The following is a 60,948-nucleotide window of genomic DNA, read 5'->3' on the forward strand; positions in this document are numbered from 1 at the left end:
TTCTTCATCCATTTGTTGTTGGTTTTTTCTGGTCAGGTTGTTGTTAGTTACCAATCTTTTTTGAATAATTATGGATTCCACTGACAACACTGTCATATTCTGGGCTTTGATACAATCAGTACAATGTCATTCTTAGTTGTTGGACCCTACTATTCATTGGAAATCTCTATTCCATTTGTGCTCAACACAGGACATCCTCCACAACATTAGTGAACTTTTTTATCAGAGTACATATCCTTCTTCCATGTCTCACTTGATTTTCAGCCTCAGGATCACTGGGCAAAGTTACCTCAATGGTTGAGTCAATTTAGGAATTTTGTGAGTTCAAATCTAATCTTAGAGAACTTTAAGCTACATAACCCTGTGCAAGTCAGTTAACCCTGTCTGCCTCTGTTTCCTCAATTATTAAATGTGGCAAATAATAGTACTTACCTCCCAGCATTATTGTGGGGATCAAATGAGATAATATTTATAAAGTACTTAGTGCACATAGTAGATGCTTAATAAATGCATATTTCCTTTTTCTTTCATAATTATTTAAATGTGAAGATGTGTTCTGCTATAATCATCTGCAAAAACCTATATATGCTCTATTTTTAGGTTTTTCATCACAGAGACATGCATAAACTTGATACATGCATAAATTATTCCCATAATGATTTTGTAGAGTCAAGTAAGTAGGCATACGAATAAGAAGTTGCTCAGTCACCTTTTTATATCATCTATGATAGTCTCCATTTTTTAATCGGAAGTAGATTGAAAATTGATCCCTTTGCAACTTGAAATTGTGTCACTTCTAGGACAGATTCCTTCTCTATGCACTCAATGGTATGCAACAATTCTTCTTGACAATCTTCTTAATTACTACTTCTATTTCCTCATCTATTACATTAGGTACTGAGTTATTAGAATCCAAATATTGTCTTCCTACCAACACTGACAATAGATCTCTAAAGAAATCTTGGCAGATCTATTCTACTTAATGCTGATTTGTTATCCATCCAATTCAATGAATAAGTATTATTGGGCTGATCTAGCCTAGTTGGGAATCATACTAAGATTTCTGAAAGCTGATTTTCTCTTCCATTTCTTTTTTTTCTTTTTGAGAAGATATTGATCATGACCTTCTATCATCATCCTTTAAAATGTTTTGCAAGTAAATGAGTGTTACCCTGGGCTGCCAAGTGTTTCTAGTGGCAAGGAGGGCAAAAGCTTGCTACCTGAGGCAATTTCTGAGGTCTTTTGGTGTCCTTGTCGTGGAAATCTGGTTAACTTAGCATCAGTTAAATTTCTCTGATAAATGTGATAAGTAAAAGTTTATGTACCAAGCACTGTGCTAGGTACTAAAAACGTAAATATAAAATTAGACAGTTCCTACCCTCAAGAAGTTTACATTCTATTAAAAATTAAAGTAAATGTAATTTTTATCCATTTGCCTTTCTTTAGAGAAATCATATTACAAAAAAACTTGAAGTAAATGTGGAGTAGAAAGTGAATATTCAATGGGTTGCTGAAAATGCTTGCACAATGAAATTTTTAAGCTAATTGCAAGGCTACATTAAACCAACATCACATGAACTCAAGTAATATCCCTAAATTAATTGAGCAGATGCTTGTAAAAAGGCAGTAAGGCCCAAAAAAAATTCTATTTTACTCCCAAACACTTTCCTTATCTTTCACTCCAACCATTCATTACTGGGCTAAGAAAGTCCACACAGCTGCTCAAATCTAATATATTCAGAGTTCCCACAAGGACACATACAATTTTCACAAAAGTATGTTCCAACGTGCAAAGTCACATAAAACATGCTAAGGGACGAATACACAAAGGCAATCCCAAGGAACGGGAGAGTAGCAGAACTGGAAGCAAAGGAACCTGGGTTCTGCCGCTAAGTAGATGGGCGACCTTGAACAAGCCAGCCAGAGGCCTTAACCTCTAAAAGAGTCCTGCTCTCAGGAGGAAAGGGAATCAGCTCAGAAACAAGCTTCAGTCAAGCAGCAAACTTATGAGACAAGATCATATCATTCTACAATGCCCCCTGAATACAAAGTCCAGGCAAGGGTTCACACAGTAAAATGAAAGAGAAGAAAAAAAATCCAGGCCTGAAGTTCTCTCTGTCTGTCTGTCTGTCTCTCTCTCTCTCTGTCTCTCTGTCACTGTCTCTGTCTCTTTCTGTCTTTTTGTCTCTGTCTCTGTCTTTCTCTCTGTGTCTGTCTTGTCCATCTATCTGTCTCTCTCTCTCTCTCTCTGATGGTGTCTCTGTCTCTCTGTCACTGTCTCTGTTGCTGTCTCTCTCTGTCTCTGTCTGTCTCTGTCTTTGTCCATCTCTGTCTCTGTCTCTCTCTGTCTCTCTTTCTCTCTCCCCTACATCTCTGTGTGTGTCTCTTGGTCTCTCTCTCTCCCTTTCTCTTTTTCTCAATCTCTATTTTTCTCTGTCTCTGTCTGTCTCTGTCTCTGTCTGTCTGTCTCACTCCCTCTGTGTGGGTATGTGTGTGTGTGTGTGTGTGTCTTGGTCTCTCTCTCTCCCTTTCTCTTTTTCTCATTCTCTATTTTTCCCTATCTCTGTCTCTCTTTCTCTCTCCATCTCTGTGCGGTTGCTATTGACAAACTCTCCTTACCTCAAATGAAAGAGTTTTACTATCTAATAAGCCCTCTAAGGCCTTTTTAGTTTTAAAATTTTGATCTCCTCTGACCTGGGAGCCTCAGTTTCCTTATCTATAGGATGAGAGGTTTAGATTGACATAAGATGATAGCAGAGTTGCAGGATCTTATGATTCTAAAATTCTAAGAAGAAAAAGAGAAAAGAAAGGAAAAACAAAGTCAGTGGAGAAGGAATAAGTTCTGAGATTCCAGGAAAATTTTCAGAAAAGATAGTCCTACTCTCTTGCTCACTGGACATAAACAAATCTAAAATGGCAAACTTCTGTATAAATACTGTCATGCAGGCCTTCCTTGACAAGAACCCCCTCTGCAAAGAGCCTTCACTCTCTGACCATCTCCATCCCACCAGAATCTAGGACTCTACTCCTGCCTGTCTCTCACTCTACTAAGATGTTTGCCTAGCTGAAAACCAGACCTCCATGCCACTTCCTGCAATCTCTGTGCTATGTCCCTGATTGAGTACCCTTTCCACCTGTCCCTCCCCTTTTCCAATTTGCCTTTATGCATTGTCTTCCTCCATTAGAATATGAACTCCCTGAGTGAAGAAACTGGTGTTTACTTGTATGAGCATCCATAGTGCTTAGCACAGTGCCTGGCATATGGCAAATGCATAAATGCTTTATCCATTCATCTAGCTACCTATCTATCTATTCATCTGTGCATCCATTTATCTATCATCTATCTATATTCACCATTCCATCTATCCATGTATCTATCCATCCATGTATCTATCCATCCATCCATCCATCCATCCATCCATCCATCCATCTATCCACCCATCCATCCACCCATCTATCCACCCATCCATCCATCCATCTATCCACCCATCTACCTATCTATCTATCTATCTGTCTATCTACCTATCTATCTATCTATCTATCTATCTATCTATCTATCTATCTATCTATTTATCTATCTATCTATATGATCTACCTATAATATACCCAACAAACAGTCATCCAGCCTCTGTTTAAAGACTTCAAGTGAGAAACAACACCATACCATTGAAGCAGCCCCTTCCTCTTTTGGACAGCTCCAATGGTTGAGAAGTTTTTTTCTTTTTTTCAACTTACAGTCATTTCCCTTAGTTCTGCCCTCTGGAGCCAGTCAGATCTGGTCTAATTCTTCTTCACCATAACTGTTCTGGGGTATAGTTTAAGTCATGCAACAAATCAGTTTGTAGGAAGAGAACTCATTAGTCTTGACTCTTCAATTTCAGGCTTTAATCATTATTAATATCCTCTTTCTTAAGAAAAGGTTTAGTGTTGCCTTTTTTTTTAGATCAAACATAAAATTTACCAAGAAATTAGAATATTTTCCATCCAAATGACTAGACTTTATATTTTTTCTTAGCAAATGAGGTCAGAAAAACATATAGACCTTTAATCATAAAACATATAGACCTTTAATCATAAATGATAAGAAGTAAAGTAGAAACCATTCTGATTGTGTAATGTCCACAGCCCCAAAACTCATTCTGGTGACTGGTTTCTACCTTTTTTAACAGCATGAGAAATTAGGAAAATTGGTTTTAGTTCTCTCTTCCAATGAAGTGGGGGAGGAGGTAATGAAAAAAAGAAATTTCCCAAAGATTACCAGCCAGGCAGGGAATAACACAGTATCCTCAAGAATGATAATCAAGAAGTCATGGATAATGAGTTCATTTCCTTGCTTTGAGTCCTAGTTATGCTATTTCCTGGCTATGTTATGAGGAAGTTACTTGATCTCTGATGGTGTTAACTTTCTTCACCTGTAAAATAAAAATAATAATAATAATAGCACCTGTATCACAAGGTTGTTGGGAGAATCAAATAAAATATTTATAAAGTACTTCACAAACTATAATAAATATTAGTTATCATTATTATTATTATTAAATTGTTTGTGCTGTGCTGGACCACATTACCTCCAGCTCTAAGGCCTCTTTAATCTCTGACGCTCTGTAAGTCTATCAGAGAATCTTGACGTTGGAAGGAACCTTAAGTGTCAGTTTATCACCTCACACAAGGTTCTCCTAGTTATTACTTCTTTTCTTAAGAATAAATGTCAGGGCAGCTAGGTGGTGCAGTGGATAAAACACTGGCCCTGGAGTCAGGAGGACCTGAATTCAAATCTGGTCTCAGACACGTAACACTTACTAACTGTGTGACTGTGGGCAAATCACTTCAACCCAGTAGCCTCACAAAAAAAAAAAAAGAAGAATAAATGTCTATGGGCTTCCCCAGAGAGGAAGGTAGCGGTACATGATTATCAAGGGAGTTCCAGAGTACTAACAGCTGAACAAAGAGTTTAAATCCAAAAAGCCTTTGCAAGAAGACAAATAGACAGCTGGCAACTAGGTGGTGCCATAGTGCATAGAGTACTAAGCCTGGAGTGAGGAAGACTCATCTTCTGGAGTTCAAATCCAACCTAAGACACTTACTAGCTATGTGACCCTGGGCAAGTCACTTAAATCTTTTTGCCTCAGTTTCCTCATCTGTAAAATGAAATGCAGAAGGAAATTAGAAACAACTCCAGCATCTCTGCCAAGAAAACCCCAAATGCAGTCACAAAAAGTTGTACATGACTGGAAGTGACTCAACAACAACAAATAGACAGCTGGGCCTATGGGCTGTCAGCTCTACTATAGATTCCGTCCCTTTTATACCAGCTGGCTCTCCTCAGCAGCAAAACCAAGAAAGTCCATGGAGTCTGACTTGAAGAGAAATTATGAAGAATATCTTATTTAAATGGAAGTGTATATTGGTAAGCCCAAGTGATTGATGAACAAGAGTTCAATTACAGGAGGGAATGAATAAGAGGCACCTTGATACTAGAAAAAGCAGATATCTTCACCATTGCAAAGTGGAACACTGGAGATTAAGGGTGACAATTCTCGCTACTTGGGCAGCTGAGAGCCTGGCAGGCTTTTTAAAATTGCCCCTCCAATAGCAATGTGATACATAGCCAATTTCACAGTAAGAAAACTTTAATTTTCAAAGGAAATCCATTGCAGACATATTTATTTGTAGCATGTGAAGCAGAAATAAATATAACGAAAAGCAGAGTTCTTGCTGCGGCAATTCCTAGCTCCTTGATCATAGAGAATCCTCTATATATCAGTTTTCTCATCTACAAAATGGATGCAATTGAAAAGCACTTATTAAGTACTCTGAACCAAGCACTGTACAAAGCACTAGGTTTACAGATAGAAAACCAAGGTGGCTCCTGCTCTTAAGGAGCTCACATTCCTATTACGGGAGATAAACACAGAAGAGGGTTTAGCGTCAGGGGAGATGGAAAGGCCCAGGAGTTCACAGGATGTAGCAGCAGAGCAGATGGTAAAGCCTGATGGATCTTGGGGGAAAATGGCAGAGCAGAAGATCCCCACCAATGACTGTTGGCAATGCCAAAGTGTTGGAATGGAGCAGGGTTCTGGGTTACCTAAGAGAGAGGTGGGGATGGTAGGAGTTCAGCATATCCAGCCTGAATAGATTGTCTAACACCTGGTGGAAACTGGAGAGTAAGAGCTATGTCAGGAAGGAGAAAGCTTCTTGGGATCTGCTCCAATCGGGCCCTCAGTTGGCATCTGAAAGGCTGGGTTTGGAAGGAGGTCTCCGGAGATAATACTTATATTCTTTTTGTTGTTGTTGTTCAGTCATTTCAGTCATGTCCATGACCCCATTTGGAGTTTTCTTGGCAAAGATACTGGAGTGGTTTGCCATTTCCTTCTGTGGTTCATTTTATAGATGAGGAAACCAAGGCAAACAGAGTTAAGTGACTTGCCCAGGGACACACAGCTAGTAAGTGTCTGATGCCAGATTTGAACTCAGGGAGAGGAGTCTTTGTGACTCCAGGCTCAGCACTCTATTCACTGCACCGCCTAGCTGCCTAGCATTTCTCATATAACATTTTCACTGTGAGTGAAATAACAGAAATATAGTATTTTGTAACCATAATCAATGGAGACAGCTTGATAAAGCATTAAACTTGGAGTCAGGAAGCCCAGAGTACAAATCCTACCTCAGATGCTGACTAGTTCTCGTCACTTAACTTCTCTTGGCCTCAGTTTCCTCATCTGTAAAATGAATACTTCAAAGGGTTGTTGTGAAGATCAAATGAGATAATACATGTGAAAAACTTTGCAAAGCTTAAAGAACTATAAATTGTGATTTATTAATAAAAAATGTAAGGCATCATTATTTTTGGCAACACTGGTCTTATTAAAGCAGAATGACCTGCTCATTTTCAACCAATAAAGTTTTTTGTTGTTGTTGATTATGTCTTTTTTTTTAATCAAATACATAGAATGAGTTTATCCCTAGTGTTCCAAGAGGAAGCCTCAGCTTTTTGAGTGATGGAAAATTGCCACTTAGCTGGGCAATGAATGAGCTTTAAATAGGTCCCATTATTTTTACAAGGTTATTATTGTAACAGTTCCATAATAAAAAAAAGAAACCTGCCTTTCAATTCTACTCTTATTGCAGGTTTATGATCAGTCCATTAACCTCCAGCCAGCCCCAGCTTTTCACTTCAAGACACGGCAAGTTTTCAGCCATGGTTATTGCACAGAATAAAATTATCCTTTATTGGCCTACATAATGTTTCTGACAAGTTCGCTCTGTGAGTTTGTTAGGTAAGTCAAAGATAAAAAGCCAGAGCTGGGAAGCAGGAGCTTGCTGGAATTTTCAAAGCTCTTAACCTATTTCTATATGATTTTGGCTGAGTGTATGGGACTATGGTTTAAAAGTACACCTCATAATCCGAAAGAACTGAGTTCAAATTCTGACTCTGACCTATACTGGTTATGGGACCCAGGGAAAATCCCTTCACTTCTTAGGCAACTCACTAAATCTTTAAATTGCAGAGTAGGTGTGGATAGCTATTAGCAGAACGTGTTTCCTTCCCAGGGGTTCCCTGTATCAAGGACATCCCAAGTCTGGACATGAAGCAGGAAATTCTCATTCATGATTCAACACGGTTGAAGAATTCATGATTAATGATCCTGTTGGAAGTAAGAACTTGTGACTACAATGCGATGTTTACATCCTGCATTTCTATTTCATTATATTCCCCCTGAGTACCTAGTATAGTGTCTGACAAATAATGGACACGGTGTTTATTGATTTTTGGTTAATTCCCTATAGAAGGGTGGTATATGACCCAAACTAACTTCTCTGTTTTATTTTTCTTCCATTTAAAATATTATTCAAATATATGGTTCTTTGCTTTTATAATGATCCCCTACCAAACAATAGAAGAAAAATCTGTGTCTTCCTAGATTCTACTTTCAAGAAAGTGCCCTCATAAGCAACTAACTCCCTTTGCAAAGTCGCTTTAGTCCCTGTTTGGCAGCACTGACCGAACTAGACACTATTTTTCCATGTATTTCGTCTCAGGATCTGAAAGTATTCAAGAGAGAAGGTAAGCTTTTCTGACTATGGAAAGGCTAGGATGCCCCCTACTGTTGAAATGTGGGTTGGGGGAAGCTGTTTTATTTGCAGTTGCAGATGGTGAGAGATGCTTCTTAACTGCCCTCCAGGACCCCAAAGTAATATTTAAACAAAGCACAGAGAGATGTCTACTACTCAGGTGAATAAGTGAATACATGCATAAAACATATATTCCTCTATGTGCACATATATCCACGATTCCCTACCTAATAGAATCATAGAATTTTCAAACTGAAGTAGACATGAAATAGGCACAATGGAGAGAGACCTAACCTGACCAAGGCATTTTTCTGTCCAAGAAATACTAATGGGATTCACCCTCACCCCAACAAAGTATAAACTCCTTGAGGTCAGGGATGATTTTATTTTTATTTCTAAGGTCTAGAGAAGTTTTCTGGCAAATAGTAGACATTTAGTAAATTTTTATGGAATGCTGGTTAAATTCTAGGTGGCACAGTGGAGTGTTGGACATGGAGTCAAGAAGATATGAGTTCAATCTGGCCTCAGGCATGTCCTTGTTGTGGAACCCTGGACAAATCACTTAGCCTCTCTTAGCCTCAGTTTCTTCATCTGTAAAATGGAACTATTAATAATAATAATGATAATACCTATCCTAAAATGTTGTCATAAGGATCAAATGAGATAACATCTGTGAAATGCTTTGAAAATCTTTAAGGTAAATAAAAATATTACTTGAGATTATTCTATAAAAAAAGAAAGAAAGAAAGAAAGAAGAGTTTGGAATCAAAGGAGTTAAGTCCAAATCCCAACTCTGTCACAATCTATTTGTATGACCTGGGCTAGTTAGCCTCTCCAGACCTTGTCTTTTTCATCTAAAAAGAGAAGTTTATACTAGATGACCTCTAAGGTCCCTATGCTCACCTAATCCAGCCCCATTATTTTCCAGACAAGGAAATGGGTGGAGAGAGGCATGGTGATTTGTCCAAGGTTATATAGTAAGCTAACATGAGAGCAGAGACCAGCACCCAGGTATCCTGGTTCTTCACCTAAGATGCTTTCAATTTCCCCCTACCTCCACCTTCCCCACCAAAAAAAAAAAAAAAAGACAGCTGAAACATAACTTGAAAGGTGTTTGATTAGGAGTAAATAAAGTATATTAGCTGATCAAATCTTAAAACTGGAAGAGGATACAAGAGAAGTCTTCTTGGATTTATAGATAAAAAAGTGAACTAAGATCTTACAGAAAGGGAGTGTCAGGGCAGGGAATAGAGCCCAGGTCTTCTAATTAAGGTTTCTTTTAACTTCTACCACAAGTGAGTATTTATAGTAGTGGTTTAATGCAGGCAGTTATTAATTTAATATTTATTAAATGCCTACTATGCACCAGGCTCAGTTTCAGGCGCTAATACAAAAACAAAACACTAAAACAGCCCCTGCCATCAAAGTGCTAACATTCTATCAATCAGCTAGCATTTACTAAGCTGCTGCTATGTGCCAGGCACTGTGCTAATTGTCGGGGTTACAAGTACAAAGGATGAAACAATCCCAACTCCCAAGCAGTTTACACTCTAATGGAAGAAACAACAAAAACATTTACAATATATAGATGTAATAAAGTGAATAAATGTTGTTCACCCTTCATTTTCAAAGAATACCAATGACATCACAGGATAATGTTTTGACTGGCGTGTGAATTGGATTTAAGTGAGGCTGAATTGCACAAAATCTTTAGCCTCACTCTCTCTTTGAAGTCCAGTGGCAAGACAAAAGTCAAGATGATTGGCGATGGCCCAGGATGCAGTGGATGACCTTGGCATCTTCAATGTCTAACCAAGCTCTAAACACTCCACAGCTCCTGCTTCAGCTACCTTCAAGGCAGTTGGAAAAAATTGTTCTCATCTGTCCACTGTGCTTGTGGAAGTCTTCACATCCCTAGAATAGACATCTCCCTAACTCACCAACAGGTTTGAGGCCTATCAATTACCCTCAGACTGGTTTAGCCAGTCTGCCAAGACAGTTTTACTGGGATGGCTACTGTGCATGCTACAGCTTCTTGGAGCCCCATGTGAGAGTTGGGTGGAAGGTGGACACAAAAGGTGGATGAGCAGCCCTGAAAAGGGCTCAGCAAGCCTTCACACCAGAGGTGCTAGTCCTCCCTGAACACCCCATACACCCCAAGTGAAAAAATGTAAAAACATAAAGTGGTGGTACACAAGGTAGTCAGGGAGGGAGGTCACCAGTGTCTGGGGGAATCAAAAAAGGCTGAGCAAAGATGTTCACAATTCAGCCAGTGCCAAATGCGTCCAAAGTACACACAGATTAATTTGAAGGGCAGAAGGGTGGAGCTAACTAGGGGAACTGAAGAAGACCTTACATATGTGGTCACGCCTAAACTAACATTTGAAGGAACCAAAATAATCCAAGAGGCTGAGATAAGAAGAGAAAACATGCCAGGTCTGGAAAACATCTTACACAAAAGCCTGGAGATGGGAATTAAAATGTTGTGGACAGGGAATAGCAAATAGATCAGTTTGACTGTAATGTAGAATAGGACATGGTGGAGAATAATGTCTGGAGATCAGTCTGGATAGACAGAAGAGCCACACGGTGAGGAGTTCAAAATGGCAGACAGAGCAGCTTGTTGAATTCCATCATAGCAGTAATAGGGAGCCAGGGAAGTGTCTTAAGCCAGTAGGAATGTTTGTTTTCTTTGAGCTGTCACTAAATTTTTAGTTTTGTGAACTTTTGTGAGCATTGAGAACCACATATATGTAAGACAAGTTGGCAACGGTATGTGGGGTGATGGGGGCAGCTAGGTGGCATAGTGGATAGAGCACTAGCCCTGGAGTCAGGAGGACCTGAGTTCAAATCTGGCCTCAGACACTTGACACTAGCTGTGTGACCCTAGGCAAGTCACTCAACGCCAATTGCCTCGCACACAAAAAAAATCTGAGGTAATGTCAGGTAGGGAAGTTCCCAGATTTTCTGGGTGGGGTCAATGAAGAAAAGAGTTGGGAAAAATTCTCATAGCCTCCACTATTTGGTGTCCATTCAAAAAAGTCATTGAATTCCTAAACCTGCCAACAACTGTTTATTAAATGCTCACTGTGCAAAAGGCACAGTGCAGGGCACTGAAGAACATAAATAAAACAAGGCTCCTACCCTACAGAAGTTTAAAAACAATACAGGACGTCAATAACGTGGGGAAATAAACGATCTCCTCCTCCATTTCAGTGAAGTTCAGCATACATTTTTTATTAATGTTAAAAACATTCTTCTTGGAAAGATCATGATCATTTTCTCCCAAATTTAAAATGGAAAAGCCCTCTCTGCTTAGTAGCAACTATACTAACTTATATTATATAAGTTATATTTTATAGTAATCATGAAACAAAAAATGAGGAAATACAAAGAAAAGAAAAAGACACTGACCTCAAATTGCCTACATTCTTTTCATGATTCCAGAAGATTTAGAGAGATTATCTACATATATGACTCCAGTCAAACTATTATGGCATATACTAATAATTGAAATAACGAATATGTACGGGCTTAGTTGATTGTGTTTCCTTGTTGGGACTTAGGGTTGGGTTTGCTGAATTGGGTCCATAGATCTCCTTCATGGTTCCCACTTTCCTTTCCAGCCCCTAAGAGGGTCTCTCTATGGGTCTATTCTTGGCCCTAATTTTTTCTCCTTTGACAATCTGATATGCTACCATGATGTCAATCATCACTGTTCTGTATATGATCTCTCTTCCTTGGGTCTTATTTCCAATTCCTCTTGGACAAGTCAATGTAAATACTCCACCTACACCCTAAACTAAATACATCAAAGTCAGAATTAATCTTTGCTTCCCCCCCAAAAAAAGGGCCCTTTCTCCTAATTCACCTGTTTTTTGTTGAGAGCACCATCATCACACACTTTCTGCTAACTTCATTAGGACCAAGCTGACCTACTTTCTGTTTCCTGTGTGCAGTATTCCATTTCTCATTTCTAGGATGTTTCCATGCCTGGAATTCATTCCTTTCTCATCTCAGCCTCTTGGAATCCCTGATACTAAGCATCAAAACTTTGGAATCATCACTCTTCTATATTCTTCACACACCCCGACACACATCCAGTGAGTCACCAAGTTTCATCAAATTTATCTCTGTAATGTGTCCTGTATCTATTCCCTCTATTACATTTCCACTGTCACCACACCTAGTGCAGACCTTTGTCACTTCTCCCTTGGATAGTATCCTAACCAGTCTCCTTGTCTTTATCTCACCCTTCAAGCCATCCTACATGTTGCTGGCAATATAATTTTCCCAGTGAATAGACCTGATCCCATTCCTTCCTTTCTAAAAAACCATGAGTTTTCCCTTCTTATTTATTTAATAAAATACAAATTTCACAGCCTTGAGTCAATACCTTCAATAATTTCAACACATTTCTTATTATCATCACCTTCTTTCACAAGCACTATGTTCCAGCTAAAGCTTTAACTAGGAATTCTTGCACCAGGGGCAAATTCAAATGGTGTGGGATATAACATACAACTCAGACAGAGGACAACCTGCCCTAGGTTCATCCATGCTAGAAGAGACTTTCTGTATCCCCCAAAATCTGGACTATACCTCCAAGGCATGACAAATAGATCCTGACCTCCTCAATTCTCAGAAGAAGGTAGAAGAGTGGAAAGGTAAGGAAAGGTGGACTCTAGAAGAGAGACATCATGACATTGGACCCCTGAATGATAAAAGCCCAAGACAGTGGGAGAGAATAAGAGGAATTCTCACATATGGCACAGGCTGAGAGATTACAAGGCTTAGACCAGAAGATGGATCAGAAGACTGCCTCGAGGAAGAAGCATTTCCTCCATCCACCAGAGTTTTGTGTGCCATCAAGCAAAGCCCAAGTCACTCCACCTTAGAATGGACTCCAGCCAAATTAAATGACTCATCATTCCTTCTGCTTCCCAATTCCACGTGTTTGAATTCATCGTGCCAGGCTGGAATGGACTTCCCCACCTCTGCCTGTCGAAATTCTTCTCTTCCTCCAAAGGTCTAGCCAGATGCCACCTCTATGATGAAGCCTACAAATACAATTGATCATCTTTTCCTTACAGATTAACACCACTCTAGATACACAGGACAGATCCAACAATCATCTTCTAACATGCATTATGTTTATTTTTGTATAAATCTTATATTCTTCATACTAGACAGTAAGTTGCTTGAAGACAGGGACTGCATCAATGATTTTGTTGAATTGTTGTTTATTTCTTTGGTTTGACCAGTATGTACTCTATTTAAATACAAACAATATTTTGGAGTAGTTTAATACGTACTTTGAAACATCATCAAAATGGGGATTCCCTCTACCAGTTCAGATCACCACCTCATCATGCATTCTCACACTAAAATTCTTATACATATCCTTCTACCATAAATCCTCCATCAAGGACCTACACAATGTCCTACAGGCCCTTCTATGGTTCTTTCATTTTTTTATAGGAACCAATACAACAACGGAGCTGAACATCAGTTGTCTGTCATTCTTGCTACACGATGGCTCCATCACCTTTTCCCTTTAAAAATTTTCTCAATATCTTTTATGCAACCTCTCACATGCAATGTTTTAATTAATCCTGGCTACAAATATAAATGTCTCATTTCTATCACCAAGTAGATGAGTTTCTTTTTCTTTGAAATATATGTAAAAATGGGTCTCAATATGATCACCAGTATATAAACAATTTTACAAGTCCAAAGGAACAGCATGTTTGCTATCATAAAAAAATATTCACACTTTGTCTATTGTCACAATTTTGTTTCTACTTCAGATGGCCTCCTCACAGCCATCTTCTAGTGAATAACATATTGCAAATGACATGGAAGAAAAAAAATGCTTCAAGCAAAATGATTATTCTACAATTTCAGCAGGAAAGCACATTATCATCTATCTTTTACTGTACTGTTATCTGAGTGTTTTTTTTCAGCTATTCGAGTGGCTTTTCCCATTGAGTAAGTTGTATTCAATCACTGGATTCAGTACATGCCATCAAGCACACAAGAGCTTATGACCCATGCTGTGAAATTGACCAGGAGCCAGAGCCAATGGACCTGAAGTCTATACACAGGTGGGCACTTCTCTCTTTCCTTGGTGGGAAAATGCTAGAAATATTTCCTTGCAATTTTTGTAGATTTCTTTTCTGTGTGTCTTCTGAGCATTAGGAAATGGGCACAAGAAAAATAAATTACTAGGGGAAATAGGAGTATAATAATGGTTTCCATGCTTCCTGATTTTATTATCAAACCAGTCATTTCATGCTGAAACACAAACTCATCTGGAAAAAGTGGCTACTAAGGTGACAGAATGGAAATTACCTAATGATTTGTGGTTTGAACTATAAAACATGTAACTTGGCACACTGAAGGCCATAGTCTATATTAAAATAACATGGAGAACAGATGTCATAACTTAATATGACTTTTTTAATGGATTGGATACCCAGATACTCTGGTTTGACCCAGATTTTCCACTTTGCTTTGCATGCATAGACAGTCTGAAGAATGATGATTTCTAAAAATATGTATGTATATAACACATACATGTGTACACATATGCAATATTTATATTTATGTATTCGTTCTTTTATTGATTCTTATCTATATTCATTCCAGAGGTTATTGAGTCATTGGTGTCAAATTCAAGGTGATAATTATCTTTTGAACATGTGATCAAACTTTGGCATATGCACAATTTTGCCCCAAAGTATAGATAAACATATGGTCATTAGATTGTAAGATCACCCTAAAGGTGGAAAGGACCACAGAGATCATTTAGTCCAATGGCTCAACTGTGCAGATAAGGAAACTGAGGCTAGTTAGTTATTGGCCAGTAAGACTCGGTCTTTCTTCTCCTCTCTTCTCCCTCTACACTGTCTTACTCAGTGATCTCATCCACTTCCAAGGAACAATTATCAGTTCTATGTAGATGACTCTGAGATAGATAGATAAATAGATGGATAGAAAGATAAAAGTTCTATGCAGATGACTCTGATAGCTAGCTAGACATATCTATCAGAATTATCTGTAAATATATATATATGCATGTGTGTATGTGGGTGTTTATATATTTGTGTGTATTATGTGTGTGCATGTGTGTGTGTGTGTGTGTGTGTATCTAGCCCTAAACCCTGTGCTAAAATAAAATCACACATCTCCAACAGGCTCCTGGACATCTCAGATTGGATCCCCATAAGCATCTCCGAATCAATGTGTCCAAAATGGAACTCATTATCTTTATCCCCAAACCATCCCCCTTTCCAAACTTTTCTATTACTGTCAAAGATACCACCATTCTCCAGCCTTCTAGACTTACCAACTTGATATTATCCATGACTCTCTAGTCTCACTCACCCCAAATATGCAATCTGTTACCAAATCTTGGTATGAAAGTTTATATTTTCACATTTCTGATATGTCCCCTTCTCTCCACTCACATTACCACAACCCGAGTTCTGGTCCTTATCACCTCTTCCCTGAACTGTTGCAAATGCCTTCTAATTGATCTCCCTGTCTCATCTCTCTCCACTCCAAACCATCCTCCCCTCAGCTGCCAAGATAATTTTTCTAAAGTATAGGTCTGCCCATATCATCACCCTATTCAGTGAGCTCCAGTCACTGTCAACCTCCAAAATTAAACATATTGTGCCTCAGCTTCTTCATCTATAAAATGAGACTGGACTAGGTCTCTCCAGATTTGAAATTGATGACCTTGATTTGGGTGATTTGTGTACATGTGTACAGAAGGGACAAACCTCAGTCAGGGGAAACCTCAGGTCTGGCACATGTATGAGCTGTGAGGAAGCCCAGACCAGAAGAACAACTCTTAGGCCTCCTCTGTTAGTATCTAGAGTGCCCAGAGAGACCTGCGTATCCTTAACATCTGAGAAAGGATAGCAGTCAGGAGAACCAGAATAGATCAGTGATGAACACCAGCATGGAGTGAGTACAACTGGAGGAGACACAGAGAAGTCTTCCTAACAGACCATAACAGAGTCTGCTGGGAGCAACCCATCACAGAGGACCAGGACAGCTGGAACTAGACTTCCTGAGAATAACAGCACACACAGGAACTGTTTGATATAATCAATGTAGGCTTTGGATAGTAGACTACCAACAAGGAGATGGTCTGGTTTAAGCTAAGTTTTGAGGGAAGCCAGGGATTCTAGGTTCAGGAAAATGAGGCCCAGGGAAGTATAGTCGCTTGTCTAAGGTTACATGAGTAGTTAGTGTCAGAGGTGGGATGAGGAGAAAATAAATGTTTGCTAATTGAAAACAAAATTACTTTTTTAATTATAGGTGAAAAAAAGACATGCTTTTAAAATACATGCTTAGAAATATGAGTTTTTGGTAAAAATTTGGAAGCTAAAACAATCTAATTTATTAGCAATATATAGCATATGAGATCACCCACAGTGATTACAGAATTAGAATATAATATCTACTACTAGAATAAATCTGAATGTATATGAAAGTAAATGTTTAAAGTAACATGTTAAGGCTTATTCCTTTTTGGAAAGGAATAAACGCCACAAAAATCACAAGGCTCATTATACTTGATTCCTTCTGATTCTTTTAGCATGCTGCATTTCATCCAGGACATTTCTCACAGACTCCACACAAACTTCTCCCTTGTGATGTTTCTTAGAAGCCAAGTTCCAAACATGTTCAAAGTTCTCATCGGTAAGGTTGACACCAATATTCCGTAGTATCCGGGCAATCTATAAAGACAGCATTTTAAAATAAGGGCAAGTGTCATTTCAAAAATCAATATAAATGAAGTGTTTGTCCACGTCTATGCATAATAGAGAGGAAGACAATAGGGACCAAGGCTCAAAGACACAACAGTTTTTTTTTCAAGACAGTTTAGATTAACAGACACTCAGGGATAATGAGAAGAGAGAAGAGGGGAAAAAGAAGATAGAAAAGAAAAAGATTAGTAAAAGGAAAATGTAGGGTTACAAAGAAAGATGAGAAGCTAGAAAAAGAAAATAAAAAGTCAAAGGAGGCCCTTCTATCCAGTGAATAGTCTGAATTAATTTAGGTATTAACTGATTTGATCTTCTTGCTATCCAAGGGACTCTCTAAGTCTTCTCCAGCACCACAATTTAAAAGTGTTGATTCTACAGTGCTGTTTTCTTTATGGTCCAGCTCTCAAAGCCATACACTGCTACATCACACTTGCCAAAATAATGGAGTCTTTCATAATTTGTATTCCATGTGCCAAGCTTCTTTGCGGCCTTTCCCCTCATCAATGGCAACCCATTCTAGACTTTATCTTTCAGGTGCCAGCCTATTATCTATAGTTTGTTGTTTGACACATTCCATGGGACTAAAATGGATGTATACTTAAGTCTTAGCTTTCCGTCTCTTTAAGACACTGTTGTGCGGTGGCAACTAGGTGGTGCAGTGGATAGAGCACCAGCCCTGAAGTCAGGAGGACCTAAGTTCAAATCCAACCTCAGACCAAACACTTGACACTTACTAGATTTGTGACCCTGGGCAAGTCACTTAACCCCAATTGCCTAAATAAAAAAATAAATGAATAAAAGAGACTGTTCACAACAGGAAAAGAGCTGCATTTGGAATCAGAGAACATTAAATAATAACTAAAATAATGTCAAATGTGCAAAGAAAAGTTCTAGAAGTCCGAAGTTCACAGGAAGTTGGGGGGGGGGGTTAGGGAGGAAGCTGATAGGAACTGGGCTATGTTTAAGATAGTTGGTGAAAAGGCCCAACATTTTCTCAGAATAGGTAGAGAGGGACAGGAGATGTCTACTGAAAGATCCATGCTAAAGAAAGGGATACAGGTTCCTTCAATCCCAAGGGCATCCATCCCAGAAATAAACCTCCAGGAACCTTAGTGGCACCTGCCACTGGCCTAGAGAAAAAAGACCACAGACCCTCCCTTCTGAGTCCTTTCCAGTTTACCCTAAAAGTAATAACTCAGATAAACCTTGAGGGACATCTGAATAGACCAATATGATTCCAAGGAGCAGTCTCTTAAAAAAAATATAGACCATCTGTTTATGATGCCTAAAATTCCTATAATTTTCTACAATTAGGATCATTGATAGAGATTTGAAAGAGAACTTAGGATCATCTAGTGCCCTCTTTTTACAAAGGATTAAGGCCTTGTTAAGGTTAAGGGAATTACCCAAGGTAGCACAACCAGGATTTGAACTTGAGCTCTCTGATTCTACAAGGCAGGAGCAGTGTCATTGGAAAGTGACATTGATTGTATTTAAGCATCCATAAAATACTTTTTTAAGAAGTAGAGGAAAAAGTTGAGCTCCATAGTGAATATATGGGGAGAAAGAAACATTTCCTATAATAAGGTCAATTTGACAAACTTAGGAATTTCTCTGTCAGACAAGAAGGACCACAGACCACAATGGCTGTGACTTAATGCTTACCCATCAGCCTTGCTGAAACCACAGGTAAGGTACCTGTGAAATGAAATCACATACTGATGTACCTGAAAGATCAAAACTAGAACCAGCACTCCAAGAGCTTTTTTTCTTCTTTTTCTGTTTGTTTGAGTTTTTTTAACTTTTACTTTTAGTTGTCCTGTTTTTGATGCATTTTAGCTATTTAAAGATTTAAGCATACACAAATGATTTGTAATACATACAGATCCATTCTACTTTTCTTTCTCCAGAACTGTGCAAAACCTTCACAACCAAATTTAGGGTTATTCAAAAGGTTCTCTGCTTCAGGCATTCTAATTAATTTTGCAGCAGAAAGCTTCAACTTTTTTTGTTTTGTTTTTTAAAGTCTAGAAAGGAAGATACAGATAGAATTAATATTTACTTGATACTTTGAAAAAAAATATACTGTACCTCATCTTTTGATCTAGCCTTAAAGAAGTCTCTTTCAAACACTCCTTTTTCACTGAAGATGGATGGGTATAGCAATGTATAAGCAGTGCCTGAATCACCATAATTGGTTCTATCGCTAATGCGACGGTAACGAGGGGAAGCTACATCAGAACGAATCGTTGGAACACCGCACGTGGGGATACCTACAAAATGAAAATTCATGAGAAAAGGAAACAAAATCTGCAAATTAGTAGGGGGGAAAAGCTCACATCAAGAGAGGAGGCATATAATAGAGAATATTTGACGGAGGCTCATTCATATTATAATGAAAGAAGTCATATGGAAGTCTACTACAGACCTCTTGATCAAAAAGAAAAAAGTAATGAGTTTAAGAAACAGATAACAAACTTGGCAAACAAGTACAGCATTGAAATGACAAGGGATTTCAGCTATCTTGACATTTGCTAGAGCACTCTCGACTCAAAGCAGAGTAGCTAATAATTTCTTGATTTGTCTTCATTTTCAAAAATAAAGAAGAAGTAAGATAAAAGGGGAACAGCTTTTCTGTACTTGATGACCAAAAAGGAAGGCCTAATTAATGAAGCAAAAATTCCAAGAATCACAGAATCAGGAAATGCCAGAGAAGGAAAGGGCCTCAGAGTCCTACCATCCAATCCAATCTAACCTGACCAAGAATCCCCTCTACAATATCACTGACAACTGGTCAACCGGTGGAAGTGAAAATAAGAAGAAACCTTGGAGGAAAGTGACCCTAAGAGTTTGGGGTGAATAAGAAAGGAGCCTCTTGGCATAATCAGATGTACTCTATATTTTTGAAGAATAAATTTGGGGAAGTGCAGAGAGAAGATTGGTAGGATACCATAGTCTTAAATTCCATAGGAGATCCTAGCTCTGGAGGGATGGCGTATCCTCAAGAAAATAATTCTGACTTAACAGCTACGAAAGATTCAGATGAAGAAGGAAGTAAGGAAGTAAGACTGAGGTAAATAGGAAAATATCTTATTGGCTATGCTGAAATATACTGGCTACATGACCCTGGCAGGTGACCTCACAGAGTCCCAGACAACTATCTAAGCGTATTAAGTTGAAGAGCAGGTAGAAATCTGTGTTGATAAAGCATGTTTCCTGATTGGGAGTTCCCTTTACCAATGAAATCTAAGTGCTATCCAAAAAAGAAAAAAAAAGAAAGAAAAAAAAGTTATTTCACTGGCCAACAGATTTTTTTTTAAGGCATATTTAGAAAACTGAAGCAAAGACAGTAAAATAAGGATGAATACAACAGAGTAACACAATCCCTGGAAAAGTAGTGTCAGGAGCAGTGAAGGTCAAAATGAGATGAGGTTGGCAATAAATCTAAGAACAAGGAAGGGACTTTTCACTATGTTTGGGAGTACAAGGAAGAGAACAGAAGGGCTAGGCCTGTTACTGGGTGGAGGGGGGTGGTACAAAAGTAAAGGATGGTGAAAGACAAGAGAGACAGTTAACATGGTGCAGCAGAAGGCTAGCCAGAAACTGCAAAGGATCTGAGTTTGAATCCTGGCCCTGCTGCTTTCTTACTTGTGTGACCTTGGGTCTCAGTTCCTCATCAATAAAATAAGAGGGGCAGACTGGATCACCTTTAAGGTGCCTTGCAGTTCTTAATCTATCAGCTACTCAACTCCTATTTTACTAGTATTTTCTCTGCCAAGGAAAAACACTTTTGAACTAAAAGGATAGGACAAAAATGGTTAACAGAGTGGATGCTAAAGGTAAGCAAAGAGATGATGAGAACACCTCACCATTCTCAAAGTGTTCAAGGCAACAGACCTGAATGACAAGCTCCACCCAGGGTCCTGAAAGAACTTTCTAAAGTGACTGCTGAGACATGGTTGATGACCTTTGGCAGCCCAACTGCCTCAGGGCTAGAATGGGCCAACAGCCCAGTATTCAAGAGTGGGAAGAAGGTAGATTCTTCCAACTACGGGCTGCTGAGCTTCACTTTGACTCTGTTAAATTCTAGAGTACTTTTTAAAGGAATGGTTTATGAGCACTCAGAAAGGAAATTGTGACCACTAAGAGACAGCACAAGTTCAAGAATGTCAAGCCAGACTGATTCCATTTCCCTCCTTTGTGGGATTTTTGACAAGGAAATTGGGGTTGAGCCTGGATTTTACAGAGGAATTTGACAAAGTCTCGCATGTTATCTGTGCACTAGATTGAGATATAGAGTCTGGATATTAGATAGTCAGGTGGATATGAAATTTGTAGAGGAAAAGAAGAAGGGAAGGAGAGAGGGAGGGAGGGAGGAAGAGAGGAAGGAATGAAGAAAAGAAGGAAGGAAGGAAGGAAGGAAGGAAGGAAGAAAGAAAGAAAGGAAAGAAGGAAGGAAAGAAGGAAGAAAGGAAGGAAGGAAGGAAAGAAAGAAAGGAGGGAGGAAAAGAGGAGGAAGTCATTGATCTACCAAAGTTCGACGATAGCAATGGTGGTCATTTGCCTTGGTCTAAGTCAACCCCTCTTAACCTATAGTGATGTAACTAGGGCAGGGCAAATAGGACTTTGTTCCAGGCTATTAAAACTCAGAGGGGCATATGCCCTCTCCTAGTGGACTTCCAGCAAGCTTTCCTCCTTCCCTCCAGCTTCTACCTGGCAAACACGATGGCCTCTTACATGGTTCTCACTGCATCCTGGCATAAAGAGAAATGACCAGTGCTGCACCTTCTCCAACTACCATGCCTCCCTGGTGGCCACCTACTTCTCTCCTCCACCTCCTTCTAGGGGGTTAGCAAATAAAGTTCATTTCAGGGGTATAAGCCGGGCTCTATAGGAGAGAGGTTCCTTGCCTTGGCATTACTGAACCTGAACACAAGTAGCTTGCCTGACAGCCACCACGACACAATGAAAATGAAGGACAGTGAACTCTGGAGACGGGATCCTGAGGCCTTCCTGTACACCAGATGGGCTTCCCCAATGCCTAATCTCACCCTGCTCCCTGACCCAGTGGCAAGCCCCCAAGGAGTGACCTGGAGCAAGGAGTCTCACTCCCCCAGGCTTTTCTCTGGGATCTGTCCCCCACCCCTGCCTTCTCCACCCCCCCCCCTGCACTTTCCCCAAGCATGGAAATTTCTAGTTACCATTCTACGGATCTTCAAATATTATGTATGTTAATTTCTACTTAACATGGATAGATTTAAGCCAAAGCATAAAGTTCATTATTCTTTCCTCCTCAGTGGAGAGATGAGAACCTCTCTCCCCCTACAAGGTCCCCTTCAGCCCTCTGAAGATGCATGTGATGGACAAAAGAATTATGAGGCTGGAAACTGGCAAAGATGGTGAAGGACAGAGACAGTCAGTGCTGGAGACCCTTGGGAGAGAATACACTCCAATACGGTCTTAGGGGAAGTGGGAATGGAGTCAACCATTACGGAAAATAATTTGGTATTATGCAACAATAATAACCATTCATGCCCTTTGACCCAGAAATTCCACTAATAATAATAGCTAACCTTTACACAGGATTTAAAGTTTTGCAGAGTATTTTAAGTATATTGTATCACTTAATATTCACAACCTTATGAGATAGGTACTATTATCCCCATTTTGCAGATGAGGAAACTGAGGATAAAAGAAGTTATGTGACTTCCCCAGAATCACACCACTACTACATATATAAGGCAATGTTTGAACTTGTCTTCCTGACTCTAGGTGCAATGTTCTGTCCATTGTAACACCTAGCTGCTATTGTAACACCTACCTGACACTACTGAACAGTTACCTCAAAGAGGTCAAAGGCATGAAGGTCATATTCTCTGTCTCCTTCTCTCTTTCTTTCTCTCTGTCTGTCTTTCTGTCTGTCTCTGTCTCTCTCAGTCATCTGTCTCTGTCCCCATCGTCTGTCTGTCTGTCTGTCTCTCTCATTCTCATACACACATTTGTGTGTGTATACGCATATACAGTCAGAGCAAAAATTTTTGAAATAGCAAAAAACCGGAAACAAAATATCATATGAACATCATGAAATCTTATTTGGGCCATAACAAATGTTGAAAAAAAACTCAGAAAAAATAGGAATAATAATAGCTAAAATATATACAGCACTTTAAGGTTTGCAAAAAGGACATGTTAACTTATTTGATCCTCTCAACAACTCTGGGAAGTAGGTGCTCTTACTACCCCCATTTAATAGATGATTAAACTGAGAAACAGAGAGGTTAAGCAGTTTGCCCAGGGCTATTCAGCTACTAAATGTCTGAGGCAGCATTGGAACCCAAGGTTTCTCACACTCTATCCACTGTACCATCTGTTTCAATTGAGGAAAATTTGCTACTTCCTGGGGCATCCAGTTCCATCTCTGGCTAGCTCTTACATCAAGCATAAGCTTGCCTCTCTGCAACTCCTCTTCTTCTGTTCCCCCTCCAATGCCATTATAGTGGGGTGTATGAAGCACTGGAGTGAAGCCAGCAGAGCCAGGAACTCATTCTCCACAGTAACTACAACAATATAATTTCAAGAGCACCAAAATGAAAACCTCCAAGCAATTCTAAAGCCCAATCTTGGCCCCAGAGATGAGGAAATGCACCTCCATCCTTTCTGGAAAGAGCTGGTAGGTGACTGTGAATGTGGAATGTTGCATATACTTCCAGCTGTCATCACTGCATCAACTGGCTTTTGAATGACTTATCGTGAAGAATAGATCTGGAAATTACTCTGATGGAAAGAACAAAAGGAAAAAGGAGGAGGGAGCAAAGAGAAGAGGAATGAGGAAGAAGAGGAGGAGACTGAGGAAGGAGGAAGAGATGGAGAAGGGAGGAGGTCAAGGTACCATGCAACTGGGAGGGAACCAAGAAGGCGTTTAATCCTCCCCTTGCCAAAGTAATTGATGTCCACTCTATCTCAAAGAATTCTGGAATGGGTAAATACCCTTTGTAACTAATCACAGTGAAAGTCAAATTTTTATAAAATGTTCATTTTGCTAAGTTCCTGATTTGCCATTGATTCAGCCTAGCTAAAACACAGAGAATGTTGTCTTGATGTTTATATGTGTCTCTTAGATCTTTAACAAAAAAAAAAGTCTAATATACTCACTCATTGGAGAAATGCCTCCTACAACTGAATTAATCTGAGAAGATGATGTTTTATAATCAGCAAATACTTTATCTGTTGGTCGTGAGATAGTCCGAGGAGTCTTCATTGGTTTTCCAGGTTCTTCTTGTACAATATCTTCAGGCTTGATCAGAGGAGCGACCTGGCCCTCTAATTCTGTACCAGTAATAAGGAGGCACTGAGGATCTTCTGACATTTTTTTCCCTTTAAGAAAGTAGCAGAAAATGTCCACTGTGATCAGTACCAAGCATTTCCAGCTACCATTACTTAGAGTCAAATGATGAAATTTTCTACTTCTTGCCAAAGTCAGTCAGTTACTTATTAAGGCTTACTATGTGCCAGGCACTGTGCTAAGCTCTGGAAAAAAAAATGTCCCTTGCCTTCAAGTAGCTTACATCTTTATTTTTCTCAGGATTTTTTGAGGCTGACTCTCCCTAACTTGCCCAGGCTGGAAATACAACGGCCACTCATGGGCCAGTCCCAATACTGACCAGCTTTAGCTGGCTCCATTTTTCCAACCAGGAAAAACTGCCCCTCATTATGTAGCCCTCCAATCTCAGGATCAACATATTTGTGCCATAATGTAGACTCCAATCAGTATAGCCCACTGCAGCTCAGAACTCCCAAACTCAAGTGATCCACCAACCTCAGTCTCCCCAGCAGCAGCAGGGACCACAGATATGAGCCATCACTCCTGGTTAAGGAATGTCATTTTAACAACAATGTGTAAATAACTTGATACGTACAAAATATATACAGAGTAGATGGAAGGTCATCTCATAAGGGAAGGCATTAGCAGCTGGGAAAACTAGGACAGACCTTCTATAGAAGATATAGCCTTTCCATCTTACCCAGGCTAGAAGTCAGGGGCTACTCACAGGCCCAATCCAATCACTGACCAACACTGAAAGCTTGGACCTGCTCTTTTTCCAACCAGAGCATGATTGTCCTCTAGGCAAACTAGTGGCCCTCTGTTCCCAAGGGCTCACCACGCTGATGTTGTACTTAACAAGGACACCCAATGGGCATACCCCACTGCAGGTCAAAGCTCTGGTGCTCAAGAGATGGGCCAGCCTCAGCCCCATTAGAAATGGGGAGCACAGGCATGAACCACCAGGCCAAGCTTATCAATGCTTTTTTGTCCATTCGTTCAAACCATCTTAAAAATCACATACCTCGGATGAGGATCTTTTCTTCAAATTCCTTAATGGGCATTTTGTCCTTCCAGTTCAAAAAATTGGTGAACTCTTGGTAGTTAATCCTGCCGTCCTTATCCAGATCACAGTAATCAAACAGTTCATCCAGGAGCACCTCATCTAGTTCTAGGTTCATCTGAGAACAGGCTCTCTGGAGCTCTTGTTTGTCTATCAACCCATCTCCATTCTGTTAGAAATAAGGGAGAAAAGCAAAAGCATGTTCTGCTCCTCCCTGCTTCTCCACAGGGGCTATTTCTCACCCTATTCAGATGAAATAACCGTCACTTAGCCTTACTGCAGGCTTACTATTGCATGAAGTTACATATCTATATCAGGAACCAATGATTAAGCTGCAATGGTCTTTATTTTGTAGATACTATATTAACTAGATAGCTGATTAGAAATATTGGTCAGAAGCATAAATAGCCCTAGCCATGTGTGGATCACCTGGCCATACATGACCTCACATATGTACCCTCCACAAGTGTGCCCTGGCAACAGAGACTCTTGTCTTAGAAGGCTCCCTCCTTCACATATCTCCCCTAGTCATGTGTATCTCCTAGAGGCAGCTAGGGAGGCGCAGTGGATACAGAGCTGGCCTGGAATCAGGAAGACCTCAGCTCAAATCCAACTTAGCTATGTGACCCTAGGCAAGTCCCTTAATCTCTGTTTGCCTCAGTTTTCTCACCTGTAAAATGGGGATATAATTGGGGTTGTTGTGAAATTGGGGTTGTTGTGAGAGATACCATTTGAAAAGTACTACAGAGCCTGGCATACAACAGGTGCTATTTAAATGCATATTCTCTTCTCTACATGTGTGCATTCTATTTGTACACCCTGGACAAGTGGACTTTCCATGTCTGTGGCTTTTTGGCCATGCATATCTTTTACTCTTCCCTACTAGTAGCATGGTAGCCTGTGGGAGAGGGTAACCCATGCATCCATCAGAAGGAATCTTCTCAATCTGAACGCTTGAGGTCCCAAGGGAAAAACTCTATTCAACAAAAAAAGCATTTATTAGCTGCCTGCTAATATACCATAAGTTAGGTTCTAGAGAGACAAAGATGCCAAATGTTGTAGTCTAACTTTATCAAGTATCTTTTGCTTTGAACTAATAATTTGTTTGGGTGGTAAAGACAGGTACCAGAATAGGTTTAAATGGGTCTTCATCCACAGAGCATCTCAATGGACGGGTCACTTTTCTGGAGATTTACATTAGAAAGAGGGGGAGAGACATCATACAAGGGAAGTATGCTACATATTCATAAGGGAATGACATGAAAACACTTAAAATATTACTGTCAAGGCATCACTCCACTTTTGAATTTGTGCATGAAGCATGTAACTTGTTTTTCTTTAGGAATGTTTCTCATAATTCAATTGAAGAAGCATATATGGATCTCCTACTGAACCAGATTCCAGGCACTAGGGTAAATGCTGGGGATACAAGGACAAAAGTGAAACAGTCTTTGCCCTCCAGGAGTTTCCATTCAACTGGGGAGGAATAAGATACATACAGATAAGTCAACACAAGAAAACTCTAGGACAGAAAGAATGCAAGCATCTAGGGAATTAAAAAAAAAAAAGACTGCCCTAGGAATGACATCTAAGTTGAACCTCGGAAGAGAATAAAGATTCTAAAGCAGAAATTCCAAATCTTTTATGTGTGTCCTGGACCCCTTTGTCTGTCTAGGGAAGCCTGGGGACCCCTTTTCAGAATCATATATTTAAATGCCCAAAATAAAAGATTACAAAGGAAATCAATTATATTGAAATGCAGTTATCAAAATTGGGGCAGCTAGATGGCATAGTGGATAGAGTGCTGGAAAAATTAATTTTCCTGAGTTCAAATCTGGCCTTAGACACTTACCAGCTGTGTCACCCTGGGCAAGTCACTTAACCCTGTTTGTTCATTCCTCATCTGCAAAATGAGCTGGAGAAAAAAAATGGCAAACCGCTCCAGTATCTTTGCCAAGAAAACCCCAAATGGGGTCACAAAGAGTCAGACATGACTGAAAAACAACTGAACAAAGTTATCAAAATACATATTTCAAGAGAAACAAAATTCACTGATCCCAGGTTAAGAACCCTTCCTCTGAGATGGGAGAGCATTCAAAGTGTGGAGAATACACAGAGACAAAAGCTCTGATACAGAGGTCAGTTCTGCCACTGTCTATGACTGTGGGGAAATCACTTCCTTCACTCATCCTCAATTTCTCCCTTTGTAAAATGAAATAGTTGCATTGAATGACCCCTATAGTCCCTTCCACCTCTGTTCCCATGGCCAACAATCATGAATTACCGCAGTGATTGTTTCTATAGCTAAGTAAATAGTTATTTAGTTGGGTTTGCAAAGTGGGTGTCAGAGATGACTAATAAAAAAAGAGCAAAGCTGGAAAATCAAATAGACAGAAGGTGTCCAGCCAAGGAACAGATGTTCCTTTCACGTTTCAATGTGCTATGGTGGCCTGAAGATTATGGATTGTGTCCACTAGCAGAAAGGGACAAAAAGTCAAGGGAGTATAACCAGATACCCAAGAGAGAAAAGAGTCATCTCATTTCTTTTCTGTGCAGGCACTGTTTGGCCAAGTGAAATGCCTTAAGAGACATGACAAAAAGAAGTTCTATATGTAAGCAGAGGTTTTCCTATATTTGGGATCTGGGCTTCTAACTTCATAAAGTTACAGGAGCCCAAAATTATTCTGCAGAGGTCTAGGGAACAGTTACTTCTCTCAAAAACCACCACCAAGCAAGTAATTATGAAGTTCTTACTATGAGCCAGGCACTGAGCTAAGAAAGCACTTGGGGGAAGGGGGAGAGTACAGCTGGGTGGCGAAGTGGATAGAGCACCAGCCCTGGAGTCAGGAGGACCTGAGTTCAAATCCGGCCTCAGATACATAACACTCACTAGCTGTGTGACTCTGGGCAAGTCACTTAACCCCAATTGCCTCACAAAAAGAAAGCACTGAGGGCACAAAAAGAAAAACAGACCCTGCCCTCAAGCAGCTCCCATTCTAATGAGAGACCATATGCAAAGAACTATGTACCTAGGAGATATATAAAGTGGAAGTGAAAGGTAAGGTCAGAGGGAAGGCACTGAGGGATGAGGGCATGGATGGGCAGGAAAGAATTCCTAGAAGGTAAACTTTGACCTAAGACTTGGAAGAAGTCCACAGGCAAAATGAACAGGAGGGGAAGCATCCAGGAGTGGAGGAGAGGTGGGGACAGTCTGTGAAAAGGCACAAGTAATGTGTGAGTAACAGCCAGGTCACTGCAGCTACATCATAGTGTGTGGAGGGGAATAAAGTCTAAGAAGATGGAAAAGTAGGAAGGGGCCAGATTCTAGGGGCCTTTAAGTCAGACTGAGAATTTCCTTCTTCATCCTGGTGGTCAGAGAGAATAGGTGGAGTTTAAGTAGAGGGAAGTGGAAGTGCCATCATCAGACCTGTGCTTTAGGAAGCTAATTGTGGCGGCTGAGTGGAGTATGGACTGTAGTAGGGAGTGACCTGGAGCAGGAAATCCAACCAGAAGGCCATTGCAATAGTCCAGGTGGGAGGTAATAAGGGACCACCTACATCAGGGCGCAGGCTGTATAAGTGAAGAAGACACTTTTATGGAAAATGTTATAAAGGGAGAAACCTTTGGAGAGGATTAGAATATGCAAAATATGGTACCACTTGTAGTGATGAACATTTAAAAATGTTCATCAAAATGTGTATGACATTTTGAGACCAAAAGGGTCCTTAGACCATCTAGCCCAAAGACTTTATTTAGGATGTAAAGTGAATTGCCCAATGTTGGTTAGTGAATGAAAGAGTCAGAACTCAAACCCACTCCTTCTGATTTTGTCCAAAACATCACCGGCCAATATCTAAATACAGGAGTACTGCAGCGTTGGGGTGGAACAACACTTAGAGTAGCTGTCTGGTCCTCTCAGCTATTGTCCAAGGAAGAAACTCCTGTGGACAAGAGGTTATCCATCCCCACCAAGTGCCAACAAGAGGCAGCATGTGCCAAGCAAGGCAAAACCCTACCATCACCTTGACCATCATCTCCCCTCAGATACACACAGCCCAGGAACCTAAACCCAAAAGCCTTGGGAAAGCAGCGTCACTCAAGCCATTGGGTCTGCTTCCAGCCTAGCCCCCACAGCCCATTGAGGGAATAAATCATTGTGGGGAAGGGACCTGCCTTCCTCATTACCACCCACCAGTAACAACTGTTGGTCAATTACCACCAATAGGTGGATGAATGCAGGAGCCCCAGGCCACCAGTCCCACTTCTGGCCTAGCCTTCACAACCATTGTCTATGGAAGCAACTTCTGCAGACAAAAGACCGGCTATCCCAAACAACTGCTACTCACAGAGCAGGTAAACCAAACTTAGCTAAAGCAACAAAGCTTGAAGGAAAGATAGGAGGCATGCACCAGGTAAGTCAAACTACCAGTACTTTGACCACCATCTGCCCTCAGCTCCAATGGAAATAAAGAGCCTTTGGAATTGCAATGCTTCTAGCCCACTGTCAAATGATTCAACATCAGAAAATAATGTGATTTTATCAGGAGAAATGATATTAGAGAAGAGGCATGAGCATCTACTTTGATTCTGGCTCCTAAGGACCATGAGACCTTTCCATCTGACTTGCTGCTGAAACCTTCTATATGTATTGCCTCTACCATTAGAATGAGAGTTTATGGAGGGCGGAGACTGTCTGTTTTATTTCTATCCCCAGCACTTAGCACAGTGCTTTGCACATAGTAATAAATCATTCATTCATTCATTCATTCATTCATTCATTCATTCATTCATATATGACTGTAAAGCTATTCAGTAAACTTTACGGGCTTCCTATTGCCTCCAGCAGCAAATACAAAATGTTCTGCTTGACATTCAAAGTCCTTCATATCCTAGCCCCCTCCTACCTTTCCAGTCTTCTTACATTTTACTCTCCAACATGTACTCTTCAATCCAATGACACTGGCCTCCTAGATATTTCATAAACAAGATATTACATCTCTTAGCTCCAGGCATTTTCTCTGTCCCCCATGCCTGGAATGCTCTTCCTTCACCCAGACTACTCATCTCCCTGGTTTCCTTCAAGCCCCAACCAAAATCCCACCTTCTACAGGAAACCTTCCCTAACACCTCTTAAATCCAGTGTTTTCTCTCTTTTATTTCCTATTCATCCTGTATAAATAGCTTGCTTTTTATATATTTGTTTGAATGTTGTTTCCCCTTTTAGATTGTAAGCTCCTTGAGGGCAGGGGCTGTCTTTTGCCTTTTCATATTTCCTCAGTGTTTGACACAGTGCCTGGAACATAGCAAGCACTTAACAAATGTTTATTGATTGATGAATGGATATAGAGAGCAATCAATGTGCACTAGCATTTCCACCAGGGAGTTTTACATTCAATCCATTCCTATGTATACTTTTTTTCCTGGAGTAATCTTTGAAATTGAGCTAGATTGGAATGAGGACGATAAAGTCCTTATTTTAGCTGACACTTCTAATTTTAGTTTGTTGCTAATTTTCAAAATAGCCAGCGTCTAGTCTGTAATTTTATGTGCTCAAAATCACATATAAAAGGTTTTGTGTCAAGCAAGATTCTACACAAGCAAATTGGGTAGTTAGGTATTCTTTAACCACCAATTTTGTGAGAAAGTGGAGTTGTGTGTATACAGATGTTCTTATAAAATCAATTCCATTTGAATAATATGTATTAAACTATTACTAGAAAGCATTAATTGTACATTAATGTACAGTTAGTTGGTGGAACTATGCATTGATACAACCATTTTTGAAAACAATTTGGAACTATGTCCCAAAAGTTGCTAAACTATCTATATACTTTGACCCAGTATTACTACTACTAGCCCTATAACCCAAGAGGTCAAAAAAAAAAAGAGGGAAAGGACTCTCTATAAAATACTTATAGAAGAAGCTCTTTTTGTAGTGGCAAAGGTCCAGTAGCTAAGGGATTGCCAATCAATTGGAGAAGAGCTGAACCAATTACGGCAAATGGGATACTAATTGTACCTTAAGAAATAACAAAAAAGATGGTTTCAGAGAAACTGGGAAGACTTCTATGAACTGATGCAGAATGAAGTGAGAAAAAAATACAGCAAAAAATTAGAATAAAAACAGCATTGCTCAAACAATTTTAGAAAACTTAAGAACTCTAATTCAACTGAGTGAGGATTGTCAAAGGATTGAGACAGCAAACCAAAAACATCAACAATAATACAGCTAGCATTTATACAGTGCTTTATAGTTTGAAGACTAATAATAAAGTATGCTACCCAACTATTGCTAGGCAATAGATTCAAGATGCAGCATGAGACACACTTTTTTGGTTATGGCCAATGCAAAATATTTGACTATACACATTTGGACAAGGGTTTTTGCTTTGTTTTTATTGTCATCATTGCTGTTGTTTTTCTAATGGATGGGAAGAAAAAGAAATACTTATTAATCAAAAAGAGAATAAAGAAATTTTTAAAATTAAACTATTGCTATCTTTCATTCCAGTAGAGGTATAGAGCCTGAGGCCTTGAAAGGAACCAAATGGGACCTGCAATAAAACAGGCAGTAGAGAATTTTAAATGATAAAAAACATTAGAAAAACAAATTTAAGCATTATAGTCAATATTTGAAGGCAAGTAGGATACCATTCTTATTTTAGGAGAAATTGAAATTCTCTTCCCATCAAGCATTATAATATAGATAGTCCTACTTACCTTTTTCTCTGGAAAAAAACAATGCATATTTCATCTTGTTTCTCTTTTTCCTCCCAATTTCAGGTTCAATAACTGGTAGAACCTTAACTAAGAATTCTAGTGCCTGAGGCAAAGTCAGCTGAGAGGAGAAAGAGCCTCCCTGGGGTGTGGGGAGACCTTGGATTCTAAGACATGTGGACATCACTACTGATCTGAGGCAATCCCCATCCATGAAGGGTGTGGTATGGATCCCCAAGCCCAGCAAGCATTCCTATGAGGAAAAGATAGTTTGTTTCCCAGAAACCATGGCCCTAGACCCCTTTACCATGGCTGATAGCCCCCAACCATCACTGGGAATGGATGGCAAGGATTGAGACAGTAAACAGAGGGCACCAAGGTAGGTGATGCCAGGTTCCAGGAGGGGTGCCACAGAATCCTGTGGATGGTAGCACACAGCCTCCCCAGATGTCAGCAACCTGGAGCAAAGCCCAAATCACCCCACACTAATTATGGCTCTGATAACTAGTAAATCTACAGAGTTTGGGTTGAAGTGTTTTGACCTGGGTCATGTAGTTGCCCTTCTACAACAGTGAAATTCCTAAATAATTCCCTAACTCCCCACTTAGACCTGCCTACGTTTTCTAGTCTGGAAACAATCTAGGTTCTAGGATTTTTTACGACATCTCCACAAGACTGATTTACATGGCCAAATAAATAACAAGCCATCGCATCACCAACCTTGTCAAAATGCCGGAACGCCTCCAGCAAAGTGTCAAAGTTGTAATAGTTCACTTTCTTCAGATGCTGACGAACCGCCGCAAAGACAGCCCGCTCCCTATCCTTGCCACGCAGATACTGGCCAGGTAGTCGGTTGTAAATGAGGTCGCCAGCTCCTGTTGGAACACAACCACGGGATCTCGGGCTTGTGCCAAAGATATAGCGATACTATCCCCATTTGAGTAATAACAATGATAATAATAGTAATAATAATAATAACGAATCAACCTCTTTTGAAAAAAAAAGTCTAAATCTAGACACTTAAAACAACTATTACCATTAAAAATACAGCTCCTTATAGATGTGTCTGACAAATGCAATGGTTTTGCACTGTTTCACTGCTTAAGAAGAAATTACTTTCTTAAAATCCATTTTGTACCTTATTACAAAAATTCGTATTTTGATATTCTATCTCCAATTATCTTCAATTTCAAATTCTATTATCAATTATCTTCAATTTCTTCAGTGAGCGTTTACCCTCAATAAAATCCATTTTCAATTAAACAGTTGGGTTAGATGGAACAAAAATAAAAACTCAGGAATTGTGGAGTTCTCTGTCATCTAAACTTCTCGTTTTACAGATAAGGAGCCAACATCCAAAGAGGCTGTGATTTGGCCCGTGTTGGCAATCTGCACCTCGATGCAGGCACCGTAACTCCAAATTGAGCATTGTTCCCACTGCACCAAGAAGTCTTACACTAACAAATTGGCTATTTAATGTGTAAAATAGAATTCCACCAAAAGTTTCTCATTTTTAGTGACCAGATTTCCTCTTGAAAGAAGCCTTGTAAGGACAGCTAGGTGGTGCAGTGGATAGAGCTGCAGCCCTGGAGTCAGGAGGACCTGAGTTCAAATCCGACCTCAGACACTTGACACTTATTAGCTGTGTGACCCTGGGCAAGTCACTTAACTGCAATTACCTCACCAAAAAAGCAAAAAAAAAAAAAAAAAAGAAGAAGAAGAAGAAGAAGCCTTGCTCTAGGGGCAGATAGGTGGAGCAGTGGATAGAGCACTGGCCCTGGAAACAGGAAGACCTGCGTTTAAATCCAGCCCTGATACTTACTAGTTGTATGACCATGGGCAAATCACTTAATCCCAATTGCTTTACCAAAAAAAAGAAAGGAGGGGGCAGCTAGGTGGCACAGTGGATAGAGCACTGGCCCTGGATTCAGGAGGACCTGAGTTCAAATCCAGCCTCACACACATAACACTTACTAGTTGTGTGACCCTGGGCAAGTCACTTAACCCCATTGCCTAGCCAAAAAAAAAAAAAAAAGAAATAAAGAAACCTTGTTTTTTTCAATATTAAGAAGGTTCCTAATCTCATTATTTTGTATAATTAAGGAAGTCTTTAGGTCAGCTAGGTGGCTCAGTGAATAGAGCACTGGTCTTGGAATCAAAGCTCATCTTCATGAGGTCTAATCTGGCCTCAGACACTTACTAGCTGTGTGACCCTGAGCAAGTCACTTAACCCTCTTTGCCTCAATTTCCTCATCTGTAAAATGAGCTGGAGAAGGAAATGTCAAACCACTATAGTACCTTTGCCAAGAAAATCCTAAATGGGGTCACAAAGAGTCAGACACAATCAAACAACAGCAAAGGAAGTCTTCAATGTTTCAACAATCAGGAGATTAGTAGGTTTTAACCATCTGTTGACAGGTTTATGGTCAGAGCTAATTTTTGCATTTTGTAACTCACCATCATATTGATGTGCTAAGAGCACTTAAAAAGGCCAGAAACCCTCAGTTAGAAAAAAAAAACCATTGAGGTGAAAACAGAATTGTCAGTATAGGCATGGATTAGCAATGAGTTGAAGAGATGGTATACCACAATTGCTAATATATAATAAAAACTCAGCAAAAGTTTGTTGATTTGATGATATATAATTTCAAGCCTAATGTATCTCAACTTTTTTTTTCTTAAGGCACTCAGTATAAAGGGTGTTTCAATCTCAAACTGAGGTTGAATACTTGAAGAATAGGTGTGTTCAAAAAAAAAAAGATAAGATAGGCTGCTCACATGATGAGAATGGATGGCCCTCCTGGTCTACTGGCCATCCTCACGATGCCAAAAGGATGTGAAGAAATATCCAAGCATGCTGAGTAGACCCTCTGTAGTGGATTGTTGGAGGATGTGGACCAGAACATCATAGGATGTGCAGGACTAGAAAAGTTCTGAGCTAACCTGGAGTCTTTCCCCACCTTAGTTCATCCTCCACTCACCTGTCAAAATGATCTTTATAAAGCACAAGTCTGACCACGTCACCCTCACCCCATTCAAAAAATTTCAATGGCTCCTTACCACTTCCAGGATCAAATATAAAATCCTCTGTTTGTCATTCAAGCCCCTTCATAACCTGGTTCCTAACTACCTTTCCAATCTTCTTATACCTTACTCCCTTCCATGTACTCTTCAATCCAATGGCATTGTCATTCTTACTATTCCTACCACAAAATACCAACTGTAGATCTCCTGACTGTAGATTTTCACTGGCTGCCCCTATGCCTGGGATACTTTACCTCCTCATATCCACCTCCTGGTTTTCCTGGCTTCCTTCAAGCATCAGCTAAAATTTCACCTTTCCAGGTTCCCCTTAATGCTAGTGCCTTCCCTCTATTGAATATCTCTAATTTATCCTACATATATCTTGTTTGCATGTTGTCTTTCCCATTAGACTTGAGACCCTTGAGAGCAGGGAATGTCTTTTGCCTTTCTTCATATCCCTGGAGCTCAGCACAGGATCTGGCACACATAGTAGGTGATTCATAAATGCTTGCTGACCACCTGTATCCCTCTTGAGAATATACATATATATATATATATATATAAAACCAATAAGATAATAGATCCACTATAGTATTAGATTGTTAACAATGGAGACTGGACCCTGTGATTTGATTGGTCTAAGAAACTTCAGATGTGGCCGCTCCCTCTTGCAATGTATGTTAACACCTTCACAGCAATTAATAATACTGGAGCACTGTGTAAGAGGTTAAGTGATTTGTGTAGTCAAAGAGCTAGTATGCATGAGAGGCAGAACTTAATCCTGGCTCCAAGGTCAGCTGCCTACTCATAATGACATGTGACCTCTAATGACTTGAAAATTAGTCTCAGCTATTTGGTTGTTCATTACACTACTTAAATCCAAATCAATAAGCATTTATTAAGTATCTACTCTCTGCCAGGCACTTTGCTAGGGTCAAAGGATGCCAAGGAAAAAAAAAACAAATGCATTATTATCCTTTTCCTTTTGGTTGGATAGGCATATTTTATATAAGGAGGTTGTATTTGTTCAGTAAGATCCAATTTTTTTTTTAAGTTTAAAGGGACATACTACCATGGAATAAAGTTTTTCATCCCTCAAATAAAATGACATAAAATGAATGTTTCTTTTCTTCACTTTGTTTTGTTCCATTAACAAAAACACAACCTTGTGATTCATTTTTTTTTAGTGTGGGACTCGTAAAGGAAGTAAATATTTAATTGAACTCCATGGTTTTTTACACTTTAGAAGAAAGCTATATATTTACCATATTCATCTGGATGCAGAAATATTCCAAATGTGTGGTCTGGTGGAACATTCATTGTTTCTTCAATGCTATCAATATGAAAACAAATGCTACCATTAAAATGTTTGTCACGTAGCACCCCTGGAATTTTAAATATCTCCCTCCCGTACATTGTTAGATGGAGGATTTATAGGTAAAATGCAGGCAAGAATCCCAAAGAGTAAGGCACTGAAGAGTTTCTATCTTCATTGGGAGGAGGGAATGCTCACACCAAGTTATTAATAATGACAATGAGAAGGAGGAGGAGGAGGATGGTAGTGACAATAATAATATTTTGAGAAGCTTTACTTAATCTTGATCATTTGGTTGAACTAGAAGAGATAGGATGATGAAAAAAATGTCAATGCTTTGACAAATCTTTAATTTGTCAAATGAGATGATGTACATAAAGTGCCTTACAAAACCTTAATCCGTGACAGAAGTTTAAGCTGTTATTTTTCTTGTTATCCCATTTTTCTCATTTAGTTGCATGGAATTTGGTTTTAAAAAGAAAAACCCTCCTAGGGCAGATCCCTATCCTGCAATTATTTTTTTATGTTGAACATAGAATTATTTTCTTTCTGTTGCTTAAGGTAAAGAAAGTAAATTTAATATTTATACTAAATACTGTCCCAGAGTCATCTCTATCTGAACTCAAAGTAGGTAAAAAGGATAAAATAGTAATACTTCGCAATTATGTAAATAGTGCTTTATAATTTGTAAACAATTGTGCATACATCATCTCATTTAATAAATTATGTCTGTCAAACATCAAAGTTGCTTTTTCTTTTAACAGCATATCCCTTCTACTTAAACCTCAATGAAAAAATAAAGATTAAGTAATTCTGCTTAAACTGACACTTGGTCTCATGTGCCCCTTGCTGTAATTATGGCTAAGTACTACAGTATCCCAGATTTTAAAAACCAAAAATTCCAAACAGACCCCATTTAACATAGAAGTGAGATAATATATGCAAGTCTGGGCTCATGGAGGTAGTTTGTTTTGTTTTGTTTTGAGACTAGGCCGTCCTATCTCATTCTGAACAGAAACGTAAAATCAATGGCCATTCACAGGTCCAACCCATGGTGGGAATGAAAGCTTTGATCTGCTCTGATTCTGACCTGAGCTGGTCCACCTCTCCTTAGGCAACTTGTGACCCTCAGGGCTCATCATATTGGTGGTGATTTAGTGAGGACACTCGACCAGCTTTAGCTACTAAAGTTCAAAACTCAAAACAAAAGCAATCCACCAGTCTTAGACTCCCTAGTGACAGGAAGTAGTGCTCATGCCCTGCTGTGAGATGGTTTCTTAACCAATATAAACCATCACTTTTGGGGTCACCAAAGCATTAAAGTGTTGCTCATGATCAAAATTTAAAGATTCTTCTTGAATTTAACAGAAAGATATATGGAAAAAGAAAATCAGTGCTGAGCACAGTATTTTTCTAAAACAGTGAAAAAAATCTATTACTTGGAAACTTTATCTTTAACTTACGGATCCCAGACTTTTCCAAGTTTGTGTTGAAACTTTTCATTGAAGTCATCGACTCTTTTGGAAACTATTTTACTGCCTTTTTTCCTGTAAAATTAGAAAAAAAAATAGATATTCCTGTCGCTAAAGTCTATATAGCTTCCAAGTACGCATATGGTAAAGAATATAATTACATTTATAAGTACTTATATACATATATAAGTACATTTGGGGCATAAGAGAGATATCCCATTTCAAAAGCAATAAAAAGAAAACATTATTTGTTCATTTTAGAATTGTTTCTATGCAAATTTTAAATTTACTTTTAGAAATCTGATATTTGCCATTCCCCAATTGATAAGTGGTCAAAGGATATGAACAGGCACTTTTTGGATAAAGAAATCAAACCTATGTACAGTTATATAAAAATTCTCTAAATCATTATTGATTAAATAAATACAAATTAAAATAATTTTAAGATCTCATACCTATTATATTGGCTAAAATTACAGGAGAAAATGACAAATATTCAAAGGGATATGGAAAAAATAGGGACAATAATACACTGTTGGTGGAATTATAAACTGGTCCAGTTATTTTGGAGAACAATCTGGAATTATGACCAAAAAGTTATAAAACTGTGTATGCCCTTTGACCTAGCAATACCATTATTAGGTCTGTTTCCCAAGGTGATCAGGGGAAAAGGAAAAGAATCTGAACATTCTAAAATATTGATAGCAGCTCTCTTTGTTGGTGGCAAAGAACTAGAAATTGAGGGGACGCCCATCAATTGGGAAATGGCTGAACAAGTTGTGGAATATGATTGTGATGTAATACTACTGTGCTGTCAGACACGATGACAGGTTGACTTTAGAAAAACATGGAAAGACTTAATAAGAAATAAGAAGTGACATGAGCAGAACCAAAAGAATGTTGAATACAGTAACAACAATATGGCTCAAGGAATAACTGTAAATGACTAAGCTATTCTGAGTATTATAAATATTCACATCAATTACAAAGGACTTATGAAGGAAGATGCTATCCATCTCCAGAGAAAGAACTGATAAATACAAGTATGTATAGTATGATTGTGTGTGTGTGTGTGTTGTGTGTGTGTGTGTGTTGTGTGTGTGTATGAAATGGTGGCTTTCTCTAATGTAGGGCAGGGAGAAAGAGAAAGAGAGAGAGAAAGTTCTGAACTTAAAATATAACAAAAAAATAAATTTTAAAAAGTTTTTTAATCTGACATTTTCTGAGACATTGTGATAAACTGTAGCCTGATTAATAAATAAAACTACATTGTTTTATCATTAAACTACATTTTTTTAAATGTAAGAGATATTTGAAGCTACGGTTTGCTCAAAAATAAAACGTGTGCATTTCCTGTCCTACACAGATATTGCCAAGCTGAACAAGTTTCTAGGGAAGAGTGACACTCTGTGGAGAAACAAAAGAATAGACCAAAATATAAATTAATTCAACTTCTCTATTTCTTGTTCTACTTCCTAATTGTTGGGTTCCATAAGTTTATTCTGAGTTCTCACATACAACAGCATCATAGAATCTGAGATTTAGAAGGGCCCTCAAGGATGACCTATTGCAATCCATTTCTGACCAAGAATTCCTCTGCCACATCCCTAGGAAGTGGTCTTCCAGGCTCTAAATAAAGACCTCCGAGGAGAAGACATCCCACTCTCTCCCAAGGAAACTCATTCCACTTTGGGAAAGTTCTCAATGTCATACAACTTTTCTTTACCACCAAGCCTAAATGTGCCTCTATCACTATGCACTTCAAGCTCTCTTCTCAGTAGTTCAACAGAAGAAATCTAATCCCACTTCCATATGACAGCTTTGCAAACATTTGAAGATAGGTAGCACGTCCCCACTCCCTAAGAATTTTTTTTGCCAGGCTAACCATCCCCAGTTTCTTCAATGAATCCTTGTGTGTTTCCAATCCTTTTGCCAATCTAATCTACATCTTCTGAATATATTCCAGCCTGGTTATAATGTTCTTCCTAAAATACAGCCATCAGAATTGAACCCAATATCCCAGATGTGTTCTAACCAGGACGATATACAGTGGGAGTGTAGCCTCTGTCATTTTTGTATAAAAAACTATTTTTCTAAATCTTAAAATATCATTCCTGTATTTTCCATTTGCGTGACTAATCACAATTTTCTAGCATCATTTACTGTTTAACCAAGTAGAATTTTTTCAACTTATTATTTTTCCCACTTAGTTCATAGACCACTATCTGAATTCATTTTAAACTATCTTCTGTGTTGGTGAATGGAATATGTGGAGGGGATGGGAGAAACAGCAACATTTTGAGTCAGTTCATCCACTGTATCCAGTAGTTGAAAAAGAAAAGGGGGAAAAATTGCTATGTAACATGAGGATTCTCTCAAGATGTTCCAATAACAAAAGATATATGGGAAAGATTTTTTCCACAATCTTGAATGGGAGCCAGGGGGTTTCCCTAGGGAATTTTTCCATTTCACTAAATCAATGATCATAAAAATTATGCTTTTAGAACTTCCTATCACGCACGAACTATGGCTTCTCAATGCAACCAAGGATAACGTTAACTGATTTGGCAGCCCTGTCACACTGAAACTTACATTGTTTGCTATCTCTTATAACCTCTCAATCTTGTTTACAGAGAATGGTTGTATAGCCACAATTCCCTCACTGTGTACTTGGTAAAGCAGATGTTCTGAACCCAAGCATAGAACTTAATATTTATTCCTGTTAAATCTCATGTTATTCACGTTAGCTCATCATTCCAGGTTATCAGCTCTTTTGGGACCCAGACTCTGTCATCCAAAGCACCATCTATCCCTCCCAGCTCTGTTTCATCTGCAAATTTGACAAGCATGCCTTCTACAGTTTCATCTGAGTCATTGACAAAAATGTTGATGAGCACAGGAGCCAAGGCTAGATTCCTGGGACACTCCACTCTTTGCTGCAAATAATACCAAAACAAAAACAAATCTTGCCATTTATGTTTCAAAAATAACCTCTGGGAGGGGTGGAGCCAACATGGCAGAGGAGAGGCAGCAACCCAGCTGAATTCTCTCAACACTCCTCTTCCCCTCCAAACAACTTTAAAATAATGCCTCAGATCAAATTTTGGAGTGGAAGAGCCAACAACAAGTCGAAGCGAGATATTTTTCTACCATAAGACAATTTAGAAGGTTGGCAGGAGAAGTCTGTGACACCAGGGTAGTGGCCTGTCTAGAGCACATGCTGCAGCAGCACCAGTGGCAGACTTTGAAGGTGGTGGCAGCAGCAGCAGCTTTGGGAGTTCTCAGTCCAGAGATGGTTGGACAGTTGGTCAGAAAGAGATTACAGGAGACCCTTTGCTGACATTGGGTGCAACTGGCAATCTATGCAACTCTACCACCCACACACAGTTCTGGATCACAGTTCCAAGGCAGAAAAGAGTGCTGGTGGTCGGTCACAAGGGAGCAGGGGACCCGGTCACAGTATCAGAGCTAAGAGGAGCATTACATCTTGTGGCTACTAGGGGGCAGGGGGTTTCCTGGGTAAAGACCAGAGCACAGATACAGCAGGGACCACAGCTCTCTCCACATCACACCACCTTGGAAGGACTGAAAATTCGCAAACCCCCAGAACTATCTCTGAAAACAGCAGCACAAAAAGGCCTAAATCTTGGGACAATGCCTCTCCACCACAAGCTGAGTAGAGCCCAACTTTAACATAAAATTCAAAGCTAAAAAAAATAAGGTAGAAAAATGAGCCAACAGCAAAAAAAGAATTTGACCATTAAAAGCTCCTGCAGTGTCAGGGAAGACCAAGACACAAATTCAGAAGAAGACAACATGAAAACAATTACAAAGTCTCAAAGAAAAATGATAATTCAATCAAAGCCCAACAAGAATTCCTGGAAGAGTTAAAGAAAAATATGACCGTGGCAGAGGAAAAATTAGGAAAAGAAATGAGAGTGATGCAAGAAAATTATGAAAAGAGAATTCACAGCTTGGTTTATAAAAGAGGCACAAAAAGTACTGAAGAAAATAATACCTTAAAAATCATAATTGGCCAGATGGGAAAAGAGATATAAATGCTCACTAAAGAAAATAATTCCTTAAAAATTTGAATTGGGCAAGTGGAAGCTAATGACTATGGGACATCAAGAAACAATAAAGCAAAATCAAAGAATTTTTTTTAAATAGAAGAAAATGTGAGCTCTCTTACTGGAAAAACAATTGACCTGGAAAATAGATTGAGGAGAGATAACTTAAGAATTATTGGACTGTCTGAAATCCATAATAAAAAAAATAATAACCTAGACATCATATTTCAAGAAATTATCAAGGAAAACTTTGATATCTTAGATCCAGAGGGCAAAATACAAATTGAAAGAATACATTGATCACCTCTGAAAAGAGATCCCAAAATGAAAACTCCTAGAAATATTATACCCAAATTCCTGAGCTCCTGAGTCAAGGAGAAAATATTGCAAGCAGCCAGAAACAATTCAAATATCATTGAGCTACAGTCAGGATCACACAAGATTTAGCAACTTCAAGGATCAGAGGGTTAGGAACATGATATCCCAGAAGGCAAAGGAGCTAGAATTTCAACAAAGAATAACCTATCCAGCAAAACTAAGTTTATACTATAGTATAGTATATACTGTAGCATAGCACATACTATAGTATAGTGTAGTTTTGTTTTGTTTTGTTTTCGGGGGAGGGCAGGTAGAGAATGGACATTTAATGAAACAGAGCACTTTTTCAAGCATTCCTGATGAAAAGGCCAGAACCTAATAGTAAATCTGATATTTAAACACAAGACTCAAGAGAAGCATAAAGGTAAACATGGAAGAGAAATCACAAGCAACTTAATGTGTTTAAAGCACTGTTTACATTCCTATATGGGAAGATGATACTTGTAACTCCTAAGAACTTTATCATTATTATGGCAGTTAGAAGAAGTCTACATAAACAGAGGGTATGAGAATGAGTTGATTGGGATTGATTGGGATGATCTCAAAAAAAAATGAAATAGTGAGAAAGAAGGATTCACTGGAAGAAGGGGGAAGGGAGAGATCAAAACTGTAAATTTTTCTCACAAAGAAGAGGCATGCAAGTAAGAGTTTTTACTCTGAAGGGGAAAATGGGTGGTGGGGAGAGGCAGGCAATTCTTGAGCTTCAATTTCATTGGAATTGGTTCAAAGAGGGAAGAATATATATATACACACTCAGTTGGGCATAGAAATGTATCTGAGTCAGTAGGGAAATCAGAGGGAGAGAAGATAAGAGATAAGAAAGTGATGATAAAAAGAAGGTGGATTAAGGTCAAAAGCAAATTAAGAGTTTTTAGAGTTTTGAGGAGAGAGAGAGAGAGAGAGAGAGAGAGAGAGAGAGAGGGAGGGAGGGAGAGAGAGAAACATAAGAAAATAGGATGGAGGGAAATACACAGATAATAATAACTGTGACTGTGAATGGGATGAGCTCACCCATAAAATGGAAGCAGATAACAGAATGAATTAGAAACCAGAATCCAACAATATGTTATTTACAAGAGACACACTTTTTTTTAAATAAAAGGCTGGAGTAGAATCTATTATGCTTCGGTTAAAGTAAAAAAGGCAGGGTTAGTAATCAGACAAAGCAAAAGCAAAATCAACCTAATTTAAAGCGATAATCAGGGAAACTATATTTTACTCAAAGGTACCATAGACAAAGAAGTAATTTCCCAAAAGTTTACATCAAGTATTTGTGATAAAGGCCTCATTTCTCAAATATATAGGGAACTGAGTCAAATTTATAAAAATAAGTGCCATTCCCCAGTTGATAAATGGTCAAAGGATATAAACAGGAAGCTTTCAGAAGAAAAAAAATTATAGCTATCTATAATCATATGAAAAAATACTCTAAATCACTATTGATTTTTGTTGTTCACTCATTCAGCCACCCGACTCTATGTGACCCCAGGGACATTAATCATGGGGTTTTCTTGGCAAAAATCTGGAGTGCTTTGCCATTTCCTTCTCCATTTATTAGAGAAATGAAAATTAAAACAACTTGGGGATACTACCTCACACCTGTCAAAAAAGACAAAAGCTGAAGAGGATGAGGGGGAAATAGGTACATTAGTGAACTGCTGATAGAGTAATGAACTGGTCCAACCATTCTGGAGAATTTGAAACTAGGCCCAAAGGGCTATAAAACTGTACATACTCTTTGACCCAGCAATAACCCTTCTAAGTCTAAACCCCAAAGAGATGAAGGGGAAAGGAAAAGGACCTATACGTACAAAGATGTTTACAGCAGCTCTTTTTGTGGTGGCCAAGAATGGGAAATTGTGGGGATGCTCATCGATTGGGGAATGGCTAAACAGGTGTGGCATATGATTATGATGGAGTACTGTTGCACTATCAGAAATTATGAGAGGGATGCTTTCAGGAAGGGGAAAGAAACATGGGGAGATGTCTGTGAACTGAAGCATCATGGTGCGCACTAATAGCAATGTTAGAACGATGATCAATGGTGAAAGACACGGCACTCTAATCAACACAGTGATCCAAGATGATTCCAAAGATATATGATAAAAAAAAATGCTATCCACCTTCAAAGAGAGAAATGATGAACTCTGAATGCAAACTGAAGTATAACGTTCTCACTTTCTTGATTTTTATTGCTTTTTTGTGATATGGCTAATATGAAAATATGTTTTACATGATTTCCTACATATAATTTACATAATTTTGCTTGCCTTCTCAATGGCTGGGGGGAGGTAAAACAAAGACACAGAATTTGGAACTCAGAATTTAAAAAGAAAAGAATGTTTAAATATTTTTTAAAGTGACCTCTATTATTTGTAGATGCTTTTGGAGCAACCAACTAACTTCTTTTAAAAATCTCAAAAATCATTAACTCATATTAATGGCTTACCATTCTAAAATGTTTTTTTTAAGTACATTCAAAAATGATGCTACTGATTCAATGTTGATAAGGTTTTAGCTTTTCTTTTTTTCCCTTTGGCAGTAATGCCGATGACTTAGATGCATGTTCTCATGTCATCCCCACTGTGGCCAAAGGTATGTCTGTAGCTGGCCCCTGGTATGAGGAAGGGAGTCAATAAGACAAATAGATATGTCATATTTTACCAACTGAGATGCAGTGGGTCATAGTAGATAGAAGACCAGTTTTAAAATCAGGAAGATCTGTATTCAAATTCTAGTTCTGATAACCCCACTGGTTAACCCTGGTCAAGACTTAACTTCTCCTCGTTCCATAAAAGTCTCAAGAACTCTAAGTTACAGACCTCCCTTGCTGATCTGGGAGGTAGATCCACAAAGATGAAGAATTCTGTGGTTCTCCCTGATACAGCCAGTTTTCAATAATGATGGTCAAAATCTCTAGCCTGGCCTCCTAGCAGGATAAAAAGTCAGCTGAAGAATAAAACTGCCCACAATTTTCCCGAAACCCAGAGCTTCCTTGCCCTAACAATCATAGAGACTTTATTTTTTTTTTCATTATTAAATAGAGATTTCTATCCCAGGAGTTTCCCACATAAAATCACAGATCCAGACTCCACCCAAAAAAAATCTTCATAAACTCATACCTCAATTTTCCAGTAAAGTCTCCTGGCATATATGATATTATTCCTCCAATAAAGTCCCATGCAATGCCTCAGAGTGGTGTGGAAGTACTTTCCTCCTCTGCTTTCTTTCCCAAATCACCCAGCCCTGGGCCCTCCCAGAAACCATCCAGAGCCACCCCACCTCCTTAGTCCCAGAAATCATCTGGCTAGGAGGCAAAAAGACTCACCAATAATGAGGAAGCCATCCCCTTTTCCTTTCCCCTTCCTCCTAGGTTACCTGATGACTCACAGATCTTGGGTAAGATAAGAGTCAACAACTCCATTCATTCCAATAAGATGCAGGACTACCAGGCCCTACCATCTGCATTGCCATTGGACCCTAAAGCCCTCCTGGCCTTACCACCTAACCTATCTCTACGCTAAGTACTCCCCTCAGTACTACCTACAGCTACCTATGTAGCTTAAAGACCTCTGGGTTCCAAGAATGAACCAATGAACAGACCACATGTCTGCCAGCCAAGGACCAACCTAGATCATTTCAGAAAAGCTCATTGACAGAAGTTCTGCCATACACAGTAAATTTTTCACCACGGAAGTCACCCCTGTTGTGGTGGGAACAATATCCTCACCTCATCCTCTATGCAAGTTAAGCTAGCTTTTCCCTCAAAGCTGTCTCCAGGATTTAATTGGCCTGGAGGTTGAAAGCTGTTACTGTGCACAATGATCTCCCTGTTCTTCTCACTTCACTTTGCCTCAGTTCACGGATGTCATCCTCCTTGGATGAAGCTTTGGTAGCCTCTGGTTGTACTGACATGGTTTCCTGGTCACCTAAGGACATGAAAAGGCCCACCTATATGGTGTCAGGGCTCTTCCAGACTTGGTAAATGTCTCAAGATCGCACAAGTTACCTCACCCTGCCTTGTTGACCAGAATATCCACATGAAATTTTTAGGGAGAGAGAGGAGGGCTGAGTCTATCCAAGCTAAGTGCTAGAGTATCCTTGTTATAATCTGCACTTGTAAAGAGAATACCTACAACATGACTAATGTGAAAATGTTTAATAGGAATGTATATGTGTAATCTATATCAGATTGCACGCCATCTTGGGGAGGGAGGTGAGGAGGGAAGGGAAGAAAAATTTAAAACTCAAAAGCTTATGGAAGTGATTGTTGAAAACTAAAAATAAGTTAATTAAAATAATAATTTTTAAAAAGAGAGAGAATACCCACATAATGAATTAGATATCTGAAAGCTTCAAAATATGGAATCATTGCATAAAACTTGCCACATTGTCAAACTAACCAAAACTTAGCAAGTCAGTTGTCCAATTAAGCATAAAACAAGGCTAAAAGGTAAATGCCAAGGTATCAGTTGTCTGTTATATACTCTCTGTGGCCTTCTTAGCAGAGTATTGGAAAGTATATTGCCTTTAAGAAACTTTAAGAATCCTAGGGCAGTTAGGCACAGTGGATCAAACACTGGCCCTGGAGTTGGGAGGTCCTGAGTTCAGACACTTGACACTCTCTAGCTGTGTGACCCTGGGCAAGTCACTTAACCCCATTACCTAGCCAAAAAAAAGAAACTTGAATCCTTTAGAAATCACCAATTCAAGATGTTTACTCTTCTAAGTTCAAATGACACGTGTGTAACAATTACTCCGAGAAACAACATAATTTAACTTACATTTGTAGCTCATGGAGCCAATGAAAAGATTTTGCCATAGTTCGGCCATCGTTAAAATGTGGCGTTTTCTCTCCAAAAGTTTGAAATCTGTAAAAACTTGCTGGGTTATATTTCCTATTCTTCATTTCCCCTGTAAAAAAAAAAAGGAGGCTTCTCATTTAGACCAGGAGAATGATTTTGTCAGGGTTATGATTCTAAGAGGCCTTCAGAAAAGACCCTGGACACTGACGACAACCAAGAATGCTTTGGTGACCGTGGGCAAGCTTCTGAGCCCAAGAGAGAAGGTACTTAGATGTTGGTGGATGTTACTTAGTTACAGGTTGTGAAGTACCTAGCTCACAGAGTTGCTTTGAGGATTAAATGAATTAACATAAGTAAAATAATGTGGCAATTACATAAATGCTAACTAGCATTATCATCATTGTTATTATTGCCATCATCATCATCATTAGCTTCTCTGAGCCTCAGTTTCCTCATCTGTAAAGTGGGGAAGTTAGACTAGGTGACCTATACGGTCTTATGCAACTCCAAAATGTTATGACTTTATAACGTGATATCTCTGTTGCCATCTAAGATGATAACTTGAAAAGAATATTCCACGGGATTGTAATAGGAGAGATAATTACATAATTTCTATATGATACAAACATTGCTTCTGGGCCCCAAAAGAGGAGGGGAACCAAAACACTCAAACAGATCTTTAATAAAATCAGTAATATATGACTCTGGGCAAGTCACTTAAACCTAATTGCCTCACACACAAAAAAAGAAAAGAAAGAAAAGAAAATCAGTAATAATAATGATTAGCATTTACATGTAGTACTTTCCATTCATTAAGTGTTTCATATGTATTAACCCATTTGATCCTCACAGGAATCCTGTGATATACTGTTGCTATCCAAATTTATAGATGAAGAAACCGAGACAGAGATAAAGTGATTTGCCCAGGATCACCCAGCTAGCAAATGTCTAAGTCAGGCTTCGAACTCAGGTCTTCTTGACTCTGGGCCTAGTGCCCAATCCATTGTGCTACCCAACTCCAATCCTTTCTGCGCAGAAAAGATATTTATGTTTAGTGGTAGAAGCAGGCAAGATTATTGCCTCCCCTCCCTTGGGTAAAAGGCAAGCAGGGAAGATGTCAAAACGGAAAGACCCATAATTATTAGAGAAATCCCTGGGTTTCTGGATAGTAATGGACAACTAGGTGGTGCAGTGGATTGAACACTGGGCTTAGAATCAGGAAGGCTCATCTTCATGAATTCAAATCTGGCCTCAAACACTTACTAGCTGTGTGACCCTGGGCAAGTCACTTAACTGTTTGCCTCAGTTTCCTCATCTGTAAAATGAGCCGGAAAAGGAAATGGCAAACCCCTCCAGTATCTTTGCTAAGAAAAGTCCCAGTGGGGTCAGGAGGAGTTGGACATCACTGAAATGATTAAACAATACCAATGGGCAGTACGGTCAGCTTGCCGGCTTCTATGGTGAAAGCTTTGTTTGGTCAGTGTCACTGAAAACCAACTCCAGGCAACAGCATCATCAGAATCCTGTATCCTTAGGATAGTATTGGTCCTTAAACTTAATTATATGCCCTCAATCCCTAACAGGCAAATAATACTTTAACTACAGGAACCCCAAAGGGAAACCTTTATAAAAATAAAAATTCCATGCTCCACCACCTCTTTTTCATTATTCCTTAGCTCATGTTGTGGCATTTCCTTCCTCAAGATATGTTCTGGGCTGGGCCTGACTCAGGTCAATCCCCTGGGAGTTTTCTGGTTAGGATATTGTTTCTACCATAAAGAGGATAAAGTCAGAAAACAGGGGGAAAAAAGAGTCAAAAAGTAATGACAGCAAAAAAAAAAAGTCCAAACCTATAAGTGATATTCAAGGTATGGCTGGAGAGTAAAGGTGAAGTTTAGGAAGTAGCTAAGGATTGTTGGTGGAGTTGTGAAGTGATCCAACCATTTTGGAGAGCAATTTGGAACTATGCCCAAAGGCATAAAATGTTCATACCCTTTGACCCAGCAATAGCACTTCTAGCGCTGTATCCCAAAGAGATCATACAAAAGGGAAAAGGATCCACATGTATAAAAATATTTACAGCAGCTCTTTTTGTGGTGACAAAGAATTGGAAATTGAGGGGATTACCATCAATTAGGGAATGGCTGAACAAGTTGTGGTATATGAATTTAATGGAATATTACTGTGCTATAAGAAATGATGAGCAGGTGGACATCAGAAAAACCTGGAAAGACTGTATGGACTGATGCTGAGTGAAGTGAGCAGAACCAGGAGAACATTATACACAGTGACAGCCATATTGTGCAATGACTAAAGTTGATAGACTTAGCCTTTCACAGCAATGCAAACATCTAAGACATCTCCAAAGGTCTCATGATGGAAAATGCTATCCACGTCCAAGAAAAGAACTACAGAGTTTGAATGCAAAAAATAATAATAATAATAATAAGATATACAGGCAATGGAGTATGGAAATCTATCCTGCCCTACAGTAAAATAGAAGGTAAAGAGGATAAGAGAAGGCAGAGTGATAGAAGGGAGGGCAAATTGGGGCAAGGGGTATTCAGAATCCATGCTGTCTTGGGGTATGGGAAGGGGAGAAATGGGGAGAAAATTTGGAATTCAAAATCTTGTGGAAGTGAATATTGAAAACTAAAAATAAATTAATTAATTAAAAAAAGAAAGGAAGTAGCTAAGGAAGCATAAGTTCCGTATGATGTGAACATTGACTAGGTGGAGCAGTGGATAGAGTGTTAGGCCTGGAGTCAGAAAGACTTTCTGAGTTCAAATCTGACCTCAGACACTTACTAGCTGTGTGACCCTAGGTAAGTCACTTAGCCCTGTTTGCCTCAGTTTCCTCACCTATAAAATGAGCTGGAGAAGGAAATGGCAAACCAAGCCAGTATCTTTGCCAAAAAAAAACAAACCCAAAAACAAAAACAAAAACCAAATGGGATGGCCAAGAGCTGGACACAACTGGAACAACTGAACAACAAAAGGAAGCCCAGGAGACATACAGCATGTGCATAGCAGAGGTAAGCAGGAGAGGTCATGGCTGGTAGGGGAGAACAGGCCTTGGTGGCAGATCCAAGGTGGTGAGGCAATCTGTGCTGGAGGAGGCAAGGCTAATGAGGGGTAAACTGGGAAAAGGGAAAGAAGAGAAGAAGGGAGAGAGTGGGGAAATAGCCTACAAGGGTTACACAGTGTAAGGCAAGGGTGGGGGACCTGTGACCTCAACGCCACATGTGGCCCTCTAGGTCCTCAAGCGCAGCCCTTTGACTGAATCCAGTGGTGTAAGATATTATACGCCTCTAGTTGATTAAAATAAACTGCACTCATAAACTATCCAAAACTCAAATACCTAAAAAGGACTTAACATGCATTCAATAGCCTCACTACACTCCCACAGGCAAGCTATCAATTTACAAGCTTTCAAGAACATGGTATATAACCATTAATTTTTCAAGGTCATATGGCAGCTTGGCAACAGGTTTTTAAAAAAAAAAAAAAACACACAACACTGAAGTGAGCCTCCCAGTCTTCTATTATTTCCAGAATACACTTAACAACAAATCAGCAAGGAAAATTCTATCATAAAGCTCTATTCATATCTCATGTTTCTTAGATTGGCCACAGAATGCATCTAGTAATAACTAATTATTAAATAAGAGCATTTGAAAAAGAATAAAGGACTTCCTAATATAGCGGCAGGGGCCTTGGTTTGGGAGCCAGAGGAACTAGATTCAAATACAGATTTGCAACTTAGTACCTCTATGACCCAGAGAAAGTCACTCCAAGTTCTCTGGGCCTCAGTTTCCCCAACTGTAAAATGAGGGACTTGGAGATGATCTCTAAGGTCCTGTCCATCTCTAAATCCATGATCCTTAGATCGAGCTTAAATCAAATGAAAGTGAAGTTGTTTGAAAAATCCCTTTGATGTTTTTGTATTTTTGTGAGATATACATGTTTGTGTGTATGTATGTATGTTACATTCTTACACACACATGAGCTCTGATCTATGTCTGTAAGTTTGTGTATGTGTGCATGTTCATATATGTGGATTCTTCTGAGTTCTTCTCCTTCAGAAAAGGGATGAATTGGGGTGTAAGCAGTGCCTGTTTTCGGAGTCTGACCCTCACACAGCATGGTCTCAAGTCTCTTCACCATCCGGGTTGCCAACCTCTGGAAATCCCTCCATGAGTTTTTCAATGGCCTTCCTAAATTGTGGGCCTCAGAACTGAAAACAAAACTTCAGATGTCATCTGAGCAAAGCAGAAGACAGACCTACTACCTCTTTATTCTTATAAGCTATTCCTCTTGTAAAATATAGCCCAAGTTCTTATTTGCCTCTTTGAGGCTGTTCTTACACTACTGTCTGATTGAGCTTGAAATCCTCTCAAATCCCTGATGGAAGAGGGATCAAACCCCATGAAGACTTTCCCACACTGATAGATCACAGGTTCTCCATATATATTGTCCCTATGCTAAATTGTAAGCTTTACTTACAATTTTACAAGCTTTTCTGTAAGAATAGGACTTAGGAATCTACGCATCTCTTCTGATGCACTACACATAATGGGTGTTCAATAAATGGTTAACAAATGAATCAATGAATGTGTTTTATAAATAGTTTATATTTACATGTATATGTTCCCAATTACTATGCTCTTACCTACATAATAATCATTGTGGGAGACAATGTACAGGTCATGTCCTTGATATGCTTCTTCAAATACTTGTTCAAAGGATTTTGGTGGATTCACTAAGTCTCTAGCAGTTATCTCTGAAAGAAGAACAAATCAATGTAAAGAAGTAAAATCAATCCATTTAAAGATATTATTAAATGCATGAGAGAGAAGAGAAGAAGGGGAGGAAAGAAGAGGAGAAGGGCAGAGAGAGAGAAGAGATAGAGAATGGGGGAAGGAGGGAGGCAGGAGAGAGGGGAAAGGGACAGACAGGGATAGAGACAGAGAGAGACAGAGACAGAGAGACAGAGAGAGACCAAGAGAGGAGAGTAGGGAGAGGGGAGGGGAAAAAGGAGAGGGGGGACAAGGGACATGGAGACAGAAGACAAGAGAAAGGAGAAGACACCAAAAGAACGAATAGCATAACCACTGACTGCCCATGAAGCCCAGGGTGAATATCAATTAATATCTTTAAGTTACAAACTGCGCCACAACCTCGCCCACACCCTGAAAGACTATATATCCAGGAAGACTGCTATCTACAAGGCTGGTATATACAAGGCTGGCAGGCTATAGCCAGCCTAGCTGAAGCAGAAAGACTGTCTAAGGGAGAGGAGGGGGCATGTACCAGGCAGGCCAAGCTCCCCTCCACCTTCCACTTCCCCCCCTCTACTTCAGACCCCAGTGGAAATAAATAGCCCCTAAGAGTGGCAGCACCCTTCAAACCACAGGTCCTGTTTCCAGCTCAGCCCCTACAGCAATCACCTAGGGAAGCAACTCCTTGTGCAGAGGTGTCCTGGCACCTGCTTCTGTGGGAGATTTGGCCAAAGTGCTTGGCATGGCTAAATGGTTCAGCACCAAAAACTGATAGGATTTTATTGGTGGAAATAACATTTAAGATGTATTGCTATCTGTTTTGCCACTACACGCAAAAACCATGAGAACTTTCCCTCTGATTTATAAATAAAACCTCCTCTCTGTGTTTTCTCCCTCGTTAGACCGTGAGCTTCTTGAAGGCAAAAGACTGTCATACTCTTCTATTTGTATATACAGCACGGTACAATATACAGAGCAAGTGCTTAATAAATTATTCAGAGCACACTGAGTCAAAGAATATAGTCCAAGATTCCCAAGGCCTCCCTGTTAACTTTGGAACCTCAAGTGAGGTTCAGAGATACTTTGGGTCTACAAGATTGTAGGTCTGGACTGACTGTGAACTCTGTGTGTGTCACCCTTCATTGCTAAAATGACCTAGGAACCCAAGAAACTCACCAAGATCAAAAAGGTTTGGTTTGAGTTGAGGGGCCTTCCTGGTCCAGTGGGGCACTCTGGCCCACCAGCTGCTGTCCCCAGATGGTCAATAAACTCCGTATTTCCCCATTGTCTACAATCCTCTGGGGAAGGCCAATACCTATCGGTGTGAATAACATGTACATGCTAGAAGAGTTTTTCTTAATCAAATGTCATGTTTTCAAGGATTTGAAATTACATTTTCATTTCCAATCACTCTCCAATTTTCAGGAGCTCCTAATAATTTAGGTTTTCTATTTTTTTATCTTGTTACATAGTGTTTGACCTTTAAGCAAACACTTAAATGCATCAGGTTAAATGATTGCCCTGTCAATAAATCAGTTTTATAAACTTTAATTTCTATATATTTAAGTGAGGGAGCAGGGTGTTCCTATAGTACTTTCTGCAGGTAATATAATCATCTTGGCCCAGGAAATCATACTATATCTCTTCAATTTCACAGCCAAAGACGACTTAATTCAGGGAAAGGGAAATGATGAAAACATAAACATCAGTATGGCACAGTAAAAAGAGTGCTAGGAAAAAAAAGAAAGAAAGAAAAAAAAAAGAGTGCTAGATTTGGAGTCAGAGAACATGGTCATTTACCCTCCCTGGGCCTCAGTTTCTTTGTCTATAATCTGAAAGTGTTGTACTAAATAGACTCTGAAATCCCTTCCAGTTCCAGATTTATGATCTTCAGGTCTTCCTCTTCATCCCAAAAGGATGATCCTTCCTTCTTGGAAGCAGGATCCAGGGACAGGTAGGTGCCGGCCACAACCATGCCCACAGGCTGTGGGGCTTGACATAGATACCTGACCTCCTGTAATCTATCCCATCATACCAATCTTTTCATTCTTAATGATTGCATACATTGTTTCTATACTCCACACACACCACAAATACTTGACATTTCATCCCACTTCTGAAGAGGATTTATGCTATTGCTATTGTTTTTGTTACCTCTGAAGATTGGTACTCCAAATGTTGTATTAACTGTATCAATACATTCAGGTAAATTTTGCGTTTGATCGTGGGACCTCCCTAATGGCGCTCTCCGATTACTGAAATAGAAGGATTCTTTCCTTTCCTTAAATCTTTGTTGAAATGTAGAAATAGGAGGTGGATTGACCAATGGACCTACCTTAAAGGAACCATACATAACACGATTTTAAAACACAAAAGTAAAGATACGGGTCTAAAATATAGTATTATTTTAAAATCTCAGTCTATCAGGGAAAACATTTGGTAGTAGAGGTTATTAAAAAGCAAGAGGAATAGTCTGCTATTCTAAGTCTGCTCTTCTCTCCTTGTTAGTGAGATATACCAGAGTTGAGACATGAGAGGGAGCGTAACTATCTGCCTGAACTTGTGGCTGTCAGTGAGCCCAGGAGCTCCATGGTAGGTTCTATAGGACAACTCTCCAAATCACCATCTCAATCAACTCAGACATTCAGGGATACAGGGACTATGGTAGTGGAAGCAAAAACAGCCCCCACATTCCCAGAACTTTACAAACTCTTTCCAGATACTCTGCCATGACCTCTAATTCCAATTTGCCTAGTAATTATATAACAAATAGCAAGCCTACTTTTACCCTGTCTCACCCACATAGTTATATCCTAGGGAAAATAGATGTTTCCAAAGTTGTGTCTCCTCTTTCTGCTTTAGCAAAGTCTGAGGGAATCTCTTGTATTTCCTGGGAGGAAACTAAATGCACCCTACCTAGGTATCCAGTCTATGGATGAATTCTAACACATTTCTCTATAATTCCTTGTCTGTTTACTTTGAGATTTTTTTGCTACTTAAGATTGACATCCTTTTCAGAGGATGAATGGAAAATACCATTATACAAGTAGGACCAGGGAAAAGATTGAAAACCAGTACCTGAATTTCATTGATCCATGATTTCTATATTTTCTACTTCAAAAGTTGAGAATTAACAGGAAAGAAAATTACCTTGAGTGACTTATCACTTTTTTTACCATGTGTCAAATGAGAAACATCTGGATCATTTGCTCTGCCATAAAATATCCGTTCAGTACCAGGATCTGGATATCTGGCTTTATAAAACTTTCTCTCAGTGGGTGGAGTCAAAGGCTGACAGAGAGAGAAGTGGGGGAGGGAAAGAGATAATTATTATAATTAAAAAACTGTTTAAAATTTTAAAAAACCAGGGGCAGCTAGATGGTACAGTAGATAGAGCACCAGCCCTAGAGTTAGGAAGACCTGAGTTCAAATCTGGCCTCAGACACTTACTAGCTGTGTGGCCCTGGGGGAGTCAACCCCAATTGCCTTAAAAAAAAAAAGGGAAAGAGAAAGAAAAAACCCACAATTTATAGTAATAGAATTCTATGACTGTAGTGTCTGTGTATAAAGCATAAATGAAAGTCTTGGTTTCATCTTCCATCTTTTCCTTCAGTGGATCCTCTCTCTTCACTTACAAATATGCCCAGGTCTCCCCTAGCCTAAAAAGAAACCTAACTTCATCCTATACCCTTTGACCTTCTCCCATTATTGTTTTGCCACAAAATCCCTTGAATGAATTGTAGAATATGTGAGCTGTCTACCTTTTCATCAATCAACTCACTTCTCAGCCCCTTAGAATCTAGTCTTCAACACCGCCATTGTATTAAAACTCTCTCAAGTCTATAAGGGGTGTCCTATTAGCAAAAACCAACTGCTTTCCCCTCTTCATCTCCCCTGACCTGAAGTGTGAAACCACCCTTCTCCTTAAAACAGTAAGCCCTATGAAGGCAAGAACCTTGGCTTTGAAAATCATTCCTATTGATCACTTTAAAGATTTACAAAATATTTTTCTTGCAGTGACTTTGTGAGGTAGAGAGTGCATTTTTTTTTAACTGTCCCAATGATTTATTGATTTAGGGAATTCCCTGGTGAGGAAATCCCCTTAACGGATTGCTACTCAGAACTGTTCCACAACTGATATTCTAATACAAACATAGTTAGTTCCATATTACAGGTGATGAAATTGAGGCTTGGCAAGGTTCAGTACCCAACCTCACAAAAGCAGTAAAATACAGAGCCAAGGCATGAAACTGATGCCATCTGACTCCGGTCAGGCATTTCTTCCCCTGTTATTTCCCATTTCCTCATTCTTAATCTTGTTCAATGTCCTCAACATAGTGGCTTGTCTGACCTAAATAGAAAACTGTCTCTTCCCTTGGCTGCCTGAAACTACTTTAGTCAGGTTCTTCCCCTAACTCTGACCATACCTGCTCTCTAACTCCTCCCTCGTTGGCCCTTCTCTCTCTGTTACCTTCTGAAGGTGAGCCTTTCCCAAGTCACAGTCACATATCTCTGACTGCTCTGGTCTATGTCTCTATTGGAGTTGCCAGCTGTACTGCAAACTCAGTAGAAATAGAATCACTTATCATCTTTCCCCAAATAAGTTTCCCTGCTGTCAGCTGGTTTTGGTTAGTGTTTTAATTTGTGACAAGGGGGACCAGGACAATAGAGGAAAATGGTTTGAAAACTAAAGGAATCAACAAAGCTTTTTTACAATAACATTAATATACCATTGCACCCCCTTTGAGTCTACTTAAACACAATGCAAGCCTAAAACATTATATATTATATATATATATATGGTGTACATATGTGTGTATATATATATATAGCATGTGTATATATCTATGTTTATAAGAAAAAGTTACAGAATTAATTATTTTTAGTGTTACCATTTTCTGTTATGTATCAACCATAAGAGCTTAGAGGCCATCTAATACAAGCCCTCATTTTGCAATGAGGGGCTTAAGGTCAAGAGAGTGAAAGTACAAGGACATACAGATATGCAAGGCAAGGTTTCAGGAAGTAGAGACTACCATCAGTATGTGTCAGAGGCAAGACTTAAACCCAGATTCAATATTCCAATATCCTGAAGCCAAGGCCAGCTCTCTATCCACTGTCAGATTACCAAAAAAAAAAAAAAAATTTAAATAAAACTGAAATCTTGGGATCATGGGATCACAGATTCTCCTGAGGAAGGAACCTCAGAGCACAGCCAGTTCAATCCTCTCATTTTTCAGAGGACTAAACTGAGGCCCAGGGAGTAGTGATTTTTCTAGTCCAGGAGTAGGGAACCTTTGGCCTCAAGGCCACAGATAGCCTTCTAGGTCCTTGGGTGCAGCCTTTTGACTGAGTCCAAGTTTTACAGAACAAATCTTTTACGAAGGGGATTTGTTCTGTCAAGTCTGGATTCTGTCAAAGGACCCCACTTGAGGACCTAGAGTGGCATCGAGGCTGCAGGTTCCACATCCCTGCACAATCCCACCCCTTTATTTTGCAGATAAATAAACATAGGTCCTAAGAGGTTAAGCACTTGAGCCAGAACTAGAATGGTAGGCCTCAAGCCAGTATGTTTGGAAGCCTCGCATCACCTTCACCTCTCGCCAAACTGCTAGAAGACCAAAGCCTCTAAATATTCCCAACATTCACTTTATATAAGCTTAAGGGAGAATACTGAGAGTTAACTAAATTTTCTTGATGGTCATATCTAAGGCAAAGAAATAAACATGTATCTATTGACAATACTCACTGGAGGCCATTTTTCAGTCAAACAGGTTTCAGCTCTGTATCCAACTGGAATAAGCTTCCCTGCCTAAAGAAGAAAAAAAAAAGTAAGAGATGAAAACTAGAATGATCAGCACTGTCAGGAATGAAAGTGGTTTTGAAACTTGGCCTGGGCCTGTGTTTTTAAGGGAGTTATGATCCCAAGTGAAATTTAAAAAAAAAAAACAAAACAAACAATTATGGATGTCTAGATACACATATATACTAGTATATCTTCACAGAACCTCAAATTATAGCATACCCTCCTTAACAAGAATATAATGTCACCTATAATAATCTTCAAATAAACAATAAATGGAAAAGTAGTTTTTTCAATTACTTTCTGGGGTCCAGAATGGATTTTCACTCAAGGACCATAGAGATGGAAGAGACATTGGAGGCCATGGGAGTCCAACTTCCTCACCTTAGAGATGAGAAAAGGAAAGCCCAGGGAGGTTTATGAACTTGACCAAGGTCACACAGGAGATGGGCATTAGAGATGGCATTTGAACCCAAGGCTCCTGTAGGATTCTAGAGCCAGAGCTCTAACAATGTTCCCCTGGTTTTTTTTTTCCTCTGGTTAGACTCAAATGTGTCCTGTTATACACCAGTGCGGCTGAAAGAAAGGGAGAACATTCGCAAGAAAAGGACAACTGGGAAATATGGAAAAATGCTGGGAAAATGAAGCGTGGGAAAGTAAATATCCAATATGGGGGAACTGGAGAGAGAAAAGCCTTTGGTAGGTATTTAAAGGAGAACAAGGCAGAAGTTCAAAGATGGGTGATCAGAAGAAAGTACATAGGGCAATACATAAAAGGTGCATTAAGGGGCATAAAACATATCATCAAAAGAAATATGTGATTGGAAGAGGCAGATCCTTCATGTGGTCAGAGGAAGGGATAGCAGAAGGAACATAAGTGCTGAACTGGTGAATTCAAAAGGTTAAAAGACATAAAGCACTCTAACATACCCAGGAATTCCTCCATGGAAGGGATACAAGAGGACATGGGCAAGAATCAAATACAGAGGTTGAGATCTGCAAAGTGAAGCAACTACCCCACCAGGGAAATCATGGATCATGTCAGTAACCAAGGAACAGAGGTCCAATGTGAGTCAGGATGTTGGGAGGCAAAGGAAAAACATAAAATTTCTACAAAATCATAACTGGTGTCCATAAACCACAGTCGGAAACCAATGTTCTAATCTAATAGCAATACTAAGTACGCTAGTGGTCCCAGAGAAAGGTGAGGGGAAGGAGGGAGGAAGAAAAGAAGGAAGTACGTGTGAAAGAGAACTCAGAACTCACACACGGCCAGCCAGGATTACGGTCAAAAAATTTCCCAAGATAAATGGGTCTGATATTATCTGGAGGCTCGACTCCCGGTTCCAAATCCTTTGGAAGCTTGGGAGGCTCTTCGGGCTTCGTCTTGAAGACGTAAGCTGATGGTTCTATCGCCAGCCCTACTGGGCCCTCACTTTCGGGTTCCAAGTTACCCATCACCCTACTGGGCAGCCCAATCTCCGAGCCCACGGGGGGCTCCTCCTCCTCGGAGGCTCCCGAGTTCTCCGGGCAAGAGATCTTCGCCGAGAGCTCACTCACTAACCCCATGTCGGGCTGTCGACAATAGGGGGGTTGCCTGGCCAGCTTCTCCTGCACTTTCTCCAGATCCTCCGGGTCCCGCTCGACGTCCCTGGCCGTGGGGGGCCGGGTTGATAATCCCAAACCACTCTTCATGCCCAGGGCAGCATCTGTCTCCACCGGGGGCTGCATGTCCCTCAAGAGGCTTGTGCCATTGGGGCAGCGAAGCCCCACGGAGCGCAGCTCCCGGCACGGCCCCCCGCCTTTCTCCACGTACGGCAAGTTATCCCCCGCCATGCAGCATTTCGAAGATGGCACAAACTGGGCCTCGGGGCAAGGGGGAAGCGAGATCTGCGCTGCTGTCTTCCACGGGGAATTGACCGACCCCACCGTCAAGCCTTTCTGTGGGCTAAGAGCTGTCCTTATTCCCGGGGGGTCATTCAAGACCTCTGAGACCTCCGTCGCCCTGGGGCTTCCCGAGTCTGATTGGGGTTCCATGCCCGCAGCCTCGGGTCTAGGGATATGGACTCACTCCGCTCCCATCCTGGGGCGCACGGAATGACTCAGGGAATAAGGGCTAGGGTCACTGTTTCAACTGGTTACCTAGGGAACGGGGGCGTGGCTTGGTGAGTCCCGCCCCCTCGAGCCAGTTCTGCTTTCTCCTCTTGCTCTGGGCCTTTTGGGACTGTTCCGTTGCAGGAGCAGCCTACCTGCTCCCCGCCGGCTGCCAGAGACAGTATGTCTCTGAGCTGCTGTTTCTCTCCTCTGAAGGGGCCAGCGCTTGGAAAGGTGCTGACTTCTTGTGACTTATCTAACATATGGGGCTATTGGAAAGTTCACAGAATCAAAGGTTTAGAACTGAAAAGGACATTTATGGGCAGTGAAGCCCAACCCCCTTGTTTTACAGATGAGGAAACTGAGGCACAGAGTGGTTAAGTGACTTGCAACCAGGATCATACGGCTAGTGTCTAGGATTAGATTTAAAACCAGGTCTTTCTGACGCTGAAGGTAGCACTTTTATCCACTACTATTCACTGTCTGTTACAGAATAAGTGTTTTGATTCGATTGGTGAGAGAGTAAAGGTGTCACTTAGAAGCATAGCTTTTTAAGCAACACTCTTTCTTTCTCTCAATTGGAATTGTTTGTATTTCAAGAACTTCGTTTGTGACAGCTTCCCATCTCTCCTGGACTAAAATCTGCTTTCCCAGAATCTAAGGTGCATGTTAGACTATCTACCCAGATCTCTTCTTCAGTTCTATTTCAAATTCAAAGGCGTTCCCGTCCCCATCACTCCAACAATCGGTTCTCCTTATTGGTGAAGGTTAGTTTTTCACATTTCCAGGTATGAGAGGGGAGAAATCACAGGACAGGATGATAAATTTGCATCAACATTTTTATAAAGCTAGTATACGTTTCCTTTGCATTAGGAATTCCAGAGCCAAAAGAACAAGCCCCCTGCCCATGAGAAAGGAACTAGATTTGGAGTCTGAAGACCTGGGTTGAAATTCTGCCATATTGTAATGAAAAGGTAAGGTAGAAAATGCTTAGATGTTCCACTCTGGGCAGAGTTCCAGTAGATGTCTAGGTAACTGAAGTCTTCTAACACTACCACGTCATACCTCCATGTCAGTCATCTAATGCTTCCTAAAGACCTCATCTTTTCCCTCATTCTCTTCAGATGGTCTGTAGTATATTCCTATGATAGAATCACTTCTGCTCCTGCCTCACTTTATCTTTGCCCAGAAAGTCTCCCCTAACACTCCAATCAACAAACATTTATTGAATACTTACCCTATGCCA

The 60,948-nt window shown here is 39.7% G+C and overlaps 1 protein-coding gene across 1 annotated transcript; it reads right to left on the reverse strand.

Annotated features, from left to right (window-relative positions):
• Positions 1–16,517: 16,517 nt before the first annotated feature.
• Positions 16,518–59,674, reverse strand: EFHB (EF-hand domain family member B). Its single transcript, XM_027872428.1, has 13 exons — positions 58,875–59,674; positions 57,555–57,617; positions 54,956–55,096; positions 53,960–54,140; positions 51,697–51,807; positions 47,004–47,133; positions 37,763–37,846; positions 36,250–36,317; positions 32,681–32,835; positions 25,205–25,412; positions 24,012–24,233; positions 18,951–19,132; positions 16,518–16,829 (listed from the first exon to the last, which is right to left on the reverse strand). Exons 1-13 carry the CDS (start codon positions 59,643–59,645, stop codon positions 16,659–16,661), a joined length of 2,487 nt encoding a protein of 828 aa, XP_027728229.1. The 5' UTR covers positions 59,646–59,674; the 3' UTR covers positions 16,518–16,658.
• Positions 59,675–60,948: the final 1,274 nt, after the last annotated feature.

The sequence above is a fragment of the Vombatus ursinus genome, unplaced genomic scaffold (assembly GCF_900497805.2).
Source record: "Vombatus ursinus unplaced genomic scaffold, bare-nosed wombat genome assembly UNPS02014799.1, whole genome shotgun sequence".
In the NCBI taxonomy this organism is placed as follows: domain Eukaryota; kingdom Metazoa; phylum Chordata; class Mammalia; order Diprotodontia; family Vombatidae; genus Vombatus; species Vombatus ursinus.

Coding starts and splice junctions, on each gene's coding strand:
- EFHB (XM_027872428.1), bottom strand. CDS start 59,645: ATGGAACCCCAATCAGACTCGGGAAGCCCCAGGGCGACGGAGGTCTCA. Junction 57,618..58,874: donor GTAATCCTGGCTGGCCGTGT/GTGAGTTCTGAG, acceptor TTTCTTCTTTAG/GCAGGGAAGCTTATTCCAGT. Junction 16,830..18,950: donor AGGCTAGATCAAAAGATGAG/GTACAGTATATT, acceptor CTGTCTTTATAG/ATTGCCCGGATACTACGGAA.